Source organism: Anomaloglossus baeobatrachus, chromosome 5 (genome assembly GCF_048569485.1).
Source record: "Anomaloglossus baeobatrachus isolate aAnoBae1 chromosome 5, aAnoBae1.hap1, whole genome shotgun sequence".
Lineage (NCBI taxonomy): Eukaryota > Metazoa > Chordata > Amphibia > Anura > Aromobatidae > Anomaloglossus > Anomaloglossus baeobatrachus.
This window is the reverse complement of record NC_134357.1, coordinates 280424594-280496682: the sequence shown is the minus strand read 5'-3', so window position 1 is coordinate 280496682 and position 72089 is coordinate 280424594. Positions and strand designations below refer to the sequence as shown.

Here is a 72089-nt window from a genome sequence, read left to right as displayed (position 1 = left end):
CTCACATATCCTGACCAACTTGTGCAGAGTTGAATTCCAACGCGTGGGGACATCACACACCAGTCTGTGTGCCGGAAGATGCAAACGGCGTCTTAAGCCGCCAAGGCCGGCTGAAGCAGTAGGTGACTTTCGAAAATGTGCAGACAGGCGGCGAACTTTTACCAGCAGATCAGACAGCTCTGAGTATGACTTTAGAAACCGCTGAACCACGAGGTTGAGCACATGGGCCACGCATGGAACATGTGTCAGCTGGCCTCGCCTCAAAGCCGCCACCAGGTTCCGGCCATTGTCACACACGACCTTTCCTGGCTTTAGGTTCAGAGTTGTGAGCCAGTGATCTGCCTGCTGTTTCAGAGCTGTCCACACCTCTTCTGCATTGTGGGGTTTGTCACCTATGCAGATTAGCTTCAGCACTGCCTGTTGCCGCTTCGCCGAGGCAGTGCTGCAGTGCTTCTGTGTCGCCCTGGACAAGCCAGGGGCCACAGAGCACAACACTTAAACACCCCACACTCCCTGCAGGCATATCATAGTCAAAACACAAAATCCTTGTTGCCTTCCCCAGGGGCTGTTGTCCACACCAGGGTGTGGAGCCAGGCGGTTGGTCTCCACCCACCGAGGAGGAGGGAAAACACAGGCAGTGAGAGTTAAGCTAAGGAAGTGGAAGGAGGAAAGTAGTAGAGAGGAGAAAAGTGACAGCAAAGAGCCTGAAGTTGGTCCGGGTGTGTGGCCCGGACAGGACAGCAAGGTTGGCAGGATGTGGTGACCGTCTGCAGTGGAGGCCGATTGGAGTCTGCCGTAAGGACCGTGGACGGGTGGTGACCCGGCCGTACCGGACCGGTATACAAAGAGAAGCCAGCACCATTGGCAGAGGACTTTCGGATCCCGGCAAGGCTTGGTGTCGCCGTGAATTTGCCAAATCCGTTAGTGAAGGGAACCTCAGGGTTTCCAAACAGCCAAGTCCAGATAGAAGGCAACCGTACAACCGTGAAGGGGAGACACCGCCACCGCCAAGGGCAACCGTCTCCCAGGGCCAGCGCCTGTGGGCAAAAGGGGCTCCTCCGGCCCATATCCAGGTCGGGGAGCGGGTTACCGTTGGGAAACCATCACTACCAACACTTAACTTAGGTGCAGGGAGAGACAGTCATCACTAACCTGCAGGGAGGAACAACCGCAGCCGTCCGAGTGACCCGTCCATCCAGCCACTTGTTTTACCGTGAACTGTGTCATCATCATTGGGCTGAGTGAGTACCTCCGTGCCGTGCGGCACAGCGCTGCCCCTGCGACCCTGCACCTCATCAGGCCCCGCAACCCGCCTGTCATCCATCTCTACCCCATCACCAGGCCCCGGGACAACCAACCCCCCTACCCATGGAGGGGAGAAATAACAACAAAGCTGCTCCCTGTCACAGGCTCCCGGGATCCCCGTCCAGAGCAGCGGTGGTGTCCACACAATCACCACAACCGTGGGTGGCGTCACGGACAATATCCCCAAAACCCAAACCACCCCTTTTCACTCACGGGCGAGTAGCGCCGCTCGAGTCCCCGGGATCCGGCCATCGCTCGAGCCAACGAGCAGCAGCAGCCGTAGAGCAGCGTCAGCCGGACCCGAGCAGTGGGAGAGCGCACCGTCCCCTCCTCCGCCCGCGACACTTCCAGCTTGGGACTGGTGTGGAGGGTAAAGTGGATGAGGATGCGCAGGAGGAGGAGGAGGCTGAGGAGCATGACATTCCGGAGCTGTAGAGTGTGTGTGAAACCCTGACTGAGGTAGGGCCTGCAAAACTTGGTGTGTGAAGGACGTGTTCCGTCCCTCGCTCAGACTGGGTCCCAGCTTGCACAATATTAACCCAGTGTGACGTCAACGAGATGTAGCGGCCTTGCCCACATGCACTTGTCCACGTGTCTGTGGTTAGGTGGACTTTGGCTGAAACAGCGTTGTTCAGGGCACGTGTGATGTTTTGTGACATGTGGTTATGCAATGCGGGGACGGCACACCGGGAGAAATAGTGGCGGCTGTGGACCGAGTAACGTGGGACAGCTGCCACCATCAGGTCGTGGAATGCTTCTGTCTCAACCAGCCTAAAAGGCAACATTTCCAGCGCAAGCAGTCGCGAAATGTTAGCATTTAGAACTGTGGCATGTGGGGTGTTGGCAGTGTATTTGCGCCTGCGTTCAAAGGTTTGCTGAATGGATAACTGAACGCTGCGCTGGGACAAGGACGTGCTTGATGATGGTGTTCTTTCTGCGTAGGCAACTGCAGGTGCAGGAGTGGAGGAGGCTTGTTCTCAGGCAGCATGGACAGGGGATTGGCTCGCATGCACAACCAGCGAAGACGTAGCAGTGACATCAGCAAGCACTGCTCCTCGACTCTGTTGTACTTCCCACAAAGTCGGGTGCTTGGCTGACATGTGCCTGATTATGCTGGTGGTGGTCAGGCTGCTAGTTTTGGTACCCCTGCTGATGCTGGCATGGCAGGTGTTGCAAATGGCCTTTTTAGAATCATCTGGAGCCAACTTAAAAAACTGCCAGTGTCAGAGTTCCGGGTTTTCCAGTTTTCTTTTGAAAGAGCTTGCCCTTTGTTAACATGGAGTTTTCTGTTCTGTTGCCCTACTTCCTGTCCATCTGTTTAAAAGCCGCCCCTAAAGCTTAGTCCAGTGCCTGAGTATACTGCTTCCTGTGTGCTCCTGCCCTGCTGCTTTTGGTTCCTGATTGTTATTCGGATCCTCTTGGAAAACAACCGACATCGACTCTGGACTTCATCTGGTGTCATCTAGCTGTGCCCGGACTCCGTTTGCCGTCTTTGGTCGGCACTTCTGCCCGGTTCCTTCCGTTTAATACCACTCTGGACTCACATCACGTACGGACATTTTTGGACTTACCTATTGCCCTTTTGTGTCCCGGCTGCTGCGCATTTAGGGCTTCTGGGGTGATTGCCAGACAGTCCCTGTATAGGGGTTCGCTCTTGGTGGTCTCCCTGGGGGAGTCCGGTGCGCGGTCCCGGGAATTCCCTTTCGCTCCGTCCCTGGAAGGTATTTCCTGTATTTTTGTTCTACTGTGTTTTTGTTCCGTTTATGTACATATTTGCTGGTTGCATATTATAAACGTCTTGCACCAAGAACTCGTCTCTGGTTGTCATTGCCCTAACGCAATCGAAATCCTCAATACATACAATAGTATTACAGCCAGACTCGGGAAGACCTAACATTTGTACAGGCACCTTGTGTCGTGTTGTTCCGGGGAACAGTTGCCTGACGTCTGCCTGGGGCCACCACTCTGCTTCTTACTGCCTGTTGGGATGCTACGCCTCCCTCCCCCTGTGCACTGCTGTCCTCGCTCTGCATATCCTCCTGCCAGGTTGGGTCAGTTACTGGATCATCCACCACGTCGTCTTCCTCTTCCGCACTCTGCTCCTCCTCCTGACTTCCTGACAATTGTGTCTCATCATCGTCCACCCCTTGTTGAGACACGTTGCCAACTTCGTGAGAACGTGGCTGCTCAAATATTTGGGCATCTGTACATACAATCTCGTCATGGCCCACTTCAACAGGAGCTGGCGAGAGGCCAGAATTTGTGAATGGAAACTTGAACGAACAGCTCTTCCGAGTGTCCAAGTGTGGGATCAGTAATGTCCGTGGACGTGTACTCGGCCTGGTGGTAGGAAGGAGGATCAGGTTCTGAAATGTGCGGTGCAGTATCACGGCTACTGACACTTGACCGTGTGGAAGACAGAGTGTTTGTGGTGGTGCCAATCTGACTGGAAGCATTATCCGCTATCCAACTAACAACCTGTTGACACTGGTCTTGGTTCAAGAGCGGTGTACTGCTGCGGTCCCCAAGAATTTGGGACAGGACGTGCGAGCGACTAGATGTGGCCCTTTGTTGTGGCGAAATTAGAGCTTGCACACAACCTCGGTCTCTGCCTGCACCACCATCACGTCCACTTCCTTGTTCGTTGACAACGCCCTTGCGCATTTTGCAATGCTGTGCTGATGTGTATTCACTAGACTTGTGCGTTATATCCAAGTTTTTGCAAAACTCACACAAATGCAGCGGAAAGCTGCCACCAACAGGCACACACGTGCGGTTTTTAAATGCAAGCACGGAGGCACTAAGAACCTAACAGGTCTCTATCCAGGGACAACGTGGAGCCTCCCAATTTTTGGCTGCCCTGCCTAAGGGCTATACTACAATAGACCCACTTCCTTCCAATGGGCACTTCAGGTTTACAGGCCATCATGCACGTCTCTATCCAGGGACAATGTGGAGCCTCCCAATTTTTGGCTGCCCTGCCTAAGGGCTATACTATAATACACCCACTTCCTGACAATGGGCACTTCAGGTTTACAGGCCCTCATGCACGTCTCTATCCAGGGACAACGTGGAGCCTCCCAATTTTTGGCTGCCCTGCCTAAGGGCTATACTATAATACACCCACTTCCTGACAATGGGCACTTCAGGTTTACAGGCCCTCATGCACGTCTCTATCCAGGGACAACGTGGAGCCTCCCAATTTTTGGCTGCCCTGCCTAAGGGCTATACTATAATACACCCACTTCCTGACAATGGGCACTTCAGGTTTACAGGCCATCATGCACGTCTCTATCCAGGGACAATGTGGAGCCTCCCAATTTTTGGCTGCCCTGCCTAAGGGCTATACTACAATAGACCCACTTCCTTACAATGGGCACTTCAGGTTTACAGGCCCTCATGCACGTCTGTATGCAGGGGCATTGGTGAACCTCACAATTTTGGACTGCCCTGGCAAAGGAAAATACTACAAAGACTCACTTCCTCAAAATGGGCACATTAGACTCAAGAGGCCTTCATGTACGTCTCTTCTCAGGGACATCGGAGTGCCACACAATGTTTTCACGTAAAATCTTTCATGTATTAATCTCAAAAAGTAACATACACCAGCTCTATCTCACTATTGGGTATGTGCCCTTAACATTTCTGCCATGAAAAATCATTTTGGGGTCATTTTGGAAGGTTTTCTGGTGAGTCCGTAAAAATGGCGTGAAACGCGGACAAAATTGTTCACAGCTGTGACTTTTGAGTGATAAATGCTTCAAGGGGTCTTCCCCATGCTGTTGCCATGTCATTTGAGCACTCTTCTGAGACTTTTGTGACATTTTTAGGGTTTCTACATGCTGCCGGGGGGTCATTTCACAAAAATACTCGGGTCTCCCATAGGATAACATTGGGCTCGTTGCTCGGCCCGAGTACACGAGTATCTTGGGAGGCTCGGCCCGAGCTTCGAGCACCCGAGCTTTTTAGTACTCGCTCATCACTATTAAGGACCTCTTAGTCCACAGCCATTATGAGGCTAGTGGACAGAAAACCCTCTGGGATTTACCCCCCAAAAATAATCAAAATGGGTGCTCCCCATGCGGTTCCTGTGTTCCTTGCCCGAATATTTCGACCTGCCAAGATTTTTCTGACTCTAGTGGCAATAAGGATTTTAAGATCAAGAAACATATCAATTGTAACACTAGAGCTGTAATCTATTACGCGACATGCCCATGCCCCAAAATATATATTGGTCTTACAACCAGACAATTAAAAGTTAGGGTCAGAGAGCATGTCCTTGGCATTTTGGCAGCTCCGGAAGAGAACGATATATTCAAATTGAAAACAATCCCCCGTCATTTTCTGCAATCCCATAATTCTGATGGGACTTTGTTGAAGGTGAGGGGGATTGATGCAATTAATTTGGAGATCAGGGGTGGGAATCTAAGCAAACGTCAGACTCAACTTGAGACCAGGTGGATATGGACATTGTTCACTATGTATCCATCTAGTCTCAACGAAAACATTAGCTTTGTTCCATATCTCTAGAATATAATGAGTTTTTAGTTGTCTTTGGTGGCACTAATTAATTTTAATTGTTTTTATTCTCTATAGGATCGTAAAATAACGTTAACATCTGAATAATGACCTGATTGATGTGTTTGATGCGGGATCATATCCAGCAGATGGATGAATATGACAGGATGAATATGACAAGAATTCCTGAATAATATGAATTATGAATTATGATGGATATGGGGTACAGGGATTTTTTCTTGGTGCATGGCATATATTCCCTTTGTTATATTTTGTATAACTCTATAATATATATATATAATTGCCTTATTCTGTCTGTCTGTCTGTCTGTCTGTCTTGCTCCAAAATTGTGTCACCGTGACAGTGTCGTTACAGTGACAACTGTCGGATTGGCCACTGGGCTCGGCCTGGCCCCGCCCCCCCACGGATTGGCCGCTCGCCTAGGCCTGGCCCCACCCCCACATGGATTAGCCGCTCGCCCCGGCCCTCTGCACGCATCACCCGCTCCAGAGTACACCGGCTCCCGGTACACATGTGCAGAAAGCTTGTATACGCTGACGCCTCGCCCGTTCGCCCCCCGCCACACGTTGGCACACTCGGCCCCGCCCCCGGTGGACATAACCTTGCGATGCTGGGATCGTGACGGAACCGGTGTACGCTGGTAACCATGATACACATCGCGTAACTATAGGAAGCGCTTCCCTTAGTTACCCGATGTGTATCATGGTTACCAGTGTACACCGGCTGCCGGTACACATGTTCAGGGAGCCGGCATACGCTGACGCCTCGCCCGCTCAGCCCGCCCCCGGCGGCCCCAGCATGGGGGATAGAGCATGATGGGGGGTGTGCAGCATGGAGGATGGAGCATGATGGGGGGTGTGCAGCATGGGGGATAGAGCACGATGGGGGTGTGCAGCATGGGAGATGGAGCACTATGGGGGATGGAGCACGATGGGGGGTGCGCAGCATGGAGGATGGAGCACAATGGGGGTGTGCAGCATGGAGGATGGAGCACGATGGGGGGTGTGCAGCATAAAAGATGGAGTACGATGGGAGGTGCGCAGCATGTCGGATGGAGCACGATGGGGGGTGCGCAGCATGGGGGATGGAGCACGATACAGGGTGCGTAGCATGGCGGTTGGAGTACAATAGGGGGTGCGCAGCATGGGGGATGGAGCATGATGGGGGGTACGCAGCATGGGGGATGAAGCATGATGGGGGGTGCGCAGCATGGGGGATGGAGCACGTTGGAAGGTGCGCAGCATGGGGGATGGAGCACGATGAGGGGTACGCAGCATGGGGGATGAAGCACGATGAGGGGTGCGCAGCATGGAGGATGGAGCACGATGGGGGCTGTGCAGCATGGGGGATGGAGCATGATGGGGGGTGCGCAGCATGTCGGATGGAGCACAATGGGGGGTGCGCAGCATGGGGGATGGAGCACGATGGGGGGTGCGCAGCATGAGGGTTGGAGTACAATTGGGGGTGCGCAGCATGGGGGATGGAGCACGATGGGGGTGCACAGCATGGGGGATGAAGCACGATAGGGGGTGCGCAGCATGGGGGATGGAGCACGAAGGGGGGTGCGCAGCATGGGGGATGGAACACGATGGGAGGTGCGCAGCATGGGGGATGGAGCACGATGAGGGATACGCAGCATGGGGGATGAAGCACGATGAGGGGTGCGCAGCATGGGGGATGGAGCATGATAAGGGGTGCACAGCATGGGGGATGGAGCACGATGGGGGGTGCGCAGCATGGAGGATGGAGCACAATGGGGGTGTGCAGCATGAAGGATGGAGTCAGATGGGGGCTATGTAGCATGGGGGATGGAGCACAATGGGGGGTGCGCAGCATGTCGGATGGAGCACGATGGGGGGTGCACAGCATGGGGGATGGAGCACGATAGGGGGTGCGCAGCATGGGGGTTGGAGTACAATAGGGGGTGTGCAGCATGGGGGATGGAGCATGATGGGAAGTGCACAGCATGGGGGATGGAGCACGATGGGAGGTGCGCAGCATGTCGGATGGAGCACGATGGGGGGTGCGCAGCATGGGGAATGGAGCACGATACAGGGTGCGTAGCATGGGGGTTGGAATACAATAGGGGGTGCGCAGCATGGGGGATGGAGCACGATGGGGGGTACGCAGCATGGGGGATGAAGCATGATGGGGGGTGCGCAGCATGGGGGATGGAGCACGTTGGGGGGTGCGCAGCATGGGGGATGGAACACGATGGGAGGTGCGCAGCATGGGGGATGGAGCACGATGAGGGGTACGCAGCATGGGGGATGAAGCACGATGGGGGCTGTGCAGCATGGGGGATGGAGCACGATGAGGGGTGCGCAGCATGGAGGATGGAGCACGATGGGGGCTGTGCAGCATGGGGGATGGAGCATGATGGGGGGTGCGCAGCATGTCGGATGGAGCACAATGGGGGGTGCGCAGCATGGGGGATGGAGCACGATAGGGGCTGCGCAGCATGGGGGATGGAGCACGATAGGGGGTGCGCAGCATGGGGGTTGGAGTACAATAGGGGTGCGCAGCATGGGGGATGGAGCATGATGGGGGGTGCACAGCATGGGGGATGGAGCACGATGGGAGGTGCGCAGCATGTCGGATGGAGCACGATGGGGGGTGCGCAGCATGGGGGATGGAGCACGATACAGGGTGCGTAGCATGGGGGTTGGAATACAATAGGGGGTGCGCAGCATGGGGGATGGAGCACGATGGGGGTTACGCAGCATGGGGAATGAAGCATGATGGGGGGTGCGCAGCATGGGGGATGGAGCACGTTGGGGGGTGCGCAGCATGGGGGATGGAACACGATGGGAGGTGCGCAGCATGGGGGATGGAGCACGATGAGGGGTACGCAGCATGGGGGATGAAGCACGATGAGGGGTGCGCAGCATGGAGGATGGAGCACGATGGGGGCTGTGCAGCATGGGGGATGGAGCATGATGGGGGGTGCGCAGCATGTCGGATGGAGCACAATGGGGAGTGCGCAGCATGGGGGATGGAGCACGATAGGGGGTGCGCAGCATGAGGGTTGGAGTACAATAGGGGTGCGCAGCATGGGGGATGGAGCACGATGGGGGTGCACAGCATGGGGGATGAAGCACGATAGGGGGTGCGCAGCATGGGGGATGGAGCACGATGGGGGGTGCGCAGCATGGGGGATGGAACACGATGGGAGGTGCGCAGCATGGGGGATGGAGCATGATGAGGGGTACACAGCATGGGGGATGAAGCTCGATGGGGGGTGCGCAGCATGGGGGATGGAGCACGATGGGGGGTGCGCAGCATGGGGGATGGAACACGATGGGAGGTGCGCAGCATGGGGGATGGAGCACGATGAGGGGTACGCAGCATGGGGGATGAAGCACGATGGGGGGTGTGCAGCATGGGGGATGGAGCACGATGGGGGGTGCGCAGCATGGGGGATGGAACATGATGGGGGGTGCGCAGCATGGGGGATGGAGCACGATGAAGGGTACGCAGCATGGGGGATGAAGCACGATGAGGGGTGCGCAGCATGGGGGATGGAGCACGATAAGGGGTGCGCAGCATGGGGGATGGAGCACGATGGGGGGAGCGCAGCATGGAGGATGCAGCACAATGGGGGTGTGCAGCATGGAGGCTTGAGCACGATAGGGGCTGCGCAGCATGGGGGATGGAGCACGATGGGGGGTGCGCAGCATGTTGGATGGAGCACGATGGGGGGTGCGCAGCATGGGGGATGGAGCACGATAGGGGGTGCGCAGCATGGGGGTTGGAGTACAATAGGGGGTGCGCAGCATGGGGGATGGAGCACGATGGGGGGTGCACAGCATGGGGGATGAAGAACGATGGGGGGTGCGCAGCATGGGGGATGGAGCACGATGGGGGGTGCGCAGCATGGGGGATGGAACACGATGGGAGGTGCGCAGCATGGGGGATGGAGCACGATGAGGGGTACGCAGCATGGGGGATGGAGCATGATGAGGGGTGCGCAGCATGGAGGATGGAGCATAATGGGGGGTGTGCAGCATGGAGGATGGAGCACGATGGGGGGGTGCAGCATGGGGGATGGAGCCCGATGGGGGGTGCGCAGCATGGGGGATGGAGCACAATGGGGGGTGCGCAGCATGTCGGATGGAGCACGATGAGGGATACGCAACATGGGGGATGGAGCATGATGGGGGGTGCACAGCATGGGGGATGGAGCACGATACAGGGTGCGTAGCATGGCGGTTGGAGTACAATAGGGGGTGCGCAGCATGGGGGATGGAGCATGATGGGGGGTACGCAGCATGGGGGATGAAGCATGATGGGGGGTGCGCAGCATGGGGGATGGAGCACGTTGGAAGGTGCGCAGCATGGGGGATGAAGCACGATGAGGGGTACGCAGCATGGGGGATGAAGCACGATGAGGGGTGCGCAGCATGGAGGATGGAGCACGATGGGGGCTGTGCAGCATGGGGGATGGAGCATGATGGGGGGTGCGCAGCATGTCGGATGGAGCACAATGGGGGGTGCGCAGCATGGGGGATGGAGCACGATAGGGGGTGCGCAGCATGAGGGTTGGAGTACAATTGGGGGTGCGCAGCATGGGGGATGGAGCACGATGGGGGTGCACAGCATGGGGGATGAAGCACGATAGGGGGTGCGCAGCATGGGGGATGGAGCACGAAGGGGGGTGCGCAGCATGGGGGATGGAACACGATGGGAGGTGCGCAGCATGGGGGATGGAGCACGATGAGGGATACGCAGCATGGGGGATGAAGCACGATGAGGGGTGCGCAGCATGGGGGATGGAGCATGATAAGGGGTGCACAGCATGGGGGATGGAGCACGATGGGGGGTGGCAGCATGGAGGATGGAGCACAATGGGGGTGTGCAGCATGAAGGATGGAGCACGATGGGGGCTATGCAGCATGGGGGATGGAGCACAATGGGGGGTGCGCAGCATGTCGGATGGAGCACGATGGGGGGTGCACAGCATGGGGGATGGAGCACGATAGGGGGTGCGCAGCATGGGGGTTGGAGTACAATAGGGGGTGTGCAGCATGGGGGATGGAGCATGATGGGGGGTGCACAGCATGGGGGATGGAGCACGATGGGGGGTGCGCAGCATGAAGGATGGAGCACGATGGGGGGTGGAGCACGATGGGGAGTGCGCAGCATGGGAGATGGAGCACGTTTGGGAGTGCGCAGCATGGGGGATGGAGCACGTTGGGGGGTGCGCAGCATGGGGGATGAAACACGATGGGAGGTGCGCAGCATGGGAGATGGAGCACGATGAGGGGTACGCAGCATGGGGGATGAAGCACGATGGGGGCTGTGCAGCATGGGGGATGGAGCACGATGAGGGGTGCGCAGCATGGAGGATGGAGCACGATGGGGGCTGTGCAGCATGGGGGATGGAGCATGATGGGGGGTGCGCAGCATGTCGGATGGAGCACAATGGGGGGTGCGCAGCATGGGGGATGGAGCACGATAGGGGCTGCGCAGCATGGGGGATGGAGCACGATAGGGGGTGCGCAGCATGGGGGTTGGAGTACAATAGGGGTGCGCAGCATGGGGGATGGAGCATGATGGGGGGTGCACAGCATGGGGGATGGAGCACGATGGGAGGTGCGCAGCATGTCGGATGGAGCACGATGGGGGGTGCGCAGCATGGGGGATGGAGCACGATACAGGGTGCGTAGCATGGGGGTTGGAATACAATAGGGGGTGCGCAGCATGGGGGATGGAGCACGATGGGGGTTACGCAGCATGGGGGATGAAGCATGATGGGGGGTGCGCAGCATGGGGGATGGAGCACGTTGGGGGGTGCGCAGCATGGGGGATGGAACACGATGGGAGGTGCGCAGCATGGGGGATGGAGCACGATGAGGGGTGCGCAGCATGGAGGATGGAGCACGATGGGGGCTGTGCAGCATGGGGGATGGAGCATGATGGGGGGTGCGCAGCATGTCGGATGGAGCACAATGGGGGGTGCGCAGCATGGGGGATGGAGCACGATAGGGGGTGCGCAGCATGGGGGATGAAGCACGATAGGGGGTGCGCAGCATGGGGGATGGAGCACGATGGGGGGTGCGCAGCATGGGGGATGGAACACGATGGGAGGTGCGCAGCATGGGGGATGGAGCATGATGAGGGGTACACAGCATGGGGGATGAAGCTCGATGGGGGGTGCGCAGCATGGGGGATGGAGCACGATGGGGGGTGCGCAGCATGGGGGATGGAACACGATGGGAGGTGCGCAGCATGGGGGATGGAGCACGATGAGGGGTACGCAGCATGGGGGATGAAGCACGATGGGGGGTGCGCAGCATGGGGGATGGAGCACGATGGGGGGTGCGCAGCATGGGGGATGGAACATGATGGGGGGTGCACAGCATGGGGGATGGAGCACGATGAAGGGTACGCAGCATGGGGGATGAAGCACGATGAGGGGTGCGCAGCATGGGGGATGGAGCACGATAAGGGGTGCGCAGCATGGGGGATGGAGCACGATGGGGGGAGCGCAGCATGGAGGATGGAGCACAATGGGGGTGTGCAGCATGGAGGCTTGAGCACGATAGGGGCTGCGCAGCATGGGGGATGGAGCACGATGGGGGGTGCGCAGCATGTTGGATGGAGCACGATGGGGGGTGCGAAGCATGGGGGATGGAGCACGATAGGGGGTGCGCAGCATGGGGGTTGGAGTACAATAGGGGGTGCGCAGCATGGGGGATGGAGCACGATGGGGGGTGCACAGCATGGGGGATGAAGCACGATGGGGGGTGCGCAGCATGGGGGATGGAGCACGATGGGGGGTGCGCAGCATGGGGGATGGAACACGATGGGAGGTGCGCAGCATGGGGGATGGAGCACGATGAGGGGTACGCAGCATGGGGGATGGAGCATGATGAGGGGTGCGCAGCATGGAGGATGGAGCATAATGGGGGGTGTGCAGCATGGAGGATGGAGCACGATGGGGGGGTGCAGCATGGGGGATGGAGCCCGATGGGGGGTGCGCAGCATGGGGGATGGAGCACAATGGGGGGTGCGCAGCATGTCGGATGGAGCACGATGAGGGATACGCAACATGGGGGATGGAGCATGATGGGGGGTGCACAGCATGGGGGATGGAGCACGATGGGTGGTGCGCAGCATTGGGAATGGAGCACGATGGGAAGTGTGCAGCATGGGGGATGGAGCACGATGGGGGGTGCGCAGCATGGGGGATGGAGCACGATGGGGGGTGCGCAGCATGGGGGATGGAGCACGATGGGGGGTGCGCAGCATGGGGGATGGAGCACGATGGGGATGCGCAGCATGGGGGAAGGAGCACGATGGGGGGTGCGCAGCATGGGGGATGGAGCACGATGGGGATGCACACCTCCCCCCAAAACACACACACACCGCCACAAGCGCACCGCACAACACAGCACACACACACTGGGAACCACAAACACCGCCCTACACAGACACCCACACACACACAGACAACGCCGAACACACACAACACCCAACACACAAACGCCGCGGCATACATAAATATACGCACATACCGCGCAACACACACACTGCACAAAACATACCTCCCCCAAAACACACACACGCACTCCACACCCACACAAACCGCGCAACACACAGCACCACACACACAGAACGCTGCAGACACACAGCGCTCCACAAACAACGCAACACACACAATGCAACACACATACAACACCGCTCTCACACACCCCCCACCCAGACAACACCCAGAACATTTACAGCGCCCTACACAAACACTTGGTAACTACACACCACAACATCTATATATATATATATAAAACAAAAATCATACATTAACTACACAATACGTAAATTCTAGAATACCCGATGCGTTAGAATCGGGCCACTTTCTAGTGTGTACTTATATTCATGCGGATTTGTGTTTGTTATGTTTTCATACATCCCTCTGTATATTATCTTATTTTATGTTATTCATTAAGGAGATATATTAGGTTCATAAGGGTAAATATTATTTAAGCATTGGACTCTGTATCCTACTGCCATTGTATCAGGATTCGATCCTCATACTATTTACACGCTTTGCAATCTACGTGTCTGTGATCTGGACGCATGCGCGCTACTCCTCCTCCGTCACCCTCCGGCTTCCGTATCATTATGGTGCGGGAGGGAACTGATCATGTGATATGATCGGCCCTCCCTGAGCCATGACGCGGCGGACGGTTGTTGATGGTGGTTGCTGTGGCGACGCATGCATCATCAATCTGGTCATTACATGCCGATTGGTGCGTGTGTATTTAAATACTGACACTTACCACCTATACACCGCCCCTGGACGAAGGCGTGTGGCAAAACACATGTAGGGCGTCCTGTGTACCCGGATACATTCTGACCTGCCATGTATCTTTGGATCTTTATCGCTTTTCTTAGCTCCTGCTATTGTGGCGCCCTGGACAAGCCAGGTCGTCACAGGTACTACACCAACACACCCCACACCCTGGCTAGGCACACCGAAGTCAAACACAAATCCTTGTTGCCTTCCTCCAGGGGCTGATGTCCACACCAGGGGGTGGGCCAGGTGGTTGGTCCCGCCTACCGAGGAGTTCACAGTCCTGGAGGCGGGAAAAGGAGTCAGTTGAGTTCTAGTTGAGTTTTGGAGAGGAAAGTAGCGGTAGAGGAGACTGACCGTGTTCGGGTGTGTGGCCCGGGCACTCAGCAAGGTTGGCAAATGGTGGTGACTGTCTGCAGGAGAGGCTGATTGGAGTGAACCGTACGGACCGAGGACGGGCGGTGGCCCGCCGGTACCGGATCAGGGAGTGAAGAGAAGCCAGCACCATTCGGCAGGGCCTACGGACCCCGACCAGGCTAGGAGTCGCCGTAAAACCGGTCAAATCCGTTAGCGAAGGGAACCTCCGGGGTTTCCCAGCAGCCAAGACCCGATTGAAGGCAACAGCTCACACCGTAGAGGGAAACAGTCACCGCCAAGGCTAGAGTTCCCAGGGCCAGAGCCTGCGGGCAAAAGGGGCTCCCTCAGCATCCATCCAAGCTGGGGAGCGGGTTACCAGTGGGAAGCCATTGGAACCGTAAACACAACACAGGTGCAGGGAAAGGCAGTCACCATCAACCTACCGGGAGGAGAACAACCGCAGCCGCCTGTGGGACCTGTCCATCCATCCATTTGTTTGACCAGAGACTCTGTGTGAATTACTGGCTGAGTGAGTACCACCGTGCCGTGCGGCACAGCGCTGCCCCCGCGACCCTGCACCTCACCAGGCCCCGTATCCCGCCTGCCATCCCTAAAACCCTCAACGGGGCCCCGGGACAACCAACCCCCTACCCACGGAGGGGAGAACCAACATCCAAGTTGCTCCCTGTCATCGCTCCCGGGATCCCCATCCAGAGCAGCGGTGGTGTCACAACTTTACCACAACCGTGGGTGGCGTCACGGACAATATTCCCAAACCACACACCAACCTCCCCTTTCACTCACGGGCGAGGAACGCCGCTCGAGACCCTGGGATCCGGCACACCACTCGAGCCACCACCGAGCAGTAGCAGCAGCAGCAGCCGGACCCGAGCAGTGGGTGAGCGCAGCGTCCCCTCCTCCGCCCGCGACACTATCACGCTGTTCTGATATTCTATGACAGCCAGTAGCGTAGATAGCAGGGGGGGCAGAGGGGGCGGTTGCCCCGGGCCCAGTGCTCAGAGGGGCCCACCTGTAGATTCAGCTACTCTTAACTCTGCAGGATTAGAGCAGGGTAGTAAATCGGCATTTGCTGGAGGGGGCAGGGTGACGCGAGGGCACAGAGCTCAGGCTGCAGTGAGAACAAGAGAAAATGAAATCAAAGCGCTGATTGGTGAATCAGCGGTCAGCAGGGGGCTGCTGTGGAAGGTTCCTCCAATCACAATGCAGATTGCTCTCAGATATTAATCTGACAGGAGCATGAAAACAACGCGGAGGAGGATGAAGCTCTGCATCTACACTCACCACCTGCGGACCAGTGACGTCTGCTACCAGATAAAAGAAAATGAGGATGGCAGCTCTGCACACACTGCTGGCTGTGCTGCTGGTGAGTGGAGGGCAGGAGACTCAGGACAGCACTTCTCTGGAGGGGGAGGGGAGGGCAGGACACATCACTTCTTTGGGAGGTGATTGTTTCATGTGAACACTGGAGAACTTCTGTCCTGTTTCTTACTTCATATCTGTGATAGAATCCCCATCCATGTGCATTGTAAAGGGCTTCAGGGTCCTGAAAGTCAGGAATATTGTAACCGCGACCTGTGTCTGCACCTAATGGTGGGGGAGGGGGCGTTCAGGGATGTGCAGATCTGTGACACTGACCTGCCTCTCTGCCCTGCCACACTGCTCAATTACTTCAGCCAGCCACTCTGCCCTGCCACTGTACACTTACACTGCTGCACGGTGCTCCTGCCCTGCCACTGTACACTGACACTGCTGCACTGTGCTCCTGCCCTGCCACTGTACACTGACACTGCTGCACTGTGCTCCTGTCCTGCCATTGTAATCTGACACTGCTGCATGGTGCTCCTGTCCTGACACTGTCCAGAGAGGCCGTACTGGGCACAGCCTTAAAAGGGAGGCCGACATGACTGGGTTAGGTCGGGAATAAGAGAGGGGGTTTTTAAAATGACGGGGGTTAGGCAGGGGTTAAAGATACTTAGATGGGGCAGGAATAGAGGAAGTTTGAATTGTGCATTATGGGCGTAGTTAGTGGGGGCGGGAACAATTAATGGGTTTATAAGGGGTGGTCAGTTAGTGGGGTCATCCATTTTGGCACAGAAAACGGTACAATCTACATGTCCTTGTGTGCCAGCTTACCTGCCCCAGAAAATGGAATCTGTGGATGCCATTCTTCAACAGCTTAGAACCGCTGCCGGCCTGATGGGATCAGACTGGCTCCAGACTTCAGTGAACAGCCTGCTGCAAGGGCCCGGGGATGCTCCAGCTCAGCCATCCCCCGAACCACGCCGGTCGCGGAGGACCAGGCCTCCGGCGCGCCTAAGCCCAGAAGCTATCCCTCGGGTCCGGCGCCGAATAAGGAGCCCCTCAGGGGACCCTTCAGGTCAGGGTGCCGCCAGGCCCGCCGCCTCGCGCCGGTCCCGTCCTGGGAGGAATCCTGCTTCACGGCGGGGCCTGCAGCAGAGGGAGGTGTCGGCCTCCCTCCCATCTAGGACAACGCAGGAGGAGACAAGAACGGCATCGGCAGGGGCTCAGGAGCCTGCATCGCCCGCCCGGCGCAGAGGAGAGGGAGCACGGAGATCACAGGCCGGGGTCTCTCAGCGTGGGTCACGGAGCAGGCAGCAGTCGGCAGCCCCTCCTCCCTCCATAGAAGAGAACAGATCATGCCCCCCTGCAAGGGATTGGTCCTCAGCGTTGTCTGTCTCCAGCCAGCAGACGCAGCCACGCCCCCCGATGATGACAACTTCCGGCCAGCCGGGGCTGGCCCTCCCACAGCCAGTGTCAACATCCTGCCAACAGATGCTGGGCTTTCCTGGTCAGGCGATTCCTCCCGGCCAGCAGGTGCTGGGCCTGCCACCTTATGGCTTACCTCCCGGCCAGCAGGTGCTGGGCCTGCAATCACATGGATCACCTCCCGGCCAGCAGGCTCCCGGCCAGCAGGTGCTGGGCCTGCAACCCCATGGCTTACCTCCCGGCCAGCAGGTGCTGGGCCTGCCACCTTATGGATTACCTCCCGGCCAGCAGGTGCTGGGCCTGCCACCTTATGGATTACCTCCCGGCCAGCAGGTGCTGGGCATGCAACCCCACGGTTTACCTCCCGGCCAGCAGGTGCAGGGCCTGCCATTACCAGATATGCCACCCGGCCAGCAGGAGCTGGCAAGGCTACATGACCACGTCGAAAGCGATTCACTCGCATCGAGCCTCCTCCCTCAAGGCCGTGGGGGCTCTGCTAGAGTCGAATCGGAGGATGCAGGAAGGAGTCAGGAACCAGGATCTTCGGCTGCTGGGCTCACAGCACCCAGGCAGCCAGGTGAGAACCCTTCTAATTTTTCTCTTAACCACATATTACCCTCCCCTTTACTTAGTGGTGCTGAGGGGCCATCAGGGGGGGGGGCAGTCAGGGGTAGATATGTTAGCACAGGGGTTGCGCACGCTAGCGGTTATTTTAGGTTCGGTGGGAGTCCAAGGGGGGATATCACCGGCGGTGGCATGGACGGGTAGCTCGAGCGTAGGTGCAGTATCGGCTGGGGGGCTTGGCATGTTGTCTGGTGCAGTTGCCAATCCTTTGCCGGAAGTCGGGGTTCCAGCAGGGAGTGCGATTGGTGTCGGAGCACATAGTCAACCCCCTTTGGTTAGTCCGGGAGAAAAGGAAAACGACGACGTGGTACGGCTAGATGATTCAGCAAAGGGGGAGGTGTACGTCTGCTTTGTGGGGCCGTTGGGGGCCCACCTTAAACAAGAAGTGCGGGAAAAGATATGGCGTAATGAGTACGTAGATATTTTTTCCCTTTTGCCATTAGAACGTTTTAATTTAGACCGGGCTAGGAAGGATGAAGGAAAGAAAGAGGACGAAGAAAAGAGGAGGTACCGTTTAATTCCGCGGACTTTTTCTAACTGGCTGCAGGCATTCGCCATACTAGCCAGCGTGATAGGGGAAAAAGCACCGGATAATTGTTCCGGACTTTTTTGCTACATGGATGCTATTGGCGAAGCCTACAGGGTGTACGGGGGTCAGGGATGGCTTAGGTATGACGAACAATTTCGTCAACGCAAGGCGGTGCGTCCCAACATTCGTTGGGATCATAAAGATATCAGCCTTTGGATGAAGGTTTCTGCACCCAATAGGTCTGGTTTTGGTGGGCAGTCCTTTCCAGGGAGCGGAGGCGGCCCTGTCCAGGCTGGGCACACAGTTGCCCAGCAGAAAGGATTGTGCTTCCTATTTAATGAGGGGGCATGCAAGTTCGGGGGCAAGTGTAAATTCAAACACGAATGCTCTGTGTGCAATGGGAGTCATAGCGCATCCAAATGCTTTCAAGGAGGAAAGCAAAAAGGGGGAGATAATGCCGAAAAAAGGAGTGACACCGGTGCGGCTGGCAGAGATGCAGCATTTTCTAAATAGATACCCTGATCGGGCGGCGGCGTTCTTGTTGGAAGACGGTTTTAAGCATGGTTTCAGGATTCCGTTTGTTGATATGGAGTTTAGTTTTTGTACAAAAAATTTAAAATCAGCGTTAAGATTTCCGGAAGTTGTATCTGAGAAATTAATGAAAGAGGTTGCTTTAGGTCGCATGGACGGGCCTTTCTCTGTGGCTCCCCTAAGGAACCTAAGGGTTTCTCCGCTGGGCGTGGTTCCAAAAAAGGAGCAGAACAAATTTCGGCTTATCCATCACCTGTCATTTCCCAGGGGAGCATCTGTGAATGACGGGATTGATCCGGACCTGTGTTCAGTTATTTACACTTCGTTTGACTCGGCTATCGAATGGGTGAGAAAATTTGGAAAAGGAGCTTTGTTGGCAAAAACGGATGTTGAAGCGGCGTTCCGATTATTGCCGGTTCACCCAGATTGTCTGCATTTATTAGGGTGTTTTTGGAACGGAGGTTTTTTCATTGACCGCTGTCTGCCAATGGGCTGTTCTCTGTCTTGTGCCTATTTTGAGGCTTTTAGTACATTCGTGGAGTGGGTTGTAAAGGAGGTCTCGGGTGTGAAATCTTTTATACATTATCTAGATGATTTCTTGTGTATAGGCCCGGCCGATTCTTTCGAATGCTCCCTGCTATTGCATACCATGGAAACGGTAGCTCGGAGGTTTGGCATTCCATTGGCAGCAGATAAGACGGAAGGGCCGACTATGGTATTGAGCTTCTTAGGCATTGTCATTGATACAGTAGCTATGGAGTGTCGACTACCAGAGCAAAAAGTGGCAGAGCTTTTGGCGGAGGTGAAGAGAGCCAGGCAGTTATGAAAGATAACGTTGAGAGAACTTCAGTCGCTACTTGGGAAGTTAAATTTCGCCTGCCGCATCATGCCCATGGGCAGGGCCTTTTGCCGAAGGCTGGCAATGGCAACAGGTGGGGTAAAAGCTCCTCATCATTTCATTAGGTTGAAAAAGGAACTTAGGGAGGACTTGCAGGTGTGGGCTGATTTTCTGAAAGTTTACAATGGAAAGTCGTTGTGGATGGACCCTGTGGAAAAACTGAGTGTGGCAGGCCTATTCATAAGCACGGTGGGGGCTGAGGGTTTTGGGGCATACTGTCATGGCAGCTGGATTTATGGCAAGTGGCCAATGGAGTGGAGGTCCGCGGGTTTGTTGAAAAATGCGACATTGATCGAACTGTTCCCTCTGGTAGTGGCGTTGACACTTTGGGGTGACAGGTTCAGGAATAAAAAATTGAAGTTCTGTGGCAGCAATGAAAAAGTGGTGTCAGCAATTAATTCATTGTCAGCTGCGTCCCCCTCGGTAGTTAAGGTGTTGCAAAAACTGGTTCTTTTGTGTTTGTCTTTAAATTCTTGGTTGGTGGCGGAATTTGAAGCGGGGGCACATAATCTTATCGCTGATTCAATTTCTTGTTCACAGACGGCGCTTTTTCAGAGATTGGCACCTGCAGCAGAAGCCAAAGGTCTGACTTGTCCAATGGAGTTGTGGGTTCTGCCATTCGAGCGGCAAGGAAGCTGATTTCCGGATCATTATCAGGTGGTACCTGGTCAGCCTACTCACAGGCTTGGAAGGTTTGGGAGGATTGGAAGTTATCTGTAGGGGGCGACATGGAGGACGATGGTCGGTTGTTAATGCTAGTAGGCCATTATTGGGAAGCTGGTTGGTCGGTTCCAAAAGTTAATCGTTTTTTAGCTGGTTTAGCCTTTGGCTTCAAGGTTAGGGGCCTTAAGGATGTAACAAAATCCTTTTTAGTCGTGCAAGCGCTAAAAGGATGGAGGAGAGGTTGGAAAGTGGAAGATAAGAGAAGACCAATTTCTTACGACTTGCTGTTGAGTTTGGGGAGGCAAGTGGATAGGGTTTGTACTTCTATTTGGGAGAAGCGTCTCTTTAAGTTAGCTTTCTCCTTGGCATTCTTTGCAGCTTTGCGGTTAGGGGAGCTGGTGTGGACCTCCAGATTTAAAAGGGATGGTCTATCGAGGGATAGTGTCGATCTTTATGAGGACAGGATTGAAATATTAATTCGTTCTTCTAAAACTGATCAGTTAGGAAAAGGTTGCAGAGTGGTGGTGTTTGGAGTCCCCGGATCGGCGATGTGTCCGGTCCGTTGTTTAAGGGAATTCGGTTCAGTAGCTGGTGGGGCTAACATTCCGTTGTTGGTACATGCGGATGGTTCCTCATTGTCTCGATTTCAATTTATATCTATTTTCAAACGCTGTTTGGAGCAGGGTGGTTTCTCATCAGCGGATTTTGGCAGCCATTCTTTTAGAATAGGCGCAGCCACTGAAGCAGCCAGGAGAGGGCTCAGTGATAAAGTGGTAAAAAGGATTGGAAGGTGGGAATCTGGAAGATTCAAGTCATATGTGCGAATTGACAGGTTGTGAAATGTGAAAATGTTTTTACTTTATGTTTCAGTGTCCGGTTTCTTCTTAGTTTTTTCTTTTGTTATTCCCTCAGGTGCTGGCCCTCTTCTAGTGTGGATCATGGGGCATTCTTTTGTCTTCTGGGCGGCATTGCGGGCTGCAGTTCGTCCGAGCGGTAGGCAATTACATTTCTCTAGGGAGGATGCTATACTTCGCTGGATTGGTAAACGTGGCATGGCATGGAAACAGTTCCTGCCTGAATTTAATTTTTTTGCGAGGCTGGATCGGGCCCCTGATGTGCTAGTGTTGCATATCGGGGGCAACGATCTGGGAAAAAGGCCTTTTCGGGAGCTGATAAAAGATATTAAATTTGATCTCTTGCGGTTATGGGCAATGTACCCAAAGGTAACAACAGTGTGGTCGGATATTGTCCCAAGGAAGGTCTGGCGAGATGCAAGGTCCGTAGATAGGATAAATAAGGCGCGCGTTAAGGTAAATAGAGCCGTGGGTCGCTTTATGGCCAGAAACGGGGCAGTGGCGGTCCGTCATCCGGATTTGGAGTCGGGGGATGGAGAATTTTGGAGACGGGACGGAGTCCACCTAAATGCAGTGGGTTCGGACATATGGTGTGTGTCAATACAAGAAGGCATTGAGGTCGCTCTAAAGTTGTGGAGGGACATAAATGTTTGAGGTTTGCAAAACATTTATGCTGGTGGCGAAGGGGAGGAGGGTCCTCGAAGTTGGAATTTGCGGTTTGTGGCGGAACGGTGGGGGGGAACCCGTCAGGTTCTGGACCCCTCATGTGCACTCTTTATATGCCGGCGGGTAGAGGAATCCCGTGGTAGGCCTGGTGGGCCGCGGGTTGGGGACATGTGTTCAGATGAGGCCAGGTTGTTGGTTAACTGGTGCCTCCGAGCCGGTGCTTGAGCGGCTGGAGGTAAAACATCAGTCTGGCTACAGTTTGGGTAGAATACCCGTCGGCAGGTTCTTGGGGCTTCGAGGACCACCCTCCGGTTCTGTTGAGTGGATTTCTGTTATTTATGTTGTTTTGTTATAATAAAAGGCTGCTGTGGCCAATAAAATCCATATTGGTATGCAGTCTGTTTATTTTAGATAAGGTAATGGTGGGGGGTTTATGTAAAGTCTTCAAGAATGACTCGACCATACCCGTTGTCATGACACTGTACACTGACACTGCTGCACGGTGCTCCTGTCCTGCCATTGTACACTGACACTGCTACACGGTGCTCCTGTCCTGCCACTGTACACTTACACTGCTGCACGGTGCTCCTGTCCTGAAACTGTACACTGACACTGCTGCACGGTGCTCCTGTCCTGACACTGTACTGTACTGAACTGTAACCATAGGACAATGCCACCAGTCATAGTGACCCCATGACAACCTTAAGGCTCTGTGCTCACACTGCGGTCATTTGCTGCAAATTTGCAGCAGATTTTGCTGCAAAAAAGTGCAGTTTTTGCTTAAAACCTTTCTGCAGTCCTTCCCCAGCAAATCTATGGGAAAACCAAAATGCTGTGCGCTCACTGCATTTTTCTTCCTATAGGTTTTGCTGCAGAATTTCTGTCACTTCTTTTTCGCAGGCACCTGCGTTTTTGCCATAGACAATAGACCAACCCGCGGAAAAACCGCACGCGGGTGCCAGGTACGTTTTTGTCGCTGGTGCGGAATTCTGCCAAAGGGTGTAGATTTTTTTTAAGAAAAGTAAATTTTCCAGGGCGCACAGACCCTAAAGGAGATGTTTCACTTAATCTTCGTCCAAGAGTGCACTTCAGTGTAAAAAAAAATACAAACCGTGCTGTCCCCCCATCCCTGGGTCTACTGCCAGTCTCTGCCGCTAGTATCTGGTATTGACCATTTCACTAATCACGATGACAGTGCAGCAGCCAATCAGTGAGCTCTGCCAGTGTAAACCGAACACCCTACTCAGAGCTGCTGAGCTCACTGATTGGCTGCTGCACTGTCCTCGTGATGACAGTGAAATGGTCAATGCCAGACTCATCAGTTGATTCCCTGTCTATACCTCACATGTAAATTTACCCATGCAAGTTTATCCATGTGTTATTAGACCTCATCATGTGGATGGTGGTCTGTATGGAGTATGGGGGGCACTACAGCAGGGCATGCGATGATTGTGCAGCGCAATAAGTAGGAACAAGATTAGACATTACACAGATCCTCACTGTACAGACCCGGCTCGGCCTCATTCTGATGTCTGGTTTTCTCATACGGGTTTTATCCGTGTTTCTCACAAATGTGAAAGTATATGGGTCTGATCACAGATAGAGCCCATACCTATGAGAGACTATGGGGCTGATCACAGATAGGGGGTCCCTTCTCAAATATCGCTGCTGCAACGTGTACGATGTAGTTCGTCGTTCCTGCGGCAGCACACATCGCTCCGTGTGACGCCGCAGGAACGAGGAACCTCACCTTACCTGCCGTCGCCCACAATGCGGGAGGAAGCAGGTGGGCGGGATGCTACGTCCCGCTCATCTCCGCCCCTCCGCTTTGATTGGGCGGCCGCTTAGTGACGTCGCTGTGACGCCGCACGGACCGCCCCTTTAGAAAGGAGGCAGTTCGCCGGTCACAGCGACGTCGCTAGGCAGGTAAGTAGTATGATGGGTCCGGGCGATGTTGTGCGCCATGGGCAGCGATTTGCCCGTGTCGCACAACGGATGGGGGCGGGTACCCACGCTAGCGATATCGGTAATGATATCGCAGTGTGTAAAGTGGCCTTTAGTGGTTCACACAAAAACACAGAGGCTAGTCGGATTCTGATCCAAATAATGCAAGTCTATGGATCCATGAAGAAATTGGAAGCTCTCAGATACCATCTATCTGCTGGCTGTTTTTTCTAGACTATTCGATAGGAGAAACCTTCTTACGATTTTTTTTTTTTATTGGAGAAAAACTGATGAAACTCTGACATAACTGATAACAAAAATTGTCACTGACCGAACTGATGACACATGGACTGTTATTTGTGTTCGTGAAGACTCACTGCCGTGTGAATGAGCCCCTCATTAGGCCTGGTTCACACCAGTGTATTTTCGGCTGAGTGATGTATATGATAAAGCAGACATTGCACTGACAGCACACGGAGCAATGTTATTCAGTGGGGTCCTGCAGATGAGCATTTTTGTTCTTCACTGACCAAATCTGCATGTAAAAAAAATCCCAGCATGCACTTGTTTCTTCTGTGTGTGAGGTCAGACTCGCCCATTCAAGTCGAAGGCCGGGGTCAGAGGGGCATAGAGCATGGGATGCGATATCCTGATAACACTTAGCTCTGGCTCTGTTGATGACACTCGGCTCTGGCTGTGCCGATGACACTCGGCTCCGGCTCTGCCGATGACACTCGGCTCCGGCTCTGCCGATGACACTCGGCTCTGGCTCTGCCGATGACACCCGGCTCCGGCTCTGCCGATGACACTCGGCTCCGGCTCTGCCGATGACACTCGGCTCTGGCTCTGCTGATGACACTCGGCTCCGGCTCTGCCGATGACACTCGGCTCTGGCTCTGCCGATGACACTCGGCTCCGGCTCTGCCGATGACACTCGGCTCTGGCTCTGCCGATGACACCCGGTTCCGACTCTGCTGCCATTATTTTCCTCAGTCTGTTTAGAACTGAAGAAAATCTCGCAGATCAGAGCTGCAATATGGACTTGATTTTCTCATTGCTTTCATCCAATTTACACTCTAATGTAAGCGAGCCCTAAGACTGTGTAGAAAAAGGGGATCCCTTACATAACATCCTTATAGCATGTGGTTTTTTACAGATTCACTGCAACTCTTTAAATGGCCTTGTAAATTATATCAGTGTTGGTCTTTGTGTAGAGATTTATTGTCAATAACAGCGCAGTTATCTGCTGAGAGTCCCCTATACCCATAATTAGGGTGCAGCACCGTAGTTGTAATCAGGATTACTGGTTAGGGGCCCACTCAGATTTTTAGCCCCCCCCTGAGCTGAACCCCTAGCTACACCTCTGATGACAGCCCATTAATTTATCTTGTGGTTGTGGATGATCTCGTTTTCATCAGCCTATACCAGCGCGTTGTATTGTTATTCTAACACAGCCCTATCAATCTATCCTGTGGCTGTATATTATCAGGCAACTGTACAGCACTACTATTTTGTATTATATACTTTGGTTCCTTTACATCTTGCCATTTAGTCATGCATATTTTTTGGACTATTATATCAGATAATGCAAATTTATTCTGATTTTTTTTAGGTATAATGGATACATTGGCATTTACTAGTGTGTTGTACTGATATATAAATCAGCCTATTTAAGTATTTACATGATCCTTATAGGATCGGGCAAATTACAACAATCATATGCTACATTATACATTCTAGCTTTTTGATATTCTCTTATCATAATCACGTATATTAGTAGCCCTGTGGGTCAGTTGATTTTTCAACTCTGTTAATCCTAGTGTATTGCATAGCAATGTATGGACATAAATTAGTCTTATATATATTGTAATCTACTATGCAATGAGTTGTTTGATTAATCTGTAGAACATCATACCCTGAATAATGATAGCATAAATTATGGCCCGTGTGTACCCGGGTACTTATGAATTTTTTATGGTGTTTTAAACCCTTCACTTGATCAATAAAATATTTTGCACATATTTTGGACAGTTTGATCGCTTTCTTTTTCTCTTTTGTATATGTTGTTGCGATTGTCCTTTGATAGTCCAGATAACCCACATGTTACAAATCATTCCATTGGACATGGAGATAATTATGAGAACATATGGTTAATTATATGGGTATTCGGTATGGTCTCAATGCAACATCATGCTGACAAGTCTCCAAGACCTGAGAAATAAGCCCCCGTCACATTTAACGACTTTTCAGCGATCCCAACAACGATATGACCTGATAAGGATCGCTCGTAATTCGCTCGTGGTTGCTGGTGAGATGTCAAATAGTCAGATCTTCCCAATGACGCAGCAACGATACAGCGACCATAGTGACCTGTATAACGATCTCGGTGGTCGTTGGGACCCGTACGTGGCTGTACGTGTCTGAGCTCTGAGTCGTTAAGAAGGTCACTGGTAAGGCGTCAAACACACCAATTCATCCTGTCCAACAGGACCTCGATGATCAAAAAAAGGTCCAGGCCATTCCAACAAGACCAGCAATCACACAGCATATGACCCTCCTGATGAAGCGAGTGTGAAACGTGTGCGTAGAGGTGCTGGGCAGTGTGGTTCACCAGGTAGTGGTCTCTTACTAACTTCAATTTGCCTCCAGCAGTGTTTCAGGTCCGAATTCTTCCCATCTCCCTTCACTTGGTCCTACTCCAAGCTGTATAGGTTTGAGAGCCAACTACCAATAAAAGTAAATCAGGTGATGTGCATCTCTGTAATGAGGAGGGGTGTGGTGTACTGATATTAACACCCTATATAAGGTGTGCTTAATTATTAGGCAACTTCCTTTCCTTCGGCAAAATGAGTCAGAAGACAGATTTGATGGGCTCTGAAAAGTCCAAAATTGTGAGATGTCTTGCAGAAGGATGCAGCGGTCTTGAAATTGCCAAACTTTTGAAGCGTGAGCACCGAACAATCAAGCGTTTCATGGCAAATAGCCAACAGGGTCGCAAGAAGCGTTTTGGGCAAAAAAGGTGCAAAATAACTGCCCATGAATTGAGGAAAATCAAACGTGAAGCTGCCAAGATGCCATTTGCCACCAGTTTGGCCATATTTCATAGCTGCAACGTTACTGGAGTATCAAAAAGCAAAGGTGTGCCATACTCAGGGACATTGCCAAGGTAAGAAAGGCTGAAAAACGACCACCTTTGAACATGAAACATAAGATAAAACGTCAAGACTGGGCCAAGAAATATCTTAAGAATGATTTGTCAAAGGTTTTATGGACTGATGAAGTGAGAGTGACTCTTAATGGGCCAAATGGATGGGCCAGAGGCTAGATCAGTAAAGTGCAGAGAGCTCCACTCCGTCTCAGACGCCAGCAAGGTGGTGGTGGGGTACTGGTATGGGCTGGTATCATCAAAGATGAACTTGTGGGACCTTTCCGGGTTGAGGATGGAGTGAAGCTCAACTCCTACTGGCAGTTTCTGGAAGACAACTTCTTCAAGCAGTGGTAAAGGAAGAAGTCAGTATCGTTCAAGAGAAACATGATTTTCATGCAGGACAATGCTCCATCACGTGCATCCAACTACTCCAAAGCGTGGCTGGCCATTAAAGGTCTAAAAGATGAAAAAATAATGACATGGACCCCTTGTTCACCTGTTCAGAACCCCATAGAGAACCTATTGTCCCTCATAAAATGAGGAACAGGGATGGAAAACAGTACACCTCTCGGAACAGTGTCTGGGAGGCTGTGGTGGATGCTGCACGCAATGTTGATCATAAACAGATTAAGCAACTGAGTGTCATCATAAAGAAAGGTGGCTATATTGGTCACTAATTTTTTGGGGTTTTGTTTTTGCATGTCAGAAATGTTTATTTATTTAAATTTTGTGCAGTTATATTGGTTTACCTGGTGAAAATAAACAAATGAGATGGGAATATATTTGGTTTTAATTAAGTTGCCTAATAATTCTGCACACTAATAGTTACCTGCACAAACAGATATCCTCCTAAGATAGCCAAATCTAAAATAAAACACACTCCAACTTCCAAAAATATTAAGCTTTGATATTTATGAGTATTTTGGGTTGATTGAGAACATAGTTGTTGATCAATAATAAAAAAACCCTCTAAAATACAACTTAAAAACACCAAAAAACTGAGCTGTAACAAATGTTCAATAAACATGCAACATTACAAGCATGTGAATTGCAGCCTCAAGACTAGAAAAAAACCAAGGAGAAAAATTGTAGGAAAAATACCCTGACTATAAATAAATAAATTGCAAGTGCTTAATAACAGGGTACTTAGTATATACATTTTTGCAAAAAGGTAAGAAGCTGTCTCACCTCGTCACGGTGTACCCATCTGAGACAGTACCTAACCTACTAAAGTTAAAAACATATTCTGTACCTGACTTGTGTCATGTCAAAACTTCAATCTAAAATACAACTTGCCTAATAATTCTGCACACGGTGTAGAAAAATTACCAGAACCAACCTTACTGCAAAAATTAGAATAAATTCACATCTCTGTCTGAGGTTTCATTAAGAGACTTTGACCATAGATTTAGTAACTTTTGACAAAAAATGTGTTTCTGCATGTAGTTCAGTTCCTCCTCCAAAATGTTTGCAATAGCCAATTTTTTTATATAGCAACCCAAGGGTATGGAAACAAATATAGCAGCAAGGTTGAAAGTACAAAAATCTCCTAGGAGACACTAATACAAACTAAAACTTAACATTTATTTAAGACTTCAATAAAAGTGAACAGGGTCACCGATAATCATGATTTATATTAATATTAAAAAAAAACAAAATACACATGGCGTATGATCACAGCCTTATGTGAGTCAATCCCGGTGTGTGTGATCTATGCACATCACAAAGTATCCGACCCAAGCCACTCAAGGATCAACGCCAATGCATACGGCACAGATTAGATCCATGCAAATAGTGGTCACAACGGACCTACTCCACTCCAAAATATTTATGAGAAGCCCACTTATAAAATGGACCTTGGAGTGTACATGGAATATGAGATCCAAACCTAATACTCATAAGAAACCACCCTTCTTCAACCAGGGGGTCTTACTATAACAAGGAAGGAAAGGTCTCACCAAATCCAGGCGAGCTTCATTTGTGTAGAAAACCTGCATAAAATATGCTTGTTAGATCGGCTTACTCAAATGAAGAACAGACAACTTCCGACGCGTTTCATTCAATCTTCAGGGAAGTTACTAATAGTCAAGGTTTCCATATTCATAAAGGCAAGTAGTCTCAATGGACACTTATTGCCGGACTGAAAATGAAACCAAAAAACACCATAAGTTCACCATTCAAACATATCCTAACACAGAGTACTAAATCCCAGATGGGACACTCACCAAATACTTCTTTTGGATCCTAGTCCTAGATCACATTGAACGTCCATTACCGGACGCAAACTAGAACAAACAGATCCCTGTAAATCCACCGCTCCCCAGATCATCACAGAAGGAAATTTGTCCCAAGTGGGAACACTCACCATACACGTCCTCCATGTGAATTTCAATTCAAATGTGCCACGCTACAAATTCTCGGGCAGCGCCATTATATATCACGCGCACCTGCGCAGTACACCCCATTCAGGCGTGTGACGCACAAACCGGAAACCCATTATGCCGGAAGCTAGTACGTCATCTCCAAAGGCCGACACATCATCAGACAGTGCCGGTACAAACATCCGGTGATGCTCCATCCGGAGTTTGGAACGCAAACCGGAACAGCCCATCATATTGGTCGCATCCGCGTCCTACTAAAGCTTGCGTTCCATCTATTGAAATAGCACTAATAAATAGGTACAAGGCCCATTTATAAACATATTGTAGTCCATCTGTAACGGTGTCAAAACCTCTTCATATTAAAAAAACACCCAAGGAATGCAGTGTTATTATGGCGAAAAAGACCCCTCCCCCCAACAGAAACAATCAATGTCCATATGCTCAAAAACAGGAACAAGACCAGGAAATAGGAAACCCCCCTTCCCATCATGTTAAACAAACCGAGTACCAAAAAAACTGGACTGCAGGGAGAGAGAAACATATGTAATGGTAGAAAACAATATATATGGAGATGTAATTATGTTACTACCGTATGCTCAAAACACTCAGGAAGAAAGAACCCCCCCCTCCGTCATACTAAACACACAGAGTACCAAAAAAGCTTAACTGAATGGAGAAAGAACATATACAATGGCAAGAAGAGACATGCATCTGGAGATGCATCTCTGTTACTACCATCCTACTTGTACATATCTAGTGGGTAAGCATCAAAAAACCACCTATCAAGAGGACAGACCACCATTCCTCACAAGCAGGCAAAAATTATTCTAGATTGTAAGAGTTATAAATAACCTTTTTCCCCAAAGGGATAGGAAAGAAAGGAAGGAAGGTAAGCTAAGTGCACACTACACCTAGCCCTCACTCACAGAGCTGTCCCTACCTCTCTGCAGAGGTCGGCACCTTAAAAAACCTCCGCCAGCGGCGCCCCCGCTCCTCGTCGGCTGACCCTCCTGGCTACTCCTTCAAGCTAGAGTGTACCTAAAAAGGGGGTGAAGGAAAGCTGCTCATTAAGGCCAGCCGGAACCATGGTGCCCAGTGTATAAATCCAAAATTACTCCTTGCGAAGGATCATCTTATCCCAGTTGCCCCCTCTCAACGGTGGCCTCACTTGATCGATACCCATTACTCTAATACAATTCTCATCTCCTTCATGATAGGCATTAATGTGTCTAGCCAGTGGGGTATCATTCCTATTTCTGATATCATTCTTATGTTCCCCAACCCTCTTCCTTAATTCCTTGATGGTCTTTCCTACGTATTGCTTGTTACATGGACATGTCACTCTATATATAACCCCTTTGGTTCTGCATGTAATCAGTGACCTGATCTCAAAAGTCCTACCGTTAGATCCACTCTGAAAGGCCTTACCCTCCTCGATGAGGAAATAATTCACACAATTGTGACATTTGAAACATCCCTTCACCTTACACATCAGCTATGGTGGCCTGTCCTCCTTGAAAAAACTGTGGACCAATCTGTCCTTTAAAGACCTGGCCTTACGGTACGTTATGGAGGGATGGTCAGAAATGTATTTTCCAACAATCGGATCCATCTTTAGAATTGGCCAGTACTTACAAAGGATATTACGTAAACCCATTGCCCCATTATCATAAGTAGTGACATATCTCAGAGGTTCACCTGGGTTATCCTTTTTGGGTCTAGGATTCAGGATACTCGTGCGGTCCATCTGACACACTGATTTAAAGGCTCTCCTGACCTCCTTAGCAGGGTAGCCTCTCTCCTCCAGCCGCCTCGATAGATCCACTGTCTGTACTCCAAAAGCCTCATCATTGGAGCAATTCCGCCTCATCCTGATGAACTGGCCCTTCGGGATGCCCTTCTTGTGAGACCTGGGGTGTGCACTTTCCCATCTTAACAATGAGTTAGATGACGTCTCTTTTCTATATGTGCTTGTCATAAGCTTCCCCTCAGGTCCCCTCTCGACAAGGACATCCAGAAAGGCCAGCCTACTCTGATGGATTTCAAAGGTAAACCTAAGGCCCAGATTGTTGACATTAAGTGAACCCACAAATTCCTTGAATCTGTCCTCACAGCCCTTCCAAATTACAAAAATATGTTTATAAATGGGCCTTGTACCTATTTATTAGTGCTATTTCAATAGATGGAACGCAAGCTTTAGTAGGACGCGGATGCGACCAATATGATGGGCTGTTCCGGTTTGCGTTCCAAACTCCGGATGGAGCATCACCGGATGTTTGTACCGGCACTGTCTGATGATGTGTCGGCCTTTGGAGATGACGTACTAGCTTCCGGCATAATGGGTTTCCGGTTTGTGCGTCACACGCCTGAATGGGGTGTACTGCGCAGGTGCGCGTGATATATAATGGCGCTGCCCGAGAATTTGTAGCGCGGCACATTTGAATTGAAATTCACATGGAGGACGTGTATGGTGAGTGTTCCCACTTGGGACAAATTTCCTTCTGTGATGATCTGGGGAGCAGTGGATTTACAGGGATCTGTTTGTTCTAGTTTGCGTCCGGTAATGGACGTTCAATGTGATCTAGGACTAGGATCCAAAAGAAGTATTTGGTGAGTGTCCCATCTGGGATTTAGTACTCTGTGTTAGGATATGTTTGAATGGTGAACTTATGGTGTTTTTTGGTTTCATTTTCAGTCCGGCAATAAGTGTCCATTGAGACTACTTGCCTTTATGAATATGGAAACCTTGACTATTAGTAACTTCCCTGAAGATTGAATGAAACGCGTCGGAAGTTGTCTGTTCTTCATTTGAGTAAGCCGATGTAACAAGCATATTTTATGCAGGTTTTCTACACAAATGAAGCTCGCCTGGATTTGGTGAGACCTTTCCTTCCTTGTTATAGTAAGACCCCCTGGTTGAAGAGGGGTGGTTTCTTATGAGTATTAGGTTTGGATCTCATATTCCATGTACACTCCAAGGTCCATTTTATAAGTGGGCTTCTCATAAATATTTTGGAGTGGAGTAGGTCCGTTGTGACCACTATTTGCATGGATCTACTCTGTGCCGTATGCATTGGCGTCGATCCTTGAGTGGCTTGGGTCGGACACTTTGTGTTGTGCATAGATCACACACACCGGGATTGACTCACATAAGGCTGTGATCATACGCCATGTGTATTTTGTTTTTTTAATATTAATATAAATCATGATTATCGGTGACCCTGTTCACTTTTATTGAAGTCTTAAATAAATGTTAAGTTTTAGTTTGTATTAGTGTCTCCTAGGAGATTTTTGTACTTTCAACCTTGCTGCTATATTTGCCTCCTCCAAAATGACAGATACCATGTTATAAACGTATGTATTACATTGTAAGACAACGGGTTCATGGTATGCTGTTGGTGTCTGCCATCCACCACTGAATCGTGGTTTCAGTTTTCAATAGAAACCAAAATTCAGTTGTGAACAGTCTTAGGCTATGTGCACATTGAGTTTCTTGAGGAATCATTTTGGTCCACTCAAAAACAACACCTGAAAGATCACTTCAAAAGTGATTGAAAGACTGTTCCTGTTCATCCCTATTTTATTCAGAATTTGAAAAATGACTTGTGCTTACTGACTTCTCAATACTGGACACCGCCATACTGATGAGAAATTAAGTGATGCATCCAGATGTCCCAAACAAAAGTTTAAATGCTGTCATGACTGACTGGTTCCTCCCTCACCATTCCTATGCAGAAGCATCCTGGCTTGATTGACACTCCATATATTGAGTAGCACATTGCATGCTGTTTTGTTCAGATTACTCTGTGTAAGCAAGAGTTATTCAGGGACCTTTTTCATGTGAATCTCCTTTTATAATCAAAACAGATCATAATCCTTTCATACACACCTCTATTAAGGCTCCAAAAGAGCTACATCCATACTATACCATATATTTAACCCCCTTCACGAACAATTACTTATATTTATATCATCGGCCATGTCCCTGCCTTTGATGCGAGCTCATATGCTGAGCCTACATTTATCCCAACACTTGATGGCTGATTTAATCAGCCATCAAGTGCCTCTAACAGTCGCAGGTAGATCCAAGATCCACTCATGGTTGTTAACAAGTTAAATGCAGCTGCCAATCCCTGATAGCGGCACTTAACATGGGTAGACTTTGTCATTGATTCCACCCATGGTTGTTCCCATTACACAACTACCCGTATCTGTCATCATGATCCTCTTGTGACTGCCGACCCATGGCCAGCGTTGATAGGAGATTGTGAATTCTGTGGTACTGTGTAGCACAAGTGATCGGCCGATTGCAGCTTCAAATCCCCTAAGAGGACTATTAAATCCAGTAAAAAGTTAAAAAAAGTTTTAAAAAACACAAAGTCTAAGTCACTCCCTTTTTGTCACTTTAAAAATAAAACAATTAGAGGATTAAAAAAAACCCATAGGGGATAAAAAAAAATACACATATTTGGTATTACCGGGTTCCAAATTGTCCGATCATTCAAAATATAAAATAAATTAATCTGATTGGTAAACGTGATAATGAGAAAAAAAAATCAAAACTCCAGCATTATATTATTTGGTCATCTCAACATTGCAATAAAAGGCCATCAAAACATTGTATCCAATCCAAAATGGTGTCAGTAGAAATATCAGCTCAGGATGCAAAAAATAAACTATAACACAGCCCAAGATCCCATAAAAATAAAAGCGTTACAGCTCTAGTAAAATGGCAATATAAGCAAAAATATTTACAAATTTCTGATTTTTTTTTTTACGACTTAAAAAAAAAAAGCTATACATGTTTTGTATCTAAAAACATTTAAAGATATTCCTACTTGCAGCAATGGTAATATGATTGTATCTCAAATCAATTTAAAACACACAAGAAACTGGTGCAAAATGACAGCCCAAGAGCAAAGAGTATAATATAGCCAAAACACTTTTTTAACTCAGAATACTAGCAAACAACACATAAGTAGTACAGTTTAAATTCAAGATACTGCATAACACTCAAGGATAAAAGATATATAATGTATTGAACCCTCCACTAGTCATAAACTTAACTATATAAATAGTGCAAATACAAGTGGGACTATATATACCAATATGACAAAGATTGAAAGTCAAAAGCACTGTATAAACATACGTAAATACCAACTTACAAATATATGTGGAGGGTAGGTATGGTTGTTCCTGCCACCCCAATGCAAGTTTTGTTTGTACTCCCTTAAGAAGCATGTAACAAACCATTGTGGAATTGCACTTTTTTTTGCAATTTCATCGCACTTGGAATTTTTCCCTACTTTTTGGTACACTATGGGGCAAACTGCATGATGTCATTGAATTGTGCAACTCATCCCACTGAAAGCAAACCCTAATATGGCTATATTGATAAAAAATATAAAAAAGTTATCGGCCTTGGAAGAAGGAGAGGAAAAAATGAAAAAATTAAAAAAATGGAAAATCACCAATGGGTGAAGAGGTTAAAATGCAGCATCAAGCATATCCCTTTACATAAATGTGCTGTGTAAATAGACTTCAATAAATTATCTATTTAACCCGTTCACGGAAGAGGCTGTTTTTGCCTTTGTGACAGGGCCATTTTTTTTTCATTTCTGACCAGTGTCTCTTTGACAGGTTATAACTCTGGAACACTTCAACGGATCTCTGTGAATCTGAGATTGTTTTTTTCATGACATTTTGTACTTCAGGATACTGGTAAAATTAAGACAATAGATTTTGCATTTATTTATAAAAAATATCAGAAATTTGGCAAAGATTTGAAAAATTTTGCAACTTTAAATTTTTTTTATTTTTATACCCTTAAAGCAGAGTTATGTCACAAAATAATTAATAAATAATACATTTCCCACCTGTCTACTTTACATCAGCACAATTTTTGAAACATAATTTTCTTTTGTTAGTAAGTTAGAAGAGTTCAAAGTTCATCAGTAATTTCTAATTTTTCCAACAAAATTTAGAAAGCCATTTTTTTAGGGACCACTTCGAATTTTGAAATGACTTTGAGAGGCCTAAATGACAGAAAATACCTAAAAATAACACCATTCTAAAACCTGCACACCACACACTGCTCAAAACCACATCCAAGAAGTTTATTAACCCTTCAGGGGCTTCTCAGGAACTAAAGTAATGTGGAAGGAAAAAACGAAAATTTTACTTTTTCCCATAAAAACATTTCTTTACCCTAAAATTTTGCATTTTCACAAGGGTAATAGGAGAGAAAGCACTACGCAATTTGTTGTGCAATTTCTCCTGAGTCCGCAGATACCTTATATGTGGTATAAATCTACTGTTTGGGCATAAGGCAGGGCTCAGAAGGGAAGAAGCACCATTTGAATTTTTGAAAGCAAAATTAGCTGAAATCATTAGTGGATGCCATGTTGAATTTGGAGAGCCCCTGATGTGCCTGAACAGTGTACTTCCACCACAAGTGACCTCATTTTAGAAACTGGACTCGTCAAGGCATTTATACAGATATTTGGTGAGCACCTTGAACCCCCAGGGGCTTCACAGAAGTTCATAACATTGAGCCATGAAACTAAAAAAGTACATTTTTACCACAAAATGTTTACTTCAACCAGATAGTTTTTTTTCAGAAGGGTATTAGGAAAAAATGCACCATAAAATTTGTTGTGTGATTTCTCCTGAAAATGCCGATATCTCATATGTGGTGAAAATCAGCTGTTTGGGTACACAGTGAGAAGGGGTGTAATTTGGCTGGAAAATTGGCTGGCATCATTAGCAGATGCCATGTCACGGTTGGAGAGATCCTGATGTGCCTAAACAGTGGAGCTCCCCCACAAGTGACCCCATTTTGGAAACCAGACCACTCAAGGAATATATTTAGATGTTTGGTGAGCATCTTGACCCCCTGACACCTTACAGAAGTTTATGATGTTGAGCCATGAAAATACATTCTACTACAAAATTATTACCACAACCAGATAGAATTTTTTGAACAAGAGAAGCAGGAGCAAATGCACCATAACATTTGTTGTGCAATTTCTTTTGAGTACGCCGATAGCTCATACATGGTGGAATTCTACTATTTGGGTGCACAGCAGGGCTGGGAAGGAGCGCCATTTGAATTTTAGTGTGCACAATTGTCTGGAATAGATAGCGAACACCATGTCGTGTTTGTAGAGCCATGTGAGGTCTTATTGTTTGCAGGGTGAAATGACGTTTCCATTGATACCATTTTCGGCACAATACACTTTCGGATCGTTTTTTATTCTTATTTTTGGTAGGTAGAATTAACATGAAAGAGCAATACAGGAATTATTTTTTTATTCCATTCACTGTTTGGTAAAAGTAACACCACATGTTTATTCTTCGGGTCAGTATGGTTACAGCGATAAAACATTTATATAATTTTTTTATGTTTTGCCACTTTTACACAATAAAAACAATTTTGTAGAAAAAAATAATTTTTGGAGCATTGCTGTATTCTCAGAGCTATAACGTTTTTATTTCTCTGCTAATGGAGCTGTGGCAGCTTGTTTTTTGCGAAACAAGATGTAGTTTTCAGTAATACTATTTTTGTTTATGTTCAACTTTTTGACTGCATTTTATTCCACTTTTTTTCTGCAGTATGATGAAAAAGCATTTTTTTTCCATTTTTTTTAAACTGTTCACTGAAAAGGTTAAATAGTGTGACAGTTTTATAGATCGGGTTGAGCCAGATGCGATGATACCAAATATGTATACTTTTTTTTATTTTTGTTTTTATATAAATAAATTTATTTTTTGGTATTTTTTTGTGATTTTTTTAGTTACATTTTGCAAGTCTTTTTGTTTTTTGTTTTTTTTACTTTTTCTAACTTTTTTTATCTAGTCCCTATATGGGACTTTCACTTTTCTTAGTCTAATCGATGGTATAATGCATTGCAATGTAGCAGCATAGCAATGCATTATACTATCAGTGTCAGGCTGCAGATCGCTTGTCATACACTGCTGCAGGCTGGGTCTGACAGGCCACCGTACAAGGCAGACCCGGAAGGCATCATGTGAACTCCGTCTGTCATGACAACCCTCAGCTCCCCTGTGATTGTGCCACAGAGGAGCCGGAGAGGTAAGAGAAAGAGCGCACTGCTCCTCTTTAACTTCTATGTGCCGCGATCGCTATTGATTGCAGCACATAGAAGATTGCAAAGGGTTAACATCATGAGGAACTGATCCAATCAGGTCCTGGTAATGTCTCCGGGCAGAACTACCTTTCTGCACTGGAAACCCAGCGATTGCAGCATACAGGGGGTCGCGATCCCCTGCTGACCACGGACCCTAATTATATGTCGGCGCTGCACAGAGCCCAGCAAGCGCCGACAAATATTTACAGTCGGCGGCCTGAAGCGGTTAGTGAGTGATTGTGTCAGTTTTCTCTACTAAAATTGATTAACATAAAATAGGAAGAAAATGTATTGATTAATGGTACAAAAATTTGACTTTGTTGTTATTTAATCTTTTTCAATTAAATAAATCTTGCATTTTGGTAACTTGTACTTTTAATTCTTGTTTAAGTATTCATACATTGATTTACTTAAACTATTAAAAATAAACTGTGGATTTAAAAGAAAACTATTTAAAATAAAAACTAATAGTTTTATATTCTTGATCTATTTTCTTAAAAGAAGACGCAATTCTGTCAAGATATAATATATGATTTCTATTCCAACAGTTTCCAAAATCTAAAAAAAAAGAATTTGGTGCTTATAAAATGCATGGTGCAATTCTATCTAGTGTAAAGCCTCCCACTTTATGGTAAAGCTAATCAGTCTCTTATTGCTCTGGTTTGCCCTATTTAAAATTCATGATAGAAAATATATTAAAAAGAAAAATCTCACAGCAAGTCATCTTCCTCCTCTCCTTTAATATGAAGAAAACACAGCTTGTTTTTTTACCATCAGTAACCTGTACTACACAAGAGTTCTGACACATGCATTTCAGGATAGATTAGGAATTGCCTGCTACATTAGCATAACATTAACATCACTGTCTCGATACGCAAAATCAAATGAATACCTTCCTGATTCACTGGCATGGACTTAAATTAAAAAGGAGAAAAAAAAAAATCATTTTACATTTGTATTCCTTATTTCAAATCTTACGCTTTTTTCAGGCTTCTTAATAGCTGAATCTTTGGAGTTCATTATTTAAGTATTAACTCTTAAATGTTTAATAACTTAAATAAACTTAAATACAACACAGCATTTTAAGCATTTATAACCCAACTAGTATTGTATGTTTTATATGTTATCTAGCTATCATACCATCCAGGCTAAAATATGTATTATTAAGGGAATATTGAATTGTAAAAGTGTAAACATTTTTATAATTCTTTTAGTGGCATAGGTAGATAATAATAGGCAGCTACTGGTTAATTTTAATCGTATGTTTGTAAAGCAAAAGATTGTATTTTATAACTTTACATTTCTTATGTATTGATATCCATGCTGGTCTGTTTTTGGATGCGTCAGTACAAAATATAATTAGGTTTTATGCTCTAAGTCATGGGTGGAAAACCATTTTTCCACCAGTGGGGGCCATTTGGAAATTTCTACCAACCTTTGAGGGCTGCACAAAATTATCAACCTAAAAATTACCCAACTATATTTAATTAAACAATTAATTAACTCACCCCTATCATGATGGGTGGCGCTGCTTCTCTTTGATGCAGCTGTGATTTTACATTATCTAATCATAAGTTTTGTTAAAATGAAGAAAAATACGACACTCCTTGCATTCTTTTTAAGTCAAATCTTTTATTTGCTCAGTTCCATGCACGGGCCGGCATCAAGTTACGCGTTTCGGCTTGAGCACAAGCCTTTCTCAAACAGAACATGATGTTCTGTTTGAGAAAGGCTTGTGGTGAAGTTAAATCGCGTAACTGTGATCCCTGCCCATGCATGGAACTGAACAAATAAAGGATTTGACTTAAAAAGAATGCAAGGAGTGTTGTCTTTTCCTTCATTTAGATTGTGCCTTTCATAGACCTGAGCACCATCTACTTTTGAGTTCCATGAAGAACAAACAAAAAGCCAGCACTAAATGTGCACTTCAGCACTAAAAATTCCAAACTGTACTTATTATAAAAATTTTGAGATTTTTGGCAAAAAATTGAAATTTCTTGAGCTACCCCGCTACGTCACGGCAAATTTCACCTATCTAGATTTTGGCGGTTGGTGACTGTTCACATTCAGTCATCAGGCCCTGTCCACAGGCTATTTACTTCATGCAGCATTTGCTTGGACCTGTCCCGCCCACAGCCATGATTCAGTCATGGGTACGGGATTGAAATACAGTTAGGTCCAGAAATATTTGGACAGTGACAATTTTCGCGAGTTGGGCTCTGCATGCCACCACATTGGATTTGAAATGAAACCTCTACAACAGAATTCAAGTGCAGATTTTAACGTTTAATTTGAAGGTTTGCACAAAAATATCTGATAGAAATTGTAGGAATTGTACACATTTCTTTACAAACACTCCACATTTTAGGAGGTCAAAAATAATTGGACAAATAAACCAAACCCAAACAAAATATTTTTATTTTCAATATTTTGTTGCGAATCCTTTGGAGGCAATCACTGCCTTAAGTCTGGAACCCATGGAGATCACCAAACGCTGGGTTTCCTCCTTCTTAATGCTTTGCCAGGCCTTTACAGCCGCAGCCTTCAGGTCTTGCTTGTTTGTGGGTCTTTCCGTCTTAAGTCTGGATTTGAGCAAGTGAAATGCATGCTCAATTGGGTTAAGATCTGGTGATTGACTTGGCCATTGCAGAATGTTCCACTTTTTTGCACTCATGAACTCCTGGGTAGCTTTGGCTGTATGCTTGGGGTCATTGTCCATCTGTACTATGAAGCGCCGTCCGATCAACTTTGCGGCATTTGGCTGAATCTGGACTGAAAGTATATCCCGGTACACTTCAGAATTCATCCGGCTACTCTTGTCTGCTGTTATGCCATCAATAAACACAAGTGACCCAGTGCCATTGAAAGCCATGCATGCCCATGCCATCACGTTGCCTCCACCATGTTTTACAGAGGATGTGGTGTGTCTTGGATCATGTGCCGTTCCCTTTCTTCTCCAAACTTTTTTCTTCCCATCATTCTGGTACAGGTTGATCTTTGTCTCATCTGTCCATAGAATACTTTTCCAGAACTGAGCTGGCTTCATGAGGTGTTTTTCAGCAAATTTAACTCTGGCCTGTCTATTTTTGGAATTGATGAATGGTTTGCATCTAGATGTGAACCCTTTGTATTTACTTTCATGGAGTCTTCTCTTTACTGTTGACTTAGAGACAGATACACCTACTTCACTGAGAGTGTTCTGGACTTCAGTTGATGTTGTGAACGGGTTCTTCTTCACCAAAGAAAGTATGCGGCGATCATCCACCACTGTTGTCATCTGTGGACGCCCAGGCCTTTTTGAGTTCCCAAGCTCACCAGTCAATTCCTTTTTTCTCAGAATGTACCCGACTGTTGATTTTGCTACTCCAAGCATGTCTGCTATCTCTCTGATGGATTTTTTCTTTTCTTTCAGCCTCAGGATGTTCTGCTTCACCTCAATTGAGAGTTCCTTAGACCACATGTTTTCTGGTCACAGCAACAGCTTCCAAATGCAAAACCACACACCTGTAATCAACCCCAGACCTTTTAACTACTTCATTGATTACAGGTTAATGAGGGAGACGCCTTCAGAGTTAATTGCAGCCCTTAGAGTCCCTTGTCCAATTACTTTTGGTCCCTTGAAAAAGAGGAGGCTATGCATTACAGAGCTATGATTCCTAAACCCGTTCTCCGATTTGGATGTGAAAACTCTCATATTGGAGCTGGGAGTGTGCACTTTCAGCCTATATTATGTATATAGTTGTATTTCTGAACATGATTTTGTAAACAGCTAAAATAACAAAGCTTGTGTCACTGTCCAAATATTTCTGGCCCTGACTGTAGACCAGGTGAATGCTGCTAAGAGCAGTTCTACTATTCATATGTGAGGCCGTATGGCACATTTTAAAAAAATATTTTAGTGTAGAACTGCCCCAAATGAGATTTGCCGTGACGTGGCGGGGTAGCTCAAGAAATTGCAATTTTTTGCCAAAAATCTCAACATTTTTATAATAAGTACAGTTTGGAATTTTTAGTGCTGAAGTGCACATTTAGTGCTGGCTTTTTATTCATTTTTACTTTTGAGTTCCGCCTGGAACTTTTTCGTTAAGTTTTGTTGATGTGAGGAAATAGGGATATATTCTGATCTATTAAGCCATATTTCTATAGCCACCATCTTGTCAAGGTACGACCATATCTCGTTGTGTGTGACTAGGCCTTAAGGCCTAAGGAGGCTTCAATCAGTATGCTAATTAACTTGAGGAAATTGTCTGTTAGCCAGTGGTGTGACACAAGGCAAACTCCTATGAAATGGAAATTAGATGAGCTGGTTAGGCCTGAAAACAGTAAGGGAAAGGAAGACCCAGCAAATGTAAAACTCAAGGTGTTAAAATCCAATTAGGATAGCTCTTGAACCAGCACACCCCCTGCGGAGGGAATTGCCCCACACAGGAGGTGGGAGGGGAGCTCTAGGATTATAACCTATCTTCAAACGTCTCCTCCAGACGATCGTCCTCACAAACAAGACAGGCATATTTTCATATCCCTGAGCGCCAGACGCACGTAACACATATTTCGGCAAAACTGTATGATGTGCGTAGCCCTCCATAATTAATAACTGACCACAGGAAGCTTGCAGGACCCTCATATTTCCTATCAAAATGGAGATCAATTCACAACGACAAAAATGAGGGTCATATCGTCCGTGTGAGTAGCTCAGGGGCCGAATTATGCTGGGAAATATAACGTTAGATTATTCTCAGTCAGCAGCAGGGGGAGGGAATTCCCAGCCAGGATGATGTCACGAGGGGGGGCCGTATGAGCCTGAAACAGAACAGATAAAAGTAGGTGCAGGGATTTGCGCATTGTCTTTACTCAGGGGTCATGTGTACTATACACCTGTGAGAAAGTCGCTGGAACCCTGGTCGAACGGCGCCCCCCTGTGGCCAGACGCATAAGGTAACTGCTTGATCTGACTCTGCTTGCAACCCCGTCTTATCTGTAAATGTACTCTGACATATATATATATTTTCTGTAAATTTCATATTGTATATATTGTAGTATCTAGTGTGCCCTTATGGTGATTAAAAATATATAATTTAATCTTGGGCTGTTCTGTTATCTCGATCCTGAATCCCACGTCTGTGAGCTTGGCGTAATAGTTATCGTAATTGATTGGTGGCAGAGAGTTTATGCCAAGGATCATTGTCGGGCAACCAGTGAGATCTGGGTAGGATTAGATATATTCCGCTCGCAGGAGTTGGGGGGAATATATACCTTACTCTCACCAGTGAGCTGGAGCATATAAATCACTGGGGGGTCTGAGGCACATACATCACAGGAGAGGCTGGGGGAATATACATCACAAGATGGGGCTGGGGCATAAACATCACTTTGGAGACTGGAACATATAGATCACAGGAGACACAGGGAGCATATACATCATAGGAGGGAGCTGAGGCACATACATCACAGGAAAGACTGGGGCATATACACCACAGGAGGCACTGGGGTATCTATCCATCACAGGAAGGGATTAGGGCAAATACACCACAGGAGATGCTGGGGGCATATACATTACAAGAGGGGGCTGGGGTATATAAATCACTGGGTAGACTGGGGGCATATACATTGCTGGAGATGCTGGGACATATACATCACAGAAGAGAGCTGGGGCATATACATCACTGTGGAGGGCTGGGAGCATATACAACACTGGGGAAGATGGGGGCATATACATCACTGGGGATGGTGGGGGCCTATACATCACTGGGGAGGGCTGGGGGCATATATACCAATTGTGATGGTGCAGACCTCTACATCACTAAGAAGGCTGGGGGCATCTACATTACTGGAGATGGTGGGGGCATATACATCACTGGATAGACTGGGGGCATGTACATCACTGGGGAGACTGAGAACATATACATCACTAGGGAAGAAAAGGGAACATACATCACTGGGGAGGTTGGGGCATGTATATTAATGGGGAGGCCATGGCACGTACATCACTGGGGAAGCTAGGACACATAGTTGAAACCAGAAGTTTACATAGACTATCTAAAAAGACACATATGCATGTTTTCCTCACTATCTGACATGAAATCAGAATAAACCATTCCCATTTTAGGTCAATTAGGATTACCAAAATTATTTAAATTTGCCAAATACTAGACAGAGAATGAGGGAATGTGATGTCCATTCCAAAACATTGACTTTGTTATCCCTAAGCCAATTTGGAACCAGTTTGGCAGTATGCTTCGGGTCATTGTCCATTTGGAAGACCAATTTCTGCCCAAGCTTTAAGTTCCTGGCTGATGTCTTGAAATGTTGGGTAATTAACCCGATGTGTACTGTGGCTAGGTGTGCAGGGAGCCAGCGCTAAGTGGTGTGCGCTGGTAACCAAGGTAAATATCGGGTTGGTTACCCGATATTTACCTTAGTTACCAAGCGCAGCATCGCTTCCACGTGGCGCTGGGGGCTGGTCACTGGTTGCTGGTGAGATCTGCCTGTGTGACAGCTCACCAGCAACTCGTGTAGCGACGCTCCAGCGATCCCTGCCAGGTCAGGTTGCTGGTGGGATCGCTGGAGCGTCGCTTAGTGTGACATCTCACCAGCGACCTCCTAGCAACTTACCAGCGATCCCTATCAGGTTGTATCGTTGTTGGGATTGCTGGTAAGTTGTTTAGTGTGACTGGACCTTAATGGCTTCTTCCTAGCAGAGTGGCCTTTCAGCCCATGTTGATACAGTACTCATATCACTGTGGATAACGACACAATCTTATCGTCTTCTGCCAGCATCTTCACAAGGTCTGTTGCTTTTGTTCTTGGGTTGCTATGCAAATGTCTGACCAAAGCACGTTCATCTCTGGTACACAGAACCTGTTTCCTTCCTGAGCAGTATGATGGTTGGACATTCCCATCTTGTTTGTAATTGCGTATAATCTAATATATAAAGCTGAATGTATGTATGTATGTGTGTGTGTGTGTGTGTGTGTATGTATGTGTGTGTGTGTATGTCCGGGATTGGCATCCGCACCGTCGCAGCTACAGCCACAAAATTTTGCACACTCACACTTCTGGACCGTGAGAGCGTCATAGGCTATGTTTTGAGGAGAAATATTAACCCCGCTCTTTACAGTTATTCACCAATAAACCTGCCTCCATTAAAGCGAATGGAGCTGGGAGCCACAGTTCAGACAGAACTTCAGAAGAATGCGCAGCTATGCCCTTATATGGAATGTTGGCGTTTCACAATGCAGCCAGGGAAAGAGACAGACACAGACAGGGAAAGAGGCAGACACAGACAGGGTAAGAAACAGAGATAGACAGGGTAAGAGACAGACACAAAGAGACAGACACAGACAAAGAGACATCACTATATGGAGATAAAGTATGCACACCAGTGACTATGCAAGGGGAATACATGTAATAGCAGAAACTGCTGTGTGAATACTGACATGAAAAATTCAATAGCTATATGTAAGAATGAAATGGGAAAAATGGAACCTGCACTACTGCCATGAATGTATGAATAAAGAGAAATGTAGCTACTGAATTGATCAATTCAATAGAGCCCCAACACTACGCCAAAGTATTTCTCTACGTTGGGGTCCCTAGCTTGTGTGTGTCCTCTCATGCAGTTAAAAAACTTACTGTGTATGGGAAGCTGAGACCCAGGCTATATATACGTATCATGTGGATTGGCAATAGGTGTGAGTGGGGTGGGTTCACAAACGAAAAACTACTAACAAATAAGGAATAACGTTTGGAACTCCATTCTATGTCTGAACTGGGTGCAAAAACCTAAAAAAACTTAAAAAAGCATCACTATATGGAGATAAGGTATGCACACCAGTAACTATGCAAGGGGAATACATGTAATAGCAGAAACTGCTGTGTGATTACTGACATGAAAAATTCAATAGCTATATGTAAGAATGAAATGGGAAAAATGGAACCTGCATTACTGCCATGAATGTATGAAAAGAGAAATTTCTGCTATTACATGTATTCCCCTTGCATAGTCACTGGTGTGCATACCTTATCTCCATATAGTGATGTTTTTTTAAGTTTTTTTAGGTTTTTGCACCCCGTTCAGACATAAAATGGAGTTCCAAACGTTATTCCTTATTTGTTAGTAGTTTTTCGTTTATGAACCCACCCCACTCAAACCTATTGCCAATCCACATGATACGTATATATAGCCTGGGTCTCAGCTTCCCATACACGGTAAGTTTTTTAACTGCATGAGAGGACACACACAAGCTAGGGACCCCAACGTAGAGAAATACTTTGGCGTAGTGTTGGGGCTCTATTGCATTGATCAATTCAGTAGCTAAATTTCTCTTTATTCATACATTCATGGCAGTAATGCAGGTTCCATTTTTCCCATTTCATTCTTACATATAGCTATTGAATTTTTCATGTCAGTATTCACACAGCAGTTTCTGCTATTACATGTATTCCCCTTGCATAGTCACTGGTGTGCATACCTTATCTCCATATAGTGATGTCTCTTTGTCTGTGTCTGTCTCTTTGTGTCTGTCTCTTACCCTGTCTATCTCTGGTTCTTACCCTGTCTGTGTCTGCCTCTTTCCCTGTCTGTGTCTGTCTCTTTCCCTGACTGCATTGTGAAACGCCAACATTCCATATAAGGGCATGGCTGCGCATTCTTCTGAAGTTCTGTCTGCACTGTGGCTCCCAGCTCCATTCGCTTTAATGGAGGCAGGTTTATTGGTGACTAACTGTAAAGAGCGGGGTTAATATTTCCCCTCAAAACATAGCCTATGACGCTCTCATGGTGCAGAAGTGTGAGTGTGCAAAATTTTGTGGCTGTAGCTGCGACGGTGCGGATGCCAATCCCGGACATACACACACACACACACACACACACACACACACACATACACGCACACACACATACATACACACACACACACACACACAGTGACTATGCAAGGGGAATACATGTAATAGCAGAAATTTCTCTTTATTCATACATTCATGGCAGTAATGCAGGTTCCATTTTTCCCATTTCATTCTTACATATAGCTATTGAATTTTTCATGTCAGTAATCACACAGCAGTTTCTGCTATTACATGTATTCCCCTTGCATAGTCACTAATGTGCATACCTTATCTCCATACAGTGATGCTTTTTTAAGTTTTTTTAGGTTTTTGCACCCAGTTCAGACATAGAATGGAGTTCCAAACGTTATTCCTTATTTGACAGACAAAGAGACAGACTGACAGGGAAAGAGACAGAGGGGGAAAGAGAGAGACAGGATAAGAGACAGACACAGACAGGTAAAGAGACAGACACAGGGAAACAGACAGACAGGGAAAGAGACAGACAGAGAAAGAGAGGGAAGAGACAAACAGGGAAAGTGACAGAGATAGACAGACAAGGAAAGAGATAAATAGACAGACAGGGAAAGAGATTGAGACAGATGGAGAAAGAGACAGACAGTCAGAGACAGACAGCGAAAGAGATAGAGAGAGAGAGAGACAGGGAAAGAGACAGACAGACAAAGATAGAGAGAGAGACAGAGAGATATATACAGAGGGGGAGACAGACAGAGAATGGGAGAGAAACAGAGAGACAGTTACTATCCCGGGCATTAATATACTCTATTTATACATTCTATCCCGGGAATGTTAATACATTCTATTTTGTTAACAGCAGTTATTAACCCGGGCGAAGCTGGGTAGTACAGCTAGTTGTTTATATAGATGAACAAAGCACCTTCAGGTATCTGGAAATTGCACCCAAAGATGAACAAGACTTGTGCAAGTCCACAATTCTCTTCCTGAGATCTTAGCTGATTTATTTTGACTTTCCCATGATGACACAAAAAGAAGCAGTGTGCTTCAGGTCTGCATTAAAATACATCCACAGGTGTGTCTTTAATTAAATCCGATGTTGCCAATAAACCTATCAGAAGCTTCCAAAGACATGACCATCACATGGGATATCCCATTGTTTAATGGCATAGTACTCTTAAGGCCGCTTTACACGCTGTGATATTGTTACCGATATCGCTAGCGTGCGTGCCCGCCCCCATTGGTTGTACGTCACGGGCAAGTCGCTGACCGTGGCGCGCAAGATCGCTAACACCCGTCACACATACTTACCTGCCTAGCGACGTCGCTGTGACCGGCGAACCGCCTCCTTTCTAAGGGGGCGGTTCGTTTGGCGTCATAGCGACGTCACTAAGCGGCCGCCCAATAGAAGCAGAGGGGTGGAGATGAGCGGCTGGAACATGCCGCCCACCCCCTTCCTTCCTCATTGCCGGCGGCCGAAGTAAGGAGATGTTCCTCGTTCCGGCGGTGTCACACGTGCTGCCGCAGGAACGAGGAACAACATTGTACCTGCTGCAGCAACGATATTTGGGAATAGAGCAGCGTGTCAACGAGCAACGATATGATGAGTATTATCGCTCGTTAACAGTCGCTCCTGCGTCTCACACGCAATGCCGTTGCTAACGAGGCCGGATGTGCGTCACGAATTCCGTGACCCCAACGACATCTCTTTAGCGATGTCGTTGCGTGTAAAGCGGCCTTTAGTGTATGTAAATTTTAACTTTGCAGAAAGTAAAAAAAATGCCTTAAAACATTCTCCCATTATTCTGGCATTTAGCAAATTAAAATAATTTTGGTTCCTAATTCACCGAAAATGGGAAAGGTTTATGAACTGACATTTATAATTGGAGGTATTTGATATTATTATTATTATTATTATTATTATTATTATTATTATTATTATATCTGCTACATATTGGAATAGGATCTTGCTTGTGTAATGTTAAAGAAATTTTCCAGGAAAAATAATCTCTGTGTAAAATATCCTCAAACCCCTATTTTAGCTCCCTTTCAGTGCCTTGCAGCCATCTGTGTGGTCTGTTATTGTTTATACTGTGGACTCTCCCTTTGTGCCTCTACACTACATTTCCAAAAAGGTAGTGTGTTCTAGATTTTCTGCTAGAGACTTGTATTTCCTATATATATAGAGAAAAGAAAGTGTCATACAAGGAGGATCACCATTAAAAATATTATTTTATTTTATTTCACAAAATCGACACAAGAAAGGTGAACACCACAATTAAAAACATTTAAAAAGCAAAAAGCTATAGTTAACACACGTGGTCCAACTGCTCTCATACAAAGAAAGTTGTGCAATATAAACCCCCACTCTAATGCAGCAATATACAGATCAATAGAAGCAGACCTGTTGTCCAAAACAAGCACATGAGGCAGGTGGTAGGTAATCAGGAGGTCACAGATTGAACAGAAATTATTGTCTTAAGGGAATTAATTTAAGATAACACCCATGGACAAGATAACACCACAATTAACATTTGTTAAATAAAGTCAAATAATTCTCATTAGCAGAACATGGGTTTGAAAGAAAAAAACGTGCTCAGACAATGAGACCTCCTGAAAGCTGAAAGTGAGAATCAGACAACCTATATAGGAGCCTGCATGGATAAAGTAAGGAAACCTGCAAGCGGGTGCTTCTACGGGTCCTGACATGATGTCAGCTCACTTCCTTATACGGGACACAGGAGCTGACGTAGTGAATTAAAACAAACATTGTTGCTTTAGAAAGACAAGTTGCAATAGTGCACAGAAGACAAGTTTTCAAAGGTTTTTTCAAGTGCAAACAGTATATAAACAAATATTTGCAAGAGATTGAATTATACAGGTAGAACCTTGAAAAGCTATTTTTTAACCCCATAGGGGAAAATACTATTATTTTCTAATGAGAAAATTATCTGCATGCTATTTTAAGACAAAACCTAAATGGCTTACACAGAGATTTTACATAAAAGAGGAAAGGAGAGAAAGAGGCATGGGAAAACCTGATATTAACCTCTTAGAGGAACAAAAATTGAACCTAAAGAAACAAAGACATGTCATTACGATCATTTAACCCCAGGGGCCCATTTTGCATCTATAATTAAGTGTGACTCTTTTTTAATAAGCAACTTATGGATATCTCCACCCATAACTGATGGATTAAGCCTAAGGCTATGAGTCCACGCTGCGGAAAATGCGCGGATTTTGCCGCAGATTTCTCGCAGAAAAGCCGCGGATTTCCTGAAAATCTGCAGCAGCGGCACTTCCCAGCCATTTCTATGGCATTTTGGAAATGCTGTGCCCATGCTGCGGATTTTTCCGCGGCGGATTTGGTGCGGATTTTGATCCGGAAAAATCTGCAACATGTCAATTATTGTTGCGGATTTTCATCTGGATTTTGGCTTTAAAATTGGGAAAAAAAAAATCAGCACCAAAATCCGCATCAAATCCGCGGCAATTCCGCGGTAAATCCGCGGCAAATCTGCACCTTTGAAAAGGTGCGGATTTTGCGGGAAAGCCGCGGATTTTGATGCAGAAAAATCCGCAGCAACATTCTCCCGTGGACACATAGCCTAATGATACCAGCAAAGGATAACACATCCGGATTCCCGGCATGGCACTCCCTAACATGTTTTATTAGTCTCAGTGACCCAATGCCCGTAGAAATTGATTTATAGTGCTCACGAAATCGGACATATAGGTATTGAATAGTTTTGCCTAAATAACAAAAAAGAGCAAGGGCACCAAAGTTTGCACCAAAACAAGTATTTGCAAATGGACTTTCTGGTTTGGTTTCTAATCCTAAATCATGTGGTAAGGCTTGTAAAAGGGTTGATATTGAATTTAAAAATTGCTACATCCAATACGTGGCACAATCGTTCAAGTCTTCTTCCTCTTTAAAGAGGCTATTTGCAAATTCAAAGGCAATATATCCTGCATTGACTCTCCTACAAAAAGACAGCCCTTAATTAGACCTTATTAAGATATCAGTGATTTTTCACATGTGCATAAGACAATCGGAGTGTCATCAGTGTTTTTCATTTCATTTTCATCAGTGTTAGGTGAATCTTCTGTTTATTGTAAAGTGTTTCCTATCTATTTCAAGCATTACCAATAGCACACAAATTGCAATCTAATGCCATCTGTGAGCTGTCCATGATTTTTCAAGACTCATGGTCTTGTATAGGTAATTTTGATTCGTGACTCTGAAAAAAAGGATATGTCCCTATTAATTTTTGCGGACACTCGGTCCGCAAGAAAACATAAGCATGTGGATAACCCAATTAACTATAAGGCTCTGTGCGCACTAGAGCTTTTTACCCGCGGATTTACCCGCGGATTTGCCGCGGAAATTTCTTGAGAAATGTCTGCAATCTTTGTGCAGACATTTCCCAGCAAATTCTATAGTAAAAAAAAATAGCTGTGCGCACTGTGCGGATTTTTCTCAAGAAATTTCCTTGAGAAGAATTTCTCGAGAAACTTTCTTGAGAAAATGAACATGTCCATTATTTCCGCAGGTACCCTGCGGATTTCGGCAGTACAGCCTGCAAAAATCCGCAGGGAACCACCCGCGGGAAAATCGCGGCAATTCCGCGGCTATTCCACGCATGCGGATTTGGTGCGGATTTTTTCCGGAGGTCCGGAAATCTTTCACTCCCAGAAGTTTCTCAAGAAATTTTCTTGAGAAACTTCACATTTCTAGTGCGCACATAGCCTAATGGGTACATATTCTATCCGTGAAAATCAAAGATGATACTGCCAGTTGACGCAGTATCACCTATATAATGTACATACAGCAGTCTATACACATTATATAGGTGATACTGCGATAGCTGTATGTACATTACAAAGTTGATGCTGTGACTGCTGGCAGTATCACCTATCACTTATGTAATGTACACACAGTAGTCACAGTATCACCTTTGTAACGTATATACAGCAGTCATCGCAATATTGTCTATAACATATATAGACTACGGTATGTATATTATATAGGTGGAACTGCGACTGCTGGCAGTATGATCTATGTAATGCATATACAGCAAAACAGTTGATTTAGTGGGTATTTAAATTTTCCTCTGTTTTATACAGCTGTTCATAAATATTAACCATGCAGAATAAAGACAAGAAACAGAAACACAGTCATGGATCAAGTACATGTAATGAGCATGAGGGCACGTATAGTTTCATAGTTTCATAGTTTTTAAGGTTGAAGGGAGACTCTAAGTCCATCTAGTTCAACCTGTAGCCTAACATGTTGATCCAGAGGAAGGCAAAAAAAACCCAATGTGTCAAATAAGCTCCAATGGGGAAAAAAATTCCTTCCTGACTCCACATACGGCAATCAGACTAGTTCCCTGGATCAACACCCTGTCATAAAATCCAATATACATAACTGGTAATATTATATTTTTCAATTAATGCGATCAGGCTCTGCTTAAATTTTACTTGTGAATCCCTCAATACAACATCATACGGCAGAGAGCTCCATAGTCTCACTGCTCGTACAGTAAAGAGTCCTCATCTGTGATTATGATTAAACATTCTTTCCTCAAGACGTAGCGGATGTCCCCGTGTTCCAGTCGCAGGCCTAGGTGTAAAGAGATCTTTGGAAAGGTCTCTGTACTGTCCCCTCATATATTTATACATTGTGATTAGATCCCCCTAAGCCTTTGTTTTTCCTAACTAACTAACCCCAAGTTTAATAACCTGTCTTGGTATTGCAGCCCACCCATTCCTCTAATAATCTTGGTCGCTCTTCTATCTACCTGTAAGATTATGCTATTTATAACCTTCTATACTTTTGCTAACAAGAAATGCATCCATTCCTCTCTTAAATTCATTCAGTGAGTATAAACAAAGTTGAATTCAAAAGCTACGTGTAGTAAACAATTCTCTCCTTTCATTCTTTCTAAGCAATAAATAACATTTATAACTTATGACCAAGAGCTATGGATGTGTATTTTAATTTTCAGCATCCATTGTAAAATGATAAAAACATGGTGTTGGCAGGGTGAGAATTTCTCATTCAATGTTAAGTATGCAAATTGCCTTTTTCATAGAGGAAGAAAACTTGAACTGTAGTATCATGTATTGGAAGTACCAATTCTAAAAATCAATATCGACCCTTGCCACATGACTTAGAATTAAAGCCAAACTAGAAGCTCTATTTACAGAGGCCTCTGACAGGGGGTCTAAAGGGTGGAGAGGGACATGCCTGTATTTAATGACTAATGCCTTAACCCCTTCATGACCGGTCGATTTTTCACATTACGTTTTTTTTTCCGCCATTCTTCTTCCGAGAGAGGTAACGTTTTTATTTTTCAGTCAACATGGTTATGTGATGGCTTGTGTTTTGCAGAACGAGCTGTATTTTTAAATGAAACCATGATTTTTACCAAACAGTGTACTGAAAAACAGCAAAAAAATTTTAAATGCGGAACAATTGCAAAAATGTTTGATTGCACGATTGTTTTTGAGATATTTTATTCACTATGTTCCCTATATGGTAAAACTGATATGTCAGTGTGATGCCTGAGGTCGATGCGAGTTCATAGACACCAAACATGTATAGGTTTACTTTTACCTAAAGGGTAAAAATCAAATCAAATAAAAAAAAATCCGAAGTTTGTCCAAAAAAAGTGGCATATGTTTTGCACCATTTTTCGTGACCTGTAGCATTCTCATTTTTTGGGATCTATGGCTTAGTGATTGTTTATTTTTGCGTCTCAAGCTAACATTTTTAACGGTACTATATTTGCACAGATGCTATGTTTTGATCACCTGTTTTTGCATTTAGCGTAAAATTTGTGGCGACCAAAAAATTTAATTTTGGAATTTGGAATCTTTTTTTTGCCGCTACGCCGTTTACTGATCAGGTTTATTGATTTTATATTTTCATAGATTGGGCATTTCTAAATGCGGTGATACCAAATGTGTGTATATTTTTTATTTTTTTAACCCTCTGATTTTCAATGGGGCGAAAGGGGGGGTGATTTGAACTTAGTTTTTTATTTTTTTTTAATTTTTTAAAACTTTTTTTACACTTTTTTTATTTTACTAGATCCCCTAGGGGACTATAACAATCAGCAGTCTGATTGCTCATTCATTTCTCCTGATCAGACCAGCACTGCTCAGACCGGGAGAAATGATATCACATGACCCTGTGCTACCGTGACAACCACCAGATCCACGTGATCACATCACGTGATTTCCGGTGGCAGCCTGTGAGTAAAGTTATAGCGCGATTTCAGGGGTTAAAGGGCACGGACGGATAGCGATTCCGCTTGTGCCTAGCAGGCACACATGTCAGCTGAGATGTGTGCTGATCGCCGCAGGCTGCTTGCAGCAGCCCTTGAGGATTAACACTATGACCGCTAGGATGTAATATTACTGCCCGCGGTCATTAAGGGGTTAATAACTGTCGATCCACCTTTGTACTGCAGTAATTTTACGGTGCAGATTAATAGCACTCTGAGCGAGCGCTGTTTGTTTGGTTGTCATGTGTATACTACAGCTGCCACACTGCTCCATCTGCCAGGATTGGTGTGAGCAGTGCTTTTTTTGCAGTGGTACGTGCCGGTACGGCATACCGGAAAATCTGAAGAGTGCTGAGGATAAGCACCTCCGGCTCTGTTCACATGGCAAATTTGTAAATTTGCTATATCATCAGCCATTGGCTGGCGCAGGGTGACCTCTGTGTCTCCCCCTCCCCCTCCGATCTGATTGGAGCTAGCATCCATGTGACGCTATCCCTCCAATCAGATGTGGAGGGGCGGTGGGTGCCTGCCCTCTTCAAGATGTTTATGGAGTGGACGCTGAAGATCGAGGTCACGGCTGGTCACCCCGATCTGCCGCCATCCGGTAAGGTATTTGCTCTCCTCTGCTGTCTTCCACTCCCCCCCGACCTCCGTTGCCCCCCGTCGTCCAATTCAACTTCCCCCACCGACCTCCGCTCCCTCCCACTTGCCCTGTAATCACTGTGCTGCTCCTGCCACCAGCGATCGGGTCCCCCAGTACTCGCCCACCCCGTCACCTAATGCTCACACCCCCCCGCTTCCCTCTGCTACCACCGGTGCCATGTCTGCTCCCAGCTGCTAAGCGAGAACACTAGAGAAAAAAAATCTCACACTTACCGGTCTGCAGCCTCCCGGGACACGTGTGATCGGCTTCAGCTGGTGCAGTCATGCTACGGCATCAGCTGACAGTCTAAGCCCAGCGGCGGGGCCGGCTTGTTACCGCCCAGCTGATTAAATGATCAGGTGATGCTCTGAGGTGACTGCAGCAGCTGATTAACGGCGGCTCTTGGAGCGATCAGTCGTGTCCCAGGATTTTGCAGACAGGTGAGTAGTTTTTTTTTTTTGCACTGATACATCAGCTGATTTGTATAAAAGCCGGTTATACAATCAGCTGATGTGTATTCATGTCCTTTAACCTGACATCATCTGATCGCTTTGCCTTCCAGCAAACCAATCAGATGATATTGGATCCAGATTGGACGGTGCGGGACCCTTGACCCAGGATTACTGCAGAGGGGGGTTCTTTATTTCAATAAAGATGGAGTCACTAATTGTGTTGTGGTTTATTTCTAGTGAAAATATTTTTTCTGTCTTGTGTTTTTTTTTTATCTTTACAAGAAATTCATGGTGGCCATGTCTAATATTGGTGTGACACCATGAATTTCGGGCTTAGGGCCAGTTGATAATATACAGCTGGCCCTAACCCCATTAATACCCAGTGAGCCACCTGGCATCAGGGCAGTTGGAAGAGTTATATACAGCACCAGAATATGGTGCTTCTATGAAAGCGCCATTTTCTGGGGAGGCTGCGGACTGCAATTCACAGCAGGGGTGCCCAGAAAGCTTGGGCACTCTGCACTGCGGATTCCAATCCCCAGCTGCCTAGTTGTACCTGGCTGGACACAAAATTTGTGCGAAGCCCACGTCATTTTTTTTTTCTTAAATTATTTCATGAAATTCATGAAATAATTAAAAAAAGGGCTTCCCTATATTTTTGATTGTCAGCCGGGTACAAATAGGAAGCTGGGGGTTGGGGGCAGCCCGTACCTGCCTGCTGTACCTGGCTAGCATACAAAAATATGGCAAAGCCCACGTCATTTTTTTTTTTACATTTTACGTTTTTGGGCAAAAAACTCCTGCATAGAGTATTGGCTGAAGGATGCTGAGCCTTGTAGTTCGGTAGCTGCTGTCTGCTCTCCTGCATACACTAGTGGATGGACATACAGAAATGGTTTGTCCAGCTCATCTATGGGCTCCCTTTGACCATGTTATGGACTTTTTAACATGTCTTGAATAAAGAAAATTGGATTTTAAGAAAAATTACTTGCGTGGATCAATTGCTGGAAATTTTCTTCTTTTTGTTCTACTAGTGGATGGAGTATGCTGAGTCTTGTAGTTCTGCTCCCCCTGCCTCTCTCTCCTGCATACACTAGTGAATGGAGTATGCTGAGCCTTGTAGTTCTGAACCCCCTGCCTCATCTGCATACACTAGTGGATGGAGTATTCTGAGCCTTGTAGTTCTGAACCCCCTACCTCTCCTGCATACACTAGTGGATGGAGTATGCTGAGCCTTCTAGTTCTGCACCCCCTACCTCTCTCTCCAGCATACAGTACCGTATGTAGCATGTAGTAAACCGTGCACAGGATCTCTTGGCAGCACGGCTCCCCTCCTCCCCCCTCCGCTCCTCGTCTCAGAGATGCGTACCAGCAAATATTTTTTTACAAAAAAGCACTGGGTGTGAGCACTGATCTTGGTCATTTAACCCCCTGGATACCACTGTATATAGGGACAGTGGTATCTACAGTGGGGAAAATAAGTACAGTGAAACCTTGGATTACGAGCATAATTCGCTCCGGGAGTGTGCTGTTAAACTAAGTCACTCTTATATCAAAGCGGATTTTCCCATAGGAAATAATTGAAATGCAGACAATTTGTTCCACAACCCAAAAATATTTACTGTATTTATACAAACTTATTACAGTAATACAAAATATTGTACTGTGTTCATATTAAATATTGTACTGTGTTCATATTAAATATTGTACTGTGTTTATATTACAGTACACTAATACAAAATACTGTACAGTACAGTAAAAAACAAAACAAATAAAACTGCACTTTAGGTTATAAAAGAATTGTTCGTGTGCTGGAGGTGCACTATAGAGAAAAAATGATGTATAAATATGACAACTTTTATTCCAGTACAATACACAAAACACACCCCAAATCTATTCTCCCTTAAATAACGACAGAACTAAGCCAAAAGTGGGGTAGGAATACTGCACAGGCAATTAGATTAAAGTGAAAATAAACAGAAAAATTCAGCTCACCTGCCAACTGAACTGCTCAGATCTTCAGGGTGCACGGATCCGCTGGTGGGTCCAACCAGCCAAGGATAAACGGCAACAAAAAGAGAGGGAGGATCCAGCACAAATTCCTTCAGGTTTAAAATGATTCTTTCCTTTATTGATGAATTAAAAACATATCAAAACCGGAGATAAAGACATACATTTAACGCATAGGGACTCTTTACGCGTTTCGGACTTAAGAATTAAAAACAACAAAGTCCTTAGTCATAAGTGACCTATGCTAAACTGGAAGCTGCTCATATAAAAAGGCTAACAAGACCCAAACCAGGAAATGAACGGGAATGCAGCAATTGGTTGTGGGGCGGGTATGATCATCTGTTTCTGCTAATTGGGATAAGGTAGAAAAAAATCCTGAAAATAACATAATAGTGTTTAGAATGTTAGATCATCACATAAATCTCTGTGAGGAAAAATTTATCCATATATAAAATATCTTAACTCATCATAGATTAACAGTGATGTAAATATAAACATGGATGTAAATCTAAATTCCAACTAAATCAAAAAAAGTGGTCATAAAAAATCCCTCATAATAGAACAAGGATATTATCCACATCAAAACTGATAAGAGGCTCAAGAAATACATACATGAAAAATTAGAGATTAGTAAATATACATATATGGGGATAAGAGAGTATACTTGCATGAATATATATGATCCACCAATTAAAAATACATGAAAAAATTCAAACACAAAAAATACAGAAAATACAGACGCAAAAAATGGGTCAACATAATATTGCAAAAAGCTGATAAGGAAAAATGGTTTAAGGTATGTGGGGGAGTTAAAGATGGGAACCAGAGAATATGTATAATAAGTTATGCATAAGTGAAAATAGGCAACAACAGTATTACATGGAGAAAAACGGACATTAATAGATATAACTATAGAGGAATATTAGTGCCTGTGACTACAACAATAGAATTACAGGTGTCCTCATAATACCGCTGTAAGAAAATTGTAATATAAATACTGAAAATTGCAATAAATATGGATAAAAAATAAAAAATCTATAAATATATACAAATATATAAAATGGTTATTAGAAAAATATTATATTTTTTATTCTATTCTATCAGGAGTATTTAATTTTTATATCAAAAAGGTTATACGGTTTGGGATAATGTGAATAAACGTATTTAATCAAGTAAATGGTATATTTAATGTTTATACTATAAAGGAAGGAGGTTCAGAACTGCGCTATATTTTCTGAGAACACCAATAATTAAAGGATAAAATCCGTACCACATTTAAATTGCTAGTATATATTAAATATAAGGTCAATGATATATAACCAAAATGTGGGGATATAGGATCAATGGGACCATTCGGATTAGATACTGAACCAAAAAAGAAAAAACCGAACTAGAAGGTCACTTAATATATCTTTATTAATATAGAAAATTGTATACATGAATAAAAAACACAGGGCTGTTGACTGGAAAAACGGCGTCAAAAACCTACATATCATATAATAATAATAATAATAATAATAGTCAGTCATATTCAGACAGTATTACAATAGGGCAAAGGGTAGTGTAAGGGAATTCAGAGGCTATGCATAAATATAATGAATGAATAAATAAATAAATATAGACATAGCAAAAAGTATCAAGTGCTAAGGGTTATAGCAGCAATTATATCACAGTATGGAAATACAATCAGCAAAAATTACAGCTGCTAACACCCAACAGAATCATCATGCATGAATTCCACGAATCACTAAGCCGATGGCCTAAGGAATGCAGGTGAAATGTAAAGGGAGGAGGACGGCTCAATTAGTATTGGCCAGTAGGGAAGAAAAATATACTTTAGTTTAAGTAAAGTTAAGAAAGTGTCAGAATCGGCACAATAAAGGTGTCAGAATCAACAAGATAAAGCATTGGATAATGGTATAATCACCTATGGCCACAGAGCACAGCCTCCTCCAGGTATACAACGCCTGCCCCTTGGGCAGGAGGAGGCTGTGCTCTGTGGCCATAGGTGATTATACCATTATCCAATGCTTTATCTTGTTGATTCTGACACCTTTATTGTGCCGATTCTGACACTTTCTTAACTTTACTTAAACTAAAGTATATTTTTCTTATAGAACCAGTATACTACCTCAATTTAAATCTTATAAAAACACTATTTATTGAAATTCATTTAAAATTCAAAAAAGTTCCACCTGTGAAAAAAATGACACACAGAACACATATATCAGGACCATGGAATGACTCCAAAGTATCTGCCCACAGGAACCAAAAACCAATTAATTCATATGTTGATAATAGTCCTGCCCAAGATCAGACCTAAATGACCCTCACTCTTTCTCTCCTCTACCTGCCAATGGAGGTGTGACATAAAGTCACAATTCACCCTAAAGGTAATGAGGTGCCCCCATTCCTCGGCGGCTTTCCCTTCTACAGGTATCCCTAATCTCCCTCAACTTATAATATAAGCTAGGGGTACTTAATTTTTTAGAGGGGAAGATGGAGAATTAAACTTATCTGAGAGATGAGTCAAAAATTAGTAGTCCCTCAGCAGTCCATTCTTTTCATAATGTGCAGACATCCGAGCTTTCCATGGTCCTCAACCCAATAACATAGATACACATAGTCTCAGTCTCAACGCGTTTCTCCCCAAATGATTAGTCAGGGTTCATCAGGAGACAAAATGAAAGATAGCTGGCCCAATCGCCTGATAGCTGTTAAGGGGGCTACTCATTTAGCAGCACACACCTCTCCTGATGAACCCTGACTAATCATTTGGGGAGAAACGCGTTGAGACTGAGACTATGTGTATCTATGTTATTGGGTTGAGGACCATGGAAAGCTCGGATGTCTGCACATTATGAAAAGAATGGACTGCTGAGGGACTACTAATTTTTGACTCATCTCTCAGATAAGTTTAATTCTCCATCTTCCCCTCTAAAAAATTAAGTACCCCTAGCTTATATTATAAGTTGAGGGAGATTAGGGATACCTGTAGAAGGGAAAGCCGCCGAGGAATGGGGGCACCTCATTACCTTTAGGGTGAATTGTGACTTTATGTCACACCTCCATTGGCAGGTAGAGGAGAGAAAGAGTGAGGGTCATTTAGGTCTGATCTTGGGCAGGACTATTATCAACATATGAATTAATTGGTTTTTGGTTCCTGTGGGCAGATACTTTGGAGTCATTCCATGGTCCTGATATATGTGTTCTGTGTGTCATTTTTTTCACAGGTGGAACTTTTTTGAATTTTAAATGAATTTCAATAAATAGTGTTTTTATAAGATTTAAATTGAGGTAGTATACTGGTTCTATATTTGATTTTCTACCTACACAAATAGATTTCTAAGTGTCTAAAAAGTTGAGTATATTTTTCTTCCCTACTGGCCAATACTAATTGAGCCGTCCTCCTCCCTCTACATTTCACCTGCATTCCTTAGGCCATCGGCTTAGTGATTCGTGGAATTCATGCATGATGATTCTGTTGGGTGTTAGCAGCTGTAATTTTTGCTGATTGTATTTCCATACTGTGATATAATTGCTGCTATAACCCTTAGCACTTGATACTTTTTGCTATGTCTATATTTATTTATTTATTCATTCATTATATTTATGCATAGCCTCTGAATTCCCTTACACTACCCTTTGCCCTATTGTAATACTGTCTGATTATGACTATGACTATTATTATTATTATATGATATGTAGGTTTTTGACGCCGTTTTTCAAGTCAACAGCCCTGTGTTTTTTATTCATGTATACAATTTTTTATATTAATAAAGATATATTAAGTGACCTTCTAGTTCATTTTTTTCTTTTTTGGTTCTATATTTTCTGAGAGCCTGGTGGGATTTCGTTTGCTGAACAATTCTATGATTGCACAGGTAGGTATAAGCGTATGGTGAATATATGTAGAATCGGAGCGATACATGCCTGCAGAACTTGCTTCTGTCATTATATATCCGACTTTGTGTTGGGGATTTTTTGAACATGTCGATTAATAAGGATATAACATTATATGCATCAGTGACTATAGGCATAACATAATATTTAAATTTGACCAGAAAGGATTGTTTTTAAACTATTTAAATAGATTTTTTGCCAGGATTTTCCATCCCTTACTCATTTCCTCCCCCTCTCTTCTCTCCCCCCCTCCTTCCTTTATAGTATAAACATTAAATATACCATTCACTTGATTACATACATTTATTCACATTATCCCAAACCGTATAACCTTTTTGATATAAAAATTAAATACTCCTGATAGAATAGAATAAAAAATATAATATTTTTCTAATAACCATTTTATATATTTGTATATATTAATAGATCTTTATATTTATATCCATATTTATTGCAATTTTCAGTATTTATATTACAATTTTCTTACAGCGGTATTATGAGGACAGCTGTAATTCTATTGTTGTAGTCACAGGCACTAATATTCCTCTATAGTTATATCTATTGATGTCCGTTTTTCTCCATGTAATACTGTTGTTGCCTATTTTCACTTATGCATAACTTATTATACATATTCTCTGGTTCACATCTGTAACTCCCCCACATACCTTAAACCATTTTTCCTTATCAGATTTTTGCAATATTATGTTGACCCATTTTTTGCGTCTGTATTTTCTGTATTTTTTGTGTTTGAATTTTTTCATGTATTTTTAATTGGTGGATCATATATTCATGCAAGTATACTCTCTTATCCCCATATATGTATATTTACTAATCTCTATTTTTTCATGCATGTATTTCTTGAGCCTATTATCAGTTTTGATGTGGATAATATCCTTGTTCTATTATGAGGGATTTTTTATGACCACCTTTTTTGATTTAGTTGGAATTTAGATTTACATCCATGTTTATATTTACATCACTGTTAATCTATGATGAGTTAAGATATTTTATATATGGATAAATTTTTCCTCACAGAGATTTATGTGATGATCTAACATTCTAAACACTATTATGTTATTTTCAGGATTTTTTTCTACCTTATCCCAATTAGCAGAAACAGATGATCATACCCGCCCCACAACCAATTGCTGCATTCCCGTTCATTTCCTGGTTTGGGTCTTGTTAGCCTTTTTATATGAGCAGCTTCCAGTTTAGCATAGGTCACTTATGACTAAGGACTTTGTTGTTTTTAATTCTTAAGTCCGAAACGCGTAAAGAGTCCCTATGCGTTAAATGTATGTCTTTATCTCCGGTTTTGATATGTTTTTAATTCATCAATAAAGGAAAGAATCATTTTAAACCTGAAGGAATTTGTGCTGGATACTCCTTCTCTTTTTGTTGCCAATTAGATTACAGTACAAGCAATGTGCTGTACTGGTTAGCAGAAAGAGAGTACAATACTGTATCCACAAATGCAAATTGATAGACATGCTATATAGTATATTCTGTACTGTACAATTGTATATTGTATATAGTACATATGGACAGAAAGTTACCTCCAGAGAGGGTCAGAACACGGTGAAAGGACAGAACCAGAAGTGTGTGCAGTGAATATTTGCTCTTATTGCAAAACATTGCTCTTAAACCAAGTTACATTTTTAAAAAGCTTTGCTTGTCTTGCAAAACGCTCTCAAACCAAGTTACTCATAATCCAAGGTTCCACTGTATTTGATTCACTGCCGATTTTGCAAGTTTTCTCACCTACATTGAATGGTGAGGACTGTAATTATTATTGTGACTCCCTGGCCTATCAGGTCGTCACAGGGTATTGTGCAATCTGCCCTTCTGCATGATGTCCATCTTGGTTACGGGTCGCTGGTGACTCCCAAGGGGAGAGGTCACAAGTCAGTTGGAGGAGGTTAGGAGCTGGGCTCCTTGTACTTACTAGGTGGCAGGTGTTGGTCTGGGCCTGGTAGGAGCTGGAACTCCGGTCGCAGGGGATCGTGTCAAGGGGCATGGAACTGCCGAGGAGGGCAGCCGGCGGCCTTGAGCCATCTCCGGGCACAGGCCAGGACATGACTGGGTACGTGGACCCTAGGCCGGGAAGTAGCTTCGAGATTCGTTCTTCACACACTCCAAAATCGGAGTACTAGCGCAATGAGGGGGATAGGACTTTCCCAATACATAGTCCAGCAAATCCCAAGCGTGAACCCTGAGAGCAAGCTCACTCTGTTAGCCATACGGGTGAGCGGGACTCGATTGGCCCCCATAGTATAGAACTAAACAGCAAAGACAGTGCCAAGGAAAAGGTCACAGGCTAACAAGCAACACCATCGAGCACGGGATCCAGACATGCTCCCTCCCTGCTGCAGCAGTGCTCAGAATTTCGGTTTACAAGTTGTCGGTGTCAGCGTTATTGGACTGAGTGAGTATGCAGTGACCCTTTCCTCCCTAACGGCAACCCCACACCTCCATCACCGAATCCCAGGGCATTCCCCCCTACCCACAGAGGGGTTAAACACCTGGCTGCCATTCCATCGCCACTGGGCACTCCCAATAGCAGAGATGGTATTCCACCTTACCACACACCGTGGGTAGCATCACAAACTCGAAATACAAAACCCCCTGTAAATACCCCCCCTTTTATTTCAGGTGACCGAGCGACCCCTCCCGGGTCCGGAGACTTCTCGAGCCACCGCAGATCTGGATCCGAGCAGTCTCGACTGCTGGTGCTGGGGTGGTACATTGTCATAGGTACACCTCAACTGTGACAGGTAGAATGTAAAAAATCCAGAACATCACTTTGTATGATTTTTAAACAATTTATTTGCATTTTATTGCAAGAAATAGGTATTTGATAACCTACAAACCAAATTCTGTCTCCCACAGACCTGTTATTTTTTGATTAAGAAGCCCTTCTACTCTGCACTCATTACCTGTATAAAAGACACCTGCTCACACACTCAATCACACTCCAACCTCTCCACCATGGCCAAGACCAAAGAGTTGTCTAAGGACTAGAGATGAGCGAACCGGTCGCGGTTCGGCTCGAGGTTGGTTCGCCGAACGGACCTCCCGTTCGAGTTCGGTTCGTCGAACGTTCGACGAACCGAACTCGAACTGCATAGGAAACAATGGCAGGCAATCACAAACACAGAAAAACACCTAGAAAACACCCTCAAAGGTGTCCAAAAGGTCACAAACAACTCACAACACATGGGAAAGTGACAAGGACATATACTCATGCGAAAACAAAAGAGCTGGACAAGGAAAAAGAGGAGGACACACAGATATATGAGTATATGCAAGGAAACATGCCATTATTATGCAACTTGAGCCCTGCTCATTCTTGGCTTCCAATCTTGATAAATTGCCTGAGCTCGCCACGTACGTCTTGGGGATCTTGTCGTGTCCTGCAGCCAGCGTTCTCTCGGAACCTGTCTTCAGTGCTGCTGTGGGTCTGCTGGCAGATAAGCACACGTGTCTGTCCACTGACAATGTGGACATGGCTCTCAGAGGACTTTTCTTCCCCGGGGTCAGCCAGGGGACGGGAAAGGCACGCGTATTTTTGAGAGTGCTTCATGCAAAGCATCTTTTTCTTTTTCAAAAGGGGGCTCAACCGATGCCAGTCAAGTGGGGTGTGTGTGGCCCAGTGAGTGGCAACGAGGGAGACTGTGGTTGGAGTCCCCTCGCTGTGTTTCTAAAAGAACCAAGATGAACAAGTCATGGCTCTCAGAGGACTTTTCTTCCCCGGGGTCAGCCAGGGGACGGGAAAGGCACGCGTATTTTTGAGAGTGCTTCATGCAAAGCATCTTTTTCTTTTTCAAAAGGGGGCTCAACCGATGCCAGTCAAGTGGGGTGTGTGTGGCCCAGTGAGTGGCAACGAGGGAGACTGTGGTTGGAGTCCCCTCGCTGTGTTTCTAAAAGAACCAAGATGAACAAGTCATGGCTCTCAGAGGACTTTTCTTCCCCGGGGTAAGCCAGGGGACGGGAAAGGCACGCGTATTTTTGAGAGTGCTTCATGCAAAGCATCTTTTTCTTTTTCAAAAGGGGGCTCAACCGATGCCAGTCAAGTGGGGTGTGTGTGGCCCAGTGAGTGGCAACGAGGGAGACTGTGGTTGGAGTCCCCTCGCTGTGTTTCTAAAAGAACCAAGATGAACAAGTCATGGCTCTCAGAGGACTTTTCTTCCCCGGGGTCAGCCAGGGGACGGGAAAGGCACGCGTATTTTTGAGAGTGCTTCATGCAAAGCATCTTTTTCTTTTTCAAAAGGGGGCTCAACCGATGCCAGTCAAGTGGGGTGTGTGTGGCCCAGTGAGTGGCAACGAGGGAGACTGTGGTTGGAGTCCCCTCGCTGTGTTTCTAAAAGAACCAAGATGAACAAGTCATGGCTCTCAGAGGACTTTTCTTCCCCGGGGTCAGCCAGGGGACGGGAAAGGCACGCGTATTTTTGAGAGTGCTTCATGCAAAGCATCTTTTTCTTTTTCAAAAGGGGGCTCAACCGATGCCAGTCAAGTGGGGTGTGTGTGGCCCAGTGAGTGGCAACGAGGGAGACTGTGGTTGGAGTCCCCTCGCTGTGTTTCTAAAAGAACCAAGATGAACAAGTCATGGCTCTCAGAGGACTTTTCTTCCCCGGGGTAAGCCAGGGGACGGGAAAGGCACGCGTATTTTTGAGAGTGCTTCATGCAAAGCATCTTTTTCTTTTTCAAAAGGGGGCTCAACCGATGCCAGTCAAGTGGGGTGTGTGTGGCCCAGTGAGTGGCAACGAGGGAGACTGTGGTTGGAGTCCCCTCGCTGTGTTTCTAAAAGAACCAAGATGAACAAGTCATGGCTCTCAGAGGACTTTTCTTCCCCGGGGTCAGCCAGGGGACGGGAAAGGCACGCGTATTTTTGAGAGTGCTTCATGCAAAGCATCTTTTTCTTTTTCAAAAGGGGGCTCAACCGATGCCAGTCAAGTGGGGTGTGTGTGGCCCAGTGAGTGGCAACGAGGGAGACTGTGGTTGGAGTCCCCTCGCTGTGTTTCTAAAAGAACCAAGATGAACAAGTCATGGCTCTCAGAGGACTTTTCTTCCCCGGGGTCAGCCAGGGGACGGGAAAGGCACGCGTATTTTTGAGAGTGCTTCATGCAAAGCATCTTTTTCTTTTTCAAAAGGGGGCTCAACCGATGCCAGTCAAGTGGGGTGTGTGTGGCCCAGTGAGTGGCAACGAGGGAGACTGTGGTTGGAGTCCCCTCGCTGTGTTTCTAAAAGAACCAAGATGAACAAGTCATGGCTCTCAGAGGACTTTTCTTCCCCGGGGTCAGCCAGGGGACGGGAAAGGCACGCGTATTTTTGAGAGTGCTTCATGCAAAGCATCTTTTTCTTTTTCAAAAGGGGGCTCAACCGATGCCAGTCAAGTGGGGTGTGTGTGGCCCAGTGAGTGGCAACGAGGGAGACTGTGGTTGGAGTCCCCTCGCTGTGTTTCTAAAAGAACCAAGATGAACAAGTCATGGCTCTCAGAGGACTTTTCTTCCCCGGGGTCAGCCAGGGGACGGGAAAGGCACGCGTATTTTTGAGAGTGCTTCATGCAAAGCATCTTTTTCTTTTTCAAAAGGGGGCTCAACCGATGCCAGTCAAGTGGGGTGTGTGTGGCCCAGTGAGTGGCAACGAGGGAGACTGTGGTTGGAGTCCCCTCGCTGTGTTTCTAAAAGAACCAAGATGAACAAGTCATGGCTCTCAGAGGACTTTTCTTCCCCGGGGTCAGCCAGGGGACGGGAAAGGCACGCGTATTTTTGAGAGTGCTTCATGCAAAGCATCTTTTTCTTTTTCAAAAGGGGGCTCAACCGATGCCAGTCAAGTGGGGTGTGTGTGGCCCAGTGAGTGGCAACGAGGGAGACTGTGGTTGGAGTCCCCTCGCTGTGTTTCTAAAAGAACCAAGATGAACAAGTCATGGCTCTCAGAGGACTTTTCTTCCCCGGGGTCAGCCAGGGGACGGGAAAGGCACGCGTATTTTTGAGAGTGCTTCATGCAAAGCATCTTTTTCTTTTTCAAAAGGGGGCTCAACCGATGCCAGTCAAGTGGGGTGTGTGTGGCCCAGTGAGTGGCAACGAGGGAGACTGTGGTTGGAGTCCCCTCGCTGTGTTTCTAAAAGAACCAAGATGAACAAGTCATGGCTCTCAGAGGACTTTTCTTCCCCGGGGTCAGCCAGGGGACGGGAAAGGCACGCGTATTTTTGAGAGTGCTTCATGCAAAGCATCTTTTTCTTTTTCAAAAGGGGGCTCAACCGATGCCAGTCAAGTGGGGTGTGTGTGGCCCAGTGAGTGGCAACGAGGGAGACTGTGGTTGGAGTCCCCTCGCTGTGTTTCTAAAAGAACCAAGATGAACAAGTCATGGCTCTCAGAGGACTTTTCTTCCCCGGGGTCAGCCAGGGGACGGGAAAGGCACGCGTATTTTTGAGAGTGCTTCATGCAAAGCATCTTTTTCTTTTTCAAAAGGGGGCTCAACCGATGCCAGTCAAGTGGGGTGTGTGTGGCCCAGTGAGTGGCAACGAGGGAGACTGTGGTTGGAGTCCCCTCGCTGTGTTTCTAAAAGAACCAAGATGAACAAGTCATGGCTCTCAGAGGACTTTTCTTCCCCGGGGTCAGCCAGGGGACGGGAAAGGCACGCGTATTTTTGAGAGTGCTTCATGCAAAGCATCTTTTTCTTTTTCAAAAGGGGGCTCAACCGATGCCAGTCAAGTGGGGTGTGTGTGGCCCAGTGAGTGGCAACGAGGGAGACTGTGGTTGGAGTCCCCTCGCTGTGTTTCTAAAAGAACCAAGATGAACAAGTCATGGCTCTCAGAGGACTTTTCTTCCCCGGGGTCAGCCAGGGGACGGGAAAGGCACGCGTATTTTTGAGAGTGCTTCATGCAAAGCATCTTTTTCTTTTTCAAAAGGGGGCTCAACCGATGCCAGTCAAGTGGGGTGTGTGTGGCCCAGTGAGTGGCAACGAGGGAGACTGTGGTTGGAGTCCCCTCGCTGTGTTTCTAAAAGAACCAAGATGAACAAGTCATGGCTCTCAGAGGACTTTTCTTCCCCGGGGTAAGCCAGGGGACGGGAAAGGCACGCGTATTTTTGAGAGTGCTTCATGCAAAGCATCTTTTTCTTTTTCAAAAGGGGGCTCAACCGATGCCAGTCAAGTGGGGTGTGTGTGGCCCAGTGAGTGGCAACGAGGGAGACTGTGGTTGGAGTCCCCTCGCTGTGTTTCTAAAAGAACCAAGATGAACAAGTCATGGCTCTCAGAGGACTTTTCTTCCCCGGGGTCAGCCAGGGGACGGGAAAGGCACGCGTATTTTTGAGAGTGCTTCATGCAAAGCATCTTTTTCTTTTTCAAAAGGGGGCTCAACCGATGCCAGTCAAGTGGGGTGTGTGTGGCCCAGTGAGTGGCAACGAGGGAGACTGTGGTTGGAGTCCCCTCGCTGTGTTTCTAAAAGAACCAAGATGAACAAGTCATGGCTCTCAGAGGACTTTTCTTCCCCGGGGTCAGCCAGGGGACGGGAAAGGCACGCGTATTTTTGAGAGTGCTTCATGCAAAGCATCTTTTTCTTTTTCAAAAGGGGGCTCAACCGATGCCAGTCAAGTGGGGTGTGTGTGGCCCAGTGAGTGGCAACGAGGGAGACTGTGGTTGGAGTCCCCTCGCTGTGTTTCTAAAAGAACCAAGATGAACAAGTCATGGCTCTCAGAGGACTTTTCTTCCCCGGGGTCAGCCAGGGGACGGGAAAGGCACGCGTATTTTTGAGAGTGCTTCATGCAAAGCATCTTTTTCTTTTTCAAAAGGGGGCTCAACCGATGCCAGTCAAGTGGGGTGTGTGTGGCCCAGTGAGTGGCAACGAGGGAGACTGTGGTTGGAGTCCCCTCGCTGTGTTTCTAAAAGAACCAAGATGAACAAGTCATGGCTCTCAGAGGACTTTTCTTCCCCGGGGTCAGCCAGGGGACGGGAAAGGCACGCGTATTTTTGAGAGTGCTTCATGCAAAGCATCTTTTTCTTTTTCAAAAGGGGGCTCAACCGATGCCAGTCAAGTGGGGTGTGTGTGGCCCAGTGAGTGGCAACGAGGGAGACTGTGGTTGGAGTCCCCTCGCTGTGTTTCTAAAAGAACCAAGATGAACAAGTCATGGCTCTCAGAGGACTTTTCTTCCCCGGGGTCAGCCAGGGGACGGGAAAGGCACGCGTATTTTTGAGAGTGCTTCATGCAAAGCATCTTTTTCTTTTTCAAAAGGGGGCTCAACCGATGCCAGTCAAGTGGGGTGTGTGTGGCCCAGTGAGTGGCAACGAGGGAGACTGTGGTTGGAGTCCCCTCGCTGTGTTTCTAAAAGAACCAAGATGAACAAGTCATGGCTCTCAGAGGACTTTTCTTCCCCGGGGTCAGCCAGGGGACGGGAAAGGCACGCGTATTTTTGAGAGTGCTTCATGCAAAGCATCTTTTTCTTTTTCAAAAGGGGGCTCAACCGATGCCAGTCAAGTGGGGTGTGTGTGGCCCAGTGAGTGGCAACGAGGGAGACTGTGGTTGGAGTCCCCTCGCTGTGTTTCTAAAAGAACCAAGATGAACAAGTCATGGCTCTCAGAGGACTTTTCTTCCCCGGGGTCAGCCAGGGGACGGGAAAGGCACGCGTATTTTTGAGAGTGCTTCATGCAAAGCATCTTTTTCTTTTTCAAAAGGGGGCTCAACCGATGCCAGTCAAGTGGGGTGTGTGTGGCCCAGTGAGTGGCAACGAGGGAGACTGTGGTTGGAGTCCCCTCGCTGTGTTTCTAAAAGAACCAAGATGAACAAGTCATGGCTCTCAGAGGACTTTTCTTCCCCGGGGTCAGCCAGGGGACGGGAAAGGCACGCGTATTTTTGAGAGTGCTTCATGCAAAGCATCTTTTTCTTTTTCAAAAGGGGGCTCAACCGATGCCAGTCAAGTGGGGTGTGTGTGGCCCAGTGAGTGGCAACGAGGGAGACTGTGGTTGGAGTCCCCTCGCTGTGTTTCTAAAAGAACCAAGATGAACAAGTCATGGCTCTCAGAGGACTTTTCTTCCCCGGGGTCAGCCAGGGGACGGGAAAGGCACGCGTATTTTTGAGAGTGCTTCATGCAAAGCATCTTTTTCTTTTTCAAAAGGGGGCTCAACCGATGCCAGTCAAGTGGGGTGTGTGTGGCCCAGTGAGTGGCAACGAGGGAGACTGTGGTTGGAGTCCCCTCGCTGTGTTTCTAAAAGAACCAAGATGAACAAGTCATGGCTCTCAGAGGACTTTTCTTCCCCGGGGTCAGCCAGGGGACGGGAAAGGCACGCGTATTTTTGAGAGTGCTTCATGCAAAGCATCTTTTTCTTTTTCAAAAGGGGGCTCAACCGATGCCAGTCAAGTGGGGTGTGTGTGGCCCAGTGAGTGGCAACGAGGGAGACTGTGGTTGGAGTCCCCTCGCTGTGTTTCTAAAAGAACCAAGATGAACAAGTCATGGCTCTCAGAGGACTTTTCTTCCCCGGGGTCAGCCAGGGGACGGGAAAGGCACGCGTATTTTTGAGAGTGCTTCATGCAAAGCATCTTTTTCTTTTTCAAAAGGGGGCTCAACCGATGCCAGTCAAGTGGGGTGTGTGTGGCCCAGTGAGTGGCAACGAGGGAGACTGTGGTTGGAGTCCCCTCGCTGTGTTTCTAAAAGAACCAAGATGAACAAGTCATGGCTCTCAGAGGACTTTTCTTCCCCGGGGTCAGCCAGGGGACGGGAAAGGCACGCGTATTTTTGAGAGTGCTTCATGCAAAGCATCTTTTTCTTTTTCAAAAGGGGGCTCAACCGATGCCAGTCAAGTGGGGTGTGTGTGGCCCAGTGAGTGGCAACGAGGGAGACTGTGGTTGGAGTCCCCTCGCTGTGTTTCTAAAAGAACCAAGATGAACAAGTCATGGCTCTCAGAGGACTTTTCTTCCCCGGGGTCAGCCAGGGGACGGGAAAGGCACGCGTATTTTTGAGAGTGCTTCATGCAAAGCATCTTTTTCTTTTTCAAAAGGGGGCTCAACCGATGCCAGTCAAGTGGGGTGTGTGTGGCCCAGTGAGTGGCAACGAGGGAGACTGTGGTTGGAGTCCCCTCGCTGTGTTTCTAAAAGAACCAAGATGAACAAGTCATGGCTCTCAGAGGACTTTTCTTCCCCGGGGTCAGCCAGGGGACGGGAAAGGCACGCGTATTTTTGAGAGTGCTTCATGCAAAGCATCTTTTTCTTTTTCAAAAGGGGGCTCAACCGATGCCAGTCAAGTGGGGTGTGTGTGGCCCAGTGAGTGGCAACGAGGGAGACTGTGGTTGGAGTCCCCTCGCTGTGTTTCTAAAAGAACCAAGATGAACAAGTCATGGCTCTCAGAGGACTTTTCTTCCCCGGGGTCAGCCAGGGGACGGGAAAGGCACGCGTATTTTTGAGAGTGCTTCATGCAAAGCATCTTTTTCTTTTTCAAAAGGGGGCTCAACCGATGCCAGTCAAGTGGGGTGTGTGTGGCCCAGTGAGTGGCAACGAGGGAGACTGTGGTTGGAGTCCCCTCGCTGTGTTTCTAAAAGAACCAAGATGAACAAGTCATGGCTCTCAGAGGACTTTTCTTCCCCGGGGTCAGCCAGGGGACGGGAAAGGCACGCGTATTTTTGAGAGTGCTTCATGCAAAGCATCTTTTTCTTTTTCAAAAGGGGCTCAACCGATGCCAGTCAAGTGGGGTGTGTGTGGCCCAGTGAGTGGCAACGAGGGAGACTGTGGTTGGAGTCCCCTCGCTGTGTTTCTAAAAGAACCAAGATGAACAAGTCATGGCTCTCAGAGGACTTTTCTTCCCCGGGGTCAGCCAGGGGACGGGAAAGGCACGCGTATTTTTGAGAGTGCTTCATGCAAAGCATCTTTTTCTTTTTCAAAAGGGGGCTCAACCGATGCCAGTCAAGTGGGGTGTGTGTGGCCCAGTGAGTGGCAACGAGGGAGACTGTGGTTGGAGTCCCCTCGCTGTGTTTCTAAAAGAACCAAGATGAACAAGTCATGGCTCTCAGAGGACTTTTCTTCCCCGGGGTCAGCCAGGGGACGGGAAAGGCACGCGTATTTTTGAGAGTGCTTCATGCAAAGCATCTTTTTCTTTTTCAAAAGGGGGCTCAACCGATGCCAGTCAAGTGGGGTGTGTGTGGCCCAGTGAGTGGCAACGAGGGAGACTGTGGTTGGAGTCCCCTCGCTGTGTTTCTAAAAGAACCAAGATGAACAAGTCATGGCTCTCAGAGGACTTTTCTTCCCCGGGGTCAGCCAGGGGACGGGAAAGGCACGCGTATTTTTGAGAGTGCTTCATGCAAAGCATCTTTTTCTTTTTCAAAAGGGGGCTCAACCGATGCCAGTCAAGTGGGGTGTGTGTGGCCCA

General features: G+C 46.5%; 1 protein-coding gene across 1 annotated transcript; it reads left to right on the top strand.

Annotated features, from left to right (window-relative positions):
* The first annotated feature begins 17248 nt into the window (after positions 1–17248).
* LOC142312746 (uncharacterized) lies at positions 17249–21329 on the top strand. Its single transcript, XM_075351734.1, has 2 exons — positions 17249–17822; positions 20368–21329. The coding sequence occupies exons 1-2, from the start codon at positions 17249–17251 to the stop codon at positions 21327–21329; spliced, it is 1536 nt and encodes a 511-aa protein (XP_075207849.1).
* The last annotated feature ends 50760 nt before the right edge of the window (positions 21330–72089 follow it).

Excerpts from the sequence above, each read along its gene's own strand:
- LOC142312746 (XM_075351734.1), top strand. The coding sequence starts at position 17,249 with ATGACAACTTCCGGCCAGCCGGGGCTGGCCCTCCCACAGCCAGTGTCA. Across the intron at positions 17,823-20,367 it reads CACAGCACCCAGGCAGCCAG|ACGGCGCTTTTTCAGAGATT; the intron begins GTGAGAACCCTT and ends TCTTGTTCACAG.